The sequence below is a fragment of the Rutidosis leptorrhynchoides genome, chromosome 4, assembly GCF_046630445.1.
Source record: "Rutidosis leptorrhynchoides isolate AG116_Rl617_1_P2 chromosome 4, CSIRO_AGI_Rlap_v1, whole genome shotgun sequence".
Lineage (NCBI taxonomy): Eukaryota > Viridiplantae > Streptophyta > Magnoliopsida > Asterales > Asteraceae > Rutidosis > Rutidosis leptorrhynchoides.
In genome coordinates this window covers 634212496-634268175 of record NC_092336.1, presented here as the reverse complement: position 1 = coordinate 634268175, position 55680 = coordinate 634212496, and the positions used below count along the sequence as shown (strand labels likewise).

At 32.1% G+C, this 55680-nt stretch overlaps 2 protein-coding genes and 1 long non-coding RNA gene across 3 annotated transcripts; 2 read left to right on the top strand and 1 right to left on the bottom strand.

Annotated features, from left to right (window-relative positions):
• Positions 1 to 12261: 12261 nt before the first annotated feature.
• Positions 12262 to 12837, top strand: LOC139904258 (uncharacterized). Its single transcript, XM_071886202.1, has one exon. It carries the CDS (start codon positions 12326 to 12328, stop codon positions 12800 to 12802), a length of 477 nt encoding a protein of 158 aa, XP_071742303.1. The 5' UTR covers positions 12262 to 12325; the 3' UTR covers positions 12803 to 12837.
• Positions 12838 to 14039: 1202 nt separating this feature from the next.
• LOC139904257 (uncharacterized) lies at positions 14040 to 17179 on the top strand. Its single transcript, XR_011778715.1, has 2 exons — positions 14040 to 14721; positions 16925 to 17179. It is a non-coding gene; the product is annotated as an uncharacterized lncRNA (long non-coding RNA).
• Positions 17180 to 18121: 942 nt separating this feature from the next.
• Positions 18122 to 23505, bottom strand: LOC139843137 (palmitoyl-acyl carrier protein thioesterase, chloroplastic-like). The gene is made up of 6 exons (XM_071833208.1): positions 23152 to 23505; positions 19580 to 19713; positions 19062 to 19175; positions 18812 to 18983; positions 18667 to 18735; positions 18122 to 18554 (listed from the first exon to the last, which is right to left on the bottom strand). The coding sequence occupies exons 1-6, from the start codon at positions 23503 to 23505 to the stop codon at positions 18336 to 18338; spliced, it is 1062 nt and encodes a 353-aa protein (XP_071689309.1). The 3' UTR covers positions 18122 to 18335.
• Between the last annotated feature and the right edge of the window lie 32175 nt (positions 23506 to 55680).

Sequence of the window (55680 nt, the reverse complement as noted above, 5' to 3'; positions counted from 1 at the left end):
ATTTGATGTCTGGATAGTGTTAGCCACAGATTTTACTAACCCATTGATTTCGGAAGGAGACCATAGGCATAAAGAACCCGATATTTAAGAAACGTTTCATTTGAATAAATGAATTGAAATTTTTAGTTGAAAGCGACTAATTAGACTTACATGTAATGCAAGCCATAACTATTTATAGTGCCTTCAGGACGGTCTGAACGAACAATGAAGGATACCACCCAGTTTACCATACTGCAGGTGAACTTATCCTTAGATGGAATGAAAGCACAGTTCCATAATGTAACTTTATCCTTTCAGTTACATGTTGAAGTTAGGGTTAACATTAATCTAGAACAACATATAGTTGTAACCAATGAACGAAGGAATATATAGAGTAACCACATCAGTGTCGTAGATGTTTTAAGCAGTCCCCTCCAAGAGGATAACAAGATTCGTAGATTCTTAAAATATCTTACACTACAACTCTGAAAGAAAATCGCACGAAAGGTGTGGTCCTTGAACGAGAGTGAACTATTCGAGCGGTTCATCCTGAATTTGTCCTTATACTTAAGGGGTGCGCGGATGAGAAGGTATGTGAATCCTAAGTCATAAAGAATGATTTTCTACGAGTGAAAAGAATTTCAAAAATGATTCATGTACCTCAACATACTGATTCATAGAGATGATGTTTACGAGAGTGTTGCGATTAGCCGTGAAATATTGAGAGTAGAAACCCATCGAGTGCTTTTCCTACAATGGGGTGACCATTGAGTGTATCTCAGAAATCTGATTTATCGGCCCGCATTTTTGCTATGTCTAACCTTAAAAGGAACATTTTACGAGCGCAGAGACTTCCTAACAATTTTTGTAAATCTGCCATTCAAAGTGGCTCAAGAGTTTTTAACAAAGATCTTGATGGTCAGTTTCATCCCTAACGGAGGGCGAGAAGAAGTGTGATCCATACATGGTGTAGTTTAATACGAAAACCTTTAATAAAATCAACCGAGGAAGTTTTGAAAACCTTTAAACGTTTGATGTGACAACATAAACGGAACGAAGTTCCTAGTAAATTTAGAAGTATGTACGACGCGTACTATTTTGCACAAAACTATTTGACTTAAAACAACTCAATAAAGGAGTGGTTTTTAAATAATGTGAAGGTATAACTTAGTATGTACTAACCAAAACATGTAAGGGTAAACTTATTAAATTCATTATATATATACATATATGATTTTATAAATCGCATAAGTGACAGAAAAATTTTATTACTTTCGTTTGTCCATAAATCTCGTGAGGACCTTACAATAAACAACGTGTAAAAATTTTGATAAACATAGTTTTTCGTATTTCAGAGGTTACGAGTTTAAAAAGGTCGAGTGAAAAATCTTTGAATCATCGGTTTTCATGTTACTAGGTAATGAAAACTAATGAATTAAATGTAGTTTTGATGATTATCAGGGACTTAAGTCTTTGGCCCAAAAATGTTCACGTGCGGAGCCGTTGCTAAAAAGTGAGGTATGAAGGATAGAGTATGAGGATGAGAAGTTAATCACTTCTTGACTTTGCAAGATGCCAAACAGGTTATGACTAACATTAAAGTCGGAATACTGATGTTGTTAATATCGCTAGATGAGAATCTCTTGGAATAAGTCAGGACTTCGAGTTATGTAAGAAAGAGCATCGTTTCAACAGACGTGGCAAATAAGATCCTTAGGGTAACGCAGTAATTTTGAATGGTTTAAGTGTTAGTGGATGCCCGAAGGCTCTGCAGGACGTGGTAGTAAGTGCCTTCATCACATACACACACACATGAATCTCTCAATTTCGACAGTTGTAAAGTCTTCATGATGACTTGGATACGAATAAGCAACGAAAAATTTTATATAATAAGCAACGAAAGCTTTATAGAAACCGTTTTAGGTGACAATGTAAGAAAAGAAACGAAGTTCTTAGTAAACTAGAGTTATGTACAACATGTACCATTCAAAAGTGAAATATCTTTTGAATAAAAGATTTGATTTGTAAATGCGAAAGTAAAATTTCACATGTATTTGTCAAAATAAGTAATCATTTACTTTATTTTATATAACATATACGATTTCAAAAATTTGCACGAATGGCAAATAAAATAAATTTACTCTTATAAAACTTTGAGAGGATCGTACCGTAAAATAGTGTGTGAAAAATTTTGGCAAACAAAATTTTCATATCTCGGAGGTTACAAGTTGGAAAAAGATTGATGAGGATTGAGCAAAAGATTTTGAAAATTTTGGGTGATCTTTGAGGTACTAAAAACCATTGAGTTTAAATGTGGTTGATGACTATTAGTAGGGCATAAGTCTTTTGACCAAAAATGCTTAAGTGTAAAGTTGTTGCTTATAAGTGAGATACGAAAGGGAGAGTACAAGGATGAGAATTATCCACCCATTGATTTTGGAATATTTCGAACTGGTATGACTAATATCGAAGTAAGAAGGATGGTGGTGTAATTATCATCGATTAAGTATTCTCTAGGAATAAGTTAGGATTCAGAGTCGCGTAAGAATGAGTATCAAATGAGATTCTTGGGTAGTCCTTAATATAGAATTCGAACCGCTGAATTGACGGGATACAATTTCCTCGATGTATCGTTGTGCAGGTTGGTCCATTGTATCAGTTCCTTTCATGGCTAAGCAGATTTGGTGAGGCGATCAACGATAACCCAGATAGTGTCATAACTACCTACTGTTTTTGGTAGCTTCGGGATGAAATCCATTGTCATCCCTTCCCATTTCCATTGTGGGATCTCGGGTCGTTGAAGTAACCTAGATGGTTTTTGGCTCACCATTCTCGCGAGATATACGAATAATCTTCTCACTATAAATAACTTTCGCTTTCATCCTTGAAAGCCAGTCCGTTCCAACTATTTCATCAAAGCTTCCTAAATTGATGAGTATTAGGTTAATCCTAAAGTCCATTCTAACCATTACATCAAGCTTCCTAACTTGATGTGTGTTAGGTTAATCTTAATGTTTATTCCAACCAATTCTTATCGCACTGCCGTGAAAAATTCTATCAATCTTCTCAAATAACATCGGCTTGTGCGTACTAATCCTTTCCAACTACTACTTTAAAACTTCCAAGTTTAGTTGACATGAGGTCATTTCCAATGACCCACCTGTTAATTTTAAGGTACTACCTTAAATCATTCCTCTATCTCTGCCAGCTTACCATTAGCTTGTCCTATAGAATACTTAACTCTCATGGTTGTTAATGGCTTATTAGTCATAACACTAAGGTTCTTAGATATAAGGTTTCTATCGCTCTAGTTTTAAACAACTCCGAGAAAATAAAACGTTGTGACGAAACGTACCCTAACTAAAATCAGGATCCATGCGAGTCTCCACAGCTGAGATAACGATTGCTCTACCGCAAGTAAGTCCAAAGTTTTTCCTATTTGAAAACTGTTTCTTTAAGTGTCCGGGGTGTCTATATCTATAACAAATTTTTGGTTCATCAATTCTGCAATTAAGGCTTTTCTTATACAGTACCTAGGCTTAGTGGTTATTCCTACCTCTAACAGACCATAATGCGTATACTCAAGTGGTTCCTACCAAAAGTTCCTTTGAATCACTTCATATTCCTTATATAGTAGCATTGGGACTTCTGCATGATTTACTTCAATATAATCACGCTGGCCTGGCGTCATTATATTGTACTAAATCGTACATTCATTCCAATATCACTCCATATGGTCAATGTAACATGATCACTTCAAGTTCTACTCGATTTCACCTAACGGTGCTTGTCTATGCTATCTCAAAACAAAATTTACATAATTAATCTCACAGTTTCTCAGTGTGGGTGCGTAGGTTTCGTTGATCATGCATCAATGCCTAAATGTCCCAGAATTTTCTTCAAAATTTCCGGGTTCAGGTAATGTCTTTAGGTTCCTTTCTAGAAATTCAATCTGGGTCTCGTGTTGAGTTGTACGTATAGCAAGTAGTAATACGATATGTCTTGAGGTGGCCTCCAAGTCTTTGGGTATGGCTGAGCATTAGCAGAAGACACTATGACCTTGTGAAAGGAGATGCCTTCCCGATTTCTCCAATGCCTAAGAGCGTTAGGGACCTAAGTCCAGAAGTGTCGTTAGATCGTCGAGCAGCGGTGGAGGATGAAAGAGATAAGTGACGGTCATGAAAGTGTACGGGATACGAGTCATCTTGCAGAAACTGAACATCCTTCTAATGTTCATACATTGTACGTGGCTAATTAGGGTGAGCTCGGGGTGCGGTTACTCCGACAAGTCCTCACATATCTCCTCCTTCGAGGATCAACTTTAGCGGGCGTGTAATCCGAGGGGTATTTCTCCTAGATTGCGTGAAGTAATGTTTCAATCTCTGGAATGGTGGAACGGTAGTAACAGGTGGATTACAATACTAATCCTTAGGGTTAGACGAGCGGGAAAGGGTTCAGAAAAACATCGGAAGGATAAATTCTCCAAGTCGGTACAGCGAAAAGCAGACGGGTAGCAAGCACGTAATCAGGCATAGTAACTACAGCATCCTAGATCGTCTACAGCAGTACATAGCATGGCAATAATAACAGTACTAAGCAGAAGTAACATGCAATCAAAAGCAGATAGTAGCATGCAGTAGCGAGAATAGAAATAGCTTACAAAAAGTTCACATAGTAGTAAAGGAAGCGGTAACATGCAGTAAGTTCATGCAACAGTAAAAGTAAGCAGTAGCATGCAGTAGTAATAAGCAGTAACATGCAGTAATATCTATCAGTAGCATGCAGCAGTTTCACAGAAACAAGTAAACGAGTAAGTTGTAGATTAGTCCTATTAGCGAATCCTACTTGACTCGGTCAAGACTCACTAATGCAACCTAATTCCCTACAACCAATGCTCTGATACCAAATGTGACACCCCGTACAAAACCATCGTGTATGATTCGTCAACAACAGGATCTTTACATGGTCAAATACTATATGCTGTTTGAAAACCAGTTTGCATTCATAAAAAGATAGCGTTTTACAAAAGATAACGTGACACATAGGTCATTACAAAGTCATTATTCAAATAACATAAGTTACGAATGCAAAATAAAAGTTTCATGATTGAGATATCTCTAAGTAATACAACGGAAATCTAACACAGCAGGTCCTTAACAGCAAATCAATAACACCAAGACAGCAAGTCTAACAGCGGAATCAACAAACCTCTAAGCACCTGAGAAAACATGCTTAAAAACGTCAACAATAATGTTGGTGAGCTATAGTTTAAGTTGTAACAGTAATGTAAGATTGACCACGAGATTTTAGTGTTTTAAAGTAGTAAGAAAAGTATATGTTTAACCGTGGGCACATGGTAACTAGACTTAACGTAAAAATAAATATCACCCCCTAAAAGTACACCTGGCGAGTGTGTATGTCCTCAAAGTATTAAACACCCATTAAATGCTAGCGCGACTAGCCCGAGTGGGGATGTCAAACCCTATGGATCCATATCTAATATTCACGTTCACCGGTTCAAAAACCAATGATTAAACGTTACCGTGCTAAGGGGAATCTTTATGCCGTTATATAACCCACACATATGTAAAGTTTAAGTACTCGTGTCAAGTAAGTAAAACATAAAAAACGCATGTATTCTCAGTCCCAAAAATAGTATAAGTAAAAAGGGAAGCTATAACTCACAGTGATAAAAGTGGTAAAGTCGGTAATGAAAGTATGCAAGTAGTAAGTTGGTCCGAAAGGTCGTCAACCTAAATCAAAGCTTACTAGGTCAGTATGTTGTCCTTATAAGTTCTAATAGTGCATAAAATAAGTTTAAGTGTTATCATCATCATCATTCATCATCATAAAAGCTAAGTAAATTAATCAAGTATAGAGGTCAAAACAATAGGCTGACTTGGATCAGCTGCTACGACCTCTAAGTAAATCGAAAAGATGCGTAGTCACTGGATATGGCTCCGTATGTGAGTCCTCTAACCCTGACCAATTTTCAGAACCTAACTCGTCTTCGTTTAACCGTGGCATCGGTTTAAGTGCGAGTAGGTCAGAAATTTGAGCACAACGTTACAAGGGCGTAGTGACTTTCGGAGGGCCATAAATCCTAAACCGTAACTCGGATTAAGACGAGGCCTATACGGAAAATTATCTACTCGAACCGAACTAACTGAAAATCAACTTTACAGTAGCCCAGGTTACTGATCAGATCCCAAAAAATAGTAAACAAGTGCTCCGGTGGGGTTCTTGGTGCTTGATGCTCATCACGGTTCTCATCCTTGATGCTTGTAGCTTCAAGTGTACAACTCATTGATGGGTTAGCATCACCTTGACCAAGATTCTACCATCAACACACAATATGTTAAGACCAAGTAAGAACACAACACATTTAAGAGTCTTGGATGGATGATGAACCAATGTTACATCATATCCTTAGTCTTAACACAAATACAAGTCCTATTTACAAACAAAGTTACAAACTTTACTTCAATCAAACAAGTATTAACACAATCTAAATCAAATAAAGTGATGGAACCCTAAGCTAGAGAGCTTGGATCCCTTTCACACAAGTTATAAGGTCACAAAGCTAGAAAGCTTGAACCTTTAGTGTTCTTGAAGATCTTGAAGCATAAAGCTTAGATCTTTAAGTTACATGAAGACCATAAACATAAGTTTTGATCTTTATAACAAAATAATGAGATCATAAGTTAGAAAACTTAGATTCAACAAAAGATATGAAGATTCAAGCTAGAAAACTTGCATCTTGGTTGTTCTTGAAGATCTTGAAGCATAAAGCTTGGATCTTTAAGTTACATGAAGATTACAAACACAAGTTTGAATCTTTATAATAAAATAATAAGATTAAAGTTGAAAGTTATAGATCTACAAAGTAGGTGAAGATTCAAAGCTAGAAAGCTTGAATCTTCCATGTTCTTGAAGGATTCAAATTCAAGTTTGAATCTACAAGATGTAATCAAGATCAAAGCTAAAAAGCTAGACCCATGATGATGATGATGATGAATTTGTGAGAGAGAGGAAGAAGAAGAAGAAAAATCAATACTTACACTTTTTAGAGAGAGAAAGAACTAGAGAAAGAATTAGAGAGTGAGTGTGTGTAAATTAAAAATAAAAGCAAGTGTAAAATGGATGGAATAAGACTTGTATTTATAGGTGGTGATGTGATGGCGGGGGTGATGTGGCCGTGGGGTAGTGGGGGGAACAAGGGGGACAAACTTTTGCTTTTTGGTTAATGGTTGTCTAAAGTTGGTGCTTATGTTAGGATCCCATGCAACATTAAGGATAATACTTGACAAAAATGCTAGCATGTTCCCTCTAATAAATGGACATTTGTCTTACATATTAATGGGTCACTAGTTACATAAAATTGGGTTAATTAAATAGTCCACTAGCTAGTGTAGGGTGGGCTAAGGTCCAACAAGGTAGAAAGTCCAACAAGACTAACTAGTAAGCATAAGTAAATTACTAAGCGTAATTAAGCATCCAAAAACTCAAGTAATTATTATTATAAAATAATAATAAATATTTCGTAGTCATAATATTCCAATTACGACAAAAGTTAAACGTGTACGCAGTACGCAGTTTCTTCGAAACTTCAAGTGACACCAACGGTCGTAAAAGCATTCGGGGATCAAGTTAAGTGATCACACACTTAATAGCAGGTTGTAAGATATTAATGAAAGTAATTAATCATTAAATAAGATCTTAGAGCATAATATAGCTTAGTACGCACAAATACACAGTTTCGTGAAAGCACAAAGCATAAAAGCAAGTCGAAAAATCCGGGTCGTTACAATCCGTACCCCGGATGGGACTTGTCGAGGTCCATAGATCTATCTTTAGGATTCGCGTCAATTAGGGGCCATACCCGTTTCCTAATTATTAGGTTACCAAGCTAAAAAGGGGTGATATTCAATATTCATAATCCAGCCATATAATGTAGTTTTTAATCACTTGTGTCTATTTCGTAAAACATTAATAAAATCAGCGCATATATTCTCAGTCCCAAAAATATATATAAAAATGGAGTAATGAAATTCACAATAATGTATTTTGTAGTAAAAATACATATGACGATATTGAACAATGCAGGGTTGGCCTCGGATTCACGAACCTATATCATTTGTATATATTAATACACATAATCGTAATCGAATAAGTTTATATATATAATTTACTAATTATATCATTTTTATATTAATAATATGTATACGTCTCATATATTCATTTTGTATATAAAACTAGTAATTTTGTTATGTTATATGTATTAAATATATCTCTATATTTGTATATATCATTTGTTTGTAAAAAAAATAGTAATTATAGTAATACTAAAATTATATTAATCTTGATAAAAATGATAATAATTATAATACTTAATATTACTAAATAAGGTATTATTGTTAATAATTATATTAATGATAATAATAATGATATTTATAATAATAACTGTAAAATATTAATTTTTTCGGTTAATGGTATTTATGATAATGATTTTAGTAATTATATTTTAGTAATACCCATTATTATATAAATAATCATAGTTATAATGATAATAATAATAATAATGATTATAATACTTATAATGATAATTGTAATACTAATAATAATTATATTACTAGTAATAATGCCAATAATAATGTTATCAATTATAAAATAATATAAGTATTAATTTTAATAACCTAATAATAAATTTTATTATTTTCATAGAAATATTAATGATAATAATAATAATCATAATCCTAATAATGATAATAATGTTATATTAATAATATTAACAATAATAATAATAATAATAATAATATTAATGATACTTATTTATACTAATGATAACAATAATTGTAATACTTATAAATATAAATATGATAATAATAATACTAATGATAACCATAACAATAATAATCATAATAATAACAATAACAGTTATATTAACAATAACAATAACAATAACAATAATAATAATAATAATAATAATAATAATAATAATAATAATAATAATAATAATAATAATGATGATAATAATAATAATAATAATAATAATAATAATAATAATAATAATAATAATAATAATAATAAGAAATCTACCTTCAAAAAGCTTTTAAAAAAAAATATTTGCCTTGAACCAGGCTCGAACCCACGACCTCTCGTTACTCCGACACACCACTACACCATCCAGCTACCCGTGTTTTTCTGATATAATGCTAACCTAAAATAACTATATCTCGTTTCAGTTATATCCATCCTCTTCTTCATCAAAATAAATCCACCAGTGGCCAAATTCAATCATAGCAGCAACACAATGAATTTGTTTTTGGGTTCATAATTTAAACAGAGTCGATAAGTGGTTGATGTCCTTAATTAAAAAAGTAAAAAAAAAAATATAAACAAGGACACGGCAGCAATTTCTGAGTTGTCGCGATGAACACCAAAATCAAATTCAAAATTTTAATTGTTTTAGTTTTAAACCTTCAAACGAACATCTCCTAACTAGTTTTGGGATGATTGAAATTATCAGACAACGAAAAAGAAAGAAAAAAATATATATAAAAACTGCTGCTGTTATTGCGTAAAAAAAAAATATGAACATAAATCAGAATTTTGAGATATAGATCATTTTGGATAGAAGTTTCTACATGAAGTTGATTTAAAATCATTCCTATAAACTTTGTAAGCCATCAATTACAACAGAAATCACACAATGAATTCGAATTTCTTGAAGAACAATCCTGTTGACTTTTTGAATCAAAACTTTGACTCAGAAATTCTAACTCGATACAAGTAGTTGAAGGTTCAAAATTTGCAGGTAGTTTTCATAGACGATTCCTAACACAATAGCATTTGTAGATTTTGAAATTCGATTCAAATTTGAGGAGTTTGATTAAAACAGTTCGTAACAGGGTGTTTAAGTATTTAAAAGAAAAATAAAATAATCAGTTAAATTACCAATTATGAGTGATATCGGTGATAAAAAGTTGAATGACTTCTTCCACAACTGATTGAATCGATTGTTATATATAAAGTGAGTGTTTTGACAGCTTTATTCGATCCATGGAGTAACGAACAAAACAAAATAAAGTAGATAGAGAATAAATAAATAAAAATTAATTTGAGGTTGATTCGTAACTGATTTTTGTTTGTAAATGAGACAGAATTCGACATAAACAAATCCAAGGACAGAAATAAAGATGATGATACTGATAGAAAAAAAAAATCACCCGTTATATAGTAGTTTATATATATATATATATATATATATATATATATATATATATATATATATATATATATATATCCTAATTAATATTAAATTAATGACTAATAATTATATTAATAATAATAATCTAAAAAAATAATAATTCTGATTTCCTATATATCTGTATACAACTGCGTATATATATATATACATTATATATCTGTATATATCTATCTCTATATATGCATATCTAGTATATTTATAGATTATAATTGATATTATTAATAAATATAATTATAATAATAGTACTTTTAATATTATACATAATAATAATATAAATTTATACAGATATAATAGTAATAATAATATTATTAATGATAATGATAACAATTAACATAATGTATAGCAATAATTTTGTTAATAATAATAATACTAATTATACTAATATTAATATTAATAGTAGTAAAGAACGTAACTTATAACAATTATATTTCTAATTTGTAAACAAACTTATTATATTAATATTACATATTATTAATCATGTATTATTTAATAATCATATAATATATAATAAGTTTTAATGAATTTTTAATATTTATAAATTTTATATATATTACAATATACATATAATATTAATTATTTATAGAAATCATATATTTAAATATAATTTCATTTTAAGTACAACTTAATTATTTTATGTCTTATTTTACATCTTTAATTTTAATGTTTAAATTGTATTTTAAAATTTTCAAATTATTATATACATACTTACATTTATATATATACATATTTAGTTACAAACAATTGTTCGTGAATCGTCGGGACTAGTCAAAGGTCAAATGGATTCATAAAATAGTTCAAAAATTTTGAGACTTAACATTACAGACTTTGCTTATCGTGTCGAAATCATATAAAGATTAAGTTTAAATTTGGTCAAAAATTTCCGGGTCGTCACAAACCATAGCTATACTCAATATCACTGTTGATATTCAGAATATCATTCCGTTATAATCAAACAAAGCCTTAATTCCATTTATTTTATGTTTCTTTAATCTACTTATAAAACGGAGTAGGAAATAATATAATATAATATAATCCATTATAAACTTGTTATATACTTATACCTTGTAATGTTGACATATGTTTTTGACAAGTCATTGGATGGGGTGGGAAGTTGACGCTGGCTAGTCAGTCGTGTTGTAAAATGAAAAATAGTGAGGTGGCTTTTTGAGTGACATGTTGAGTGATGTGGCAAAATATAACTAGTATTTGGATATTGGATGAAAAAAGGAAAAATTTATTTAAAATTGAAACAACCATGGCTCGTAACCTTTTTATAAACACTGTGCGCAGAGCGCATTTTGGAATTGTGCACGGCGCGCACCATAAAGCAATAGTTCTGTTCCAGTTTCATGTTATAGTGCGCGAAGCTCACATTAGATACGTGGAGCTCACATTAGGTGCTTGGAGCGCACGACATTCTGATTTTCAACCCAGAATGATACTTGACCAGTTTGACTTTAAAATGACTCGTGACAAAAATATAACATCTATAACTGCAACGAAATTATGCAAATTACATTTGGATTATCTTCAACAATTACACTTTAATTTACGACACCAAATGATATGGGCCTAAATACCAGTATTAACCTTCAAGAAATTTTTTAAACCTTTCTATTAATCGACCATTATCCGACTAAACACTTACTTTTTTTACCGACCTTTTTCATTCCCTTAATTTTTAAACGTTTAATTACCCGAGTAACCTTTTTTTATAAAATATTCAATTAATTGATCAAAATCATTCCACAACGAAACGCGATATTTTATCCTCTTTATACGTACATTTCGTTAAAATATCCTTATTCTTTGATCTTCACTCTTCATAGTTCATAGTCTATTTTTTTTTCGTCAATCCACTAAACAAACAAACAAATCTTACTTGGTTAAAACATCCCACCACATGTCACCCTCAATTTCATCTTTTATCTTGTATACATCATCTATCATCTATCATCTATCATCTATCATCTATCAATCTAAAACATAAAATAAAAATCTTATATCCTTTATTTCTCTCCAAAAATCACATCTACCGATCAGAAAAAAAAAAAAAAAAAAAAACACACAAAAACCATGTCTTCATCCATCTTCTTTATCTCCACCCTAATTATCGCCTTGTTTATCACCATCTCATCATCAAACCCTAACCCTAATTCACTACCGTTGACACCATTAACAACGGCACACTCTGTACTTAGTCACCACGGCTTCCCCGTCGGACTACTTCCCACAGACGTCCGTTCATATAACCTGAACCGTACTTCCGGCGAGTTTTCCGTCGATCTCGGAACTCCTTGCAAGCTTATCTTACCACCTGATAATTACTTAGCTACGTATTCGAAGAAAGTTACTGGTAAGATCGGGGAGAATCGAATTGCGGAGCTTAATGGAATTAGGGTTAGGGCTTTTTTTCAGTGGTGGGGGATTACTGGAATTAAAATTAACGGTGATGATTTGGTGTTTGAGGTTGGGATGGTGACTGCTAAATATCCTTCTAAGAATTTTGATGTTAGTCCTCAATGTGAAGGCAAAAAACACTCTTCTTCTTGAAAGGTATTTTATATAAATACATTCATATATTTATGTATAGGCATGTATTGATTATCCATTTATAATTTTGATGATGTGCATAAATTAGATTAATTTTAATATGAATCTGAGTAAGTTGTATTTGTTTTGTTGAAAATTGGAATTTAATATTTGTGAAATTGTGATAGCTATTGAAGTAGGAATGATTGAAAGTTTTAAGACCTTATTTAGTGGTGATGGGCATGATGGGTGTTTTTGTGGGTACAGTGGTGATTTGGCAAATGTGATGGCGTGATGAAGTTTGTAGTAGGATGGCGTGATGTTTGTGTGATGGAGTAATTGGTACCACATTTTTATTTTCTTTTTCATTTTTTAAATAAGTTATATTATTTATTTTTCTTTTATTACTGTAATTAATATTTAAATAATTTATATAAAATATGAGTAAATTTAAATACACAAATATATAAAATTAATAAATTATAAAATTATATAGTTACAAAAATAAAACTTTATGGACTAAACTACAAATAAACAATCTATTTATATAAATCAATACATAGTCTAGGGACTAATTTGTAAATATTCTAAATACTTCTTCTTCAATTATATTCTGTACTGTATTTGAAATTCACCATCGCACCACTCGCCGGATCTTCATTTTTCATTTCAGTTTACGTAAAATAGAAAATGAAAATAAAATAGAAGATGCAACCCTTCCTGCACCATGCCCCACGTGTCCCTTTCTCATTCGCAACTCCCCACCATCATCCACCGTGAAGCTCGAATCACGCCACCAAAAAAAATAAACGTTCGCGCCCCATAGCGGCGCTATGGGGGCGTGATGGGGGCAAAACAAGCTCGATCGCGCTGCGTTAATGGCTGTCTAAAGGTGATTGATGTTTGGTGAACTGTATGGGCCAGGAATTCTTAGATTGTCCCTATCATGATCTAATAATACTATACTATAACCGTTACTATATTTGGAGTAATTAGTAGTATAAGAATGCTATTTTAGCTAATCTATATTTGAATTATTGCTATTTAATTTTGTGATAATTGTTGTTTTTTCCTAAACCCTTTAATAGTGGATTGTACTTGATTACATGTAGCATTTTGACTTATAGGACTATATTAGTTTCTCTATGAAGACATTTGGAGAACTATGTAGTTTACATTTCGTTTCATTATGCGTATCTTACTTTGATACTGTATACAAAAAAAAAAAAAGAAAAAAAAAGAAAAAAAAAACGCCTTGTTAATCTAGTACTACATAGTATAAATGACTTATTTATTACTTAGATAGTTAGATGTGTATGATGCTGGACAAAGCGGTTACACTATTAGGTAAAGCTTAATCATCGGATAACTTTAAGAATCCAGAGAAGAAAACATGTTTATATTTGTGATGTTTTGTTATTCTAATGTAATAGGCATCATTTCTTCCTTAATGTTTTGAATAAGTAATTTGGTTCATTACTCGTTTATATTGCTAGATATTTCTACTTGATAACTACATCGCTATTTAAAGAAACTCACTCGTGAGGATTGTGTTGTGCAAATGAGTTGTAGTAAGAAAGCTAATTATTGAGATTTACCGAATTGGTTAGGCAAATGTGTATCTAATTATCCAATTTTGGTCCTAATATTTGCATGGGTATGCTGCATCAACAACATTAAAAACATCTAACTACTCTAAATTAGCTTTCGTAGGTTGTATTAATCTGGTGAATGTTTGTCTGATGTAGATTAAGGGGCTGTTTACTTTTTTTCCCATTAAGTTCTATACGAATATAGATGGCAATATGAGGATTACTGGAATTAAAATTAACGGTGATGATTTGGTGTTTGAGGTTGGGATGGTGACTGCTAAATATCCTTCTAAGAATTTTGATGTTAGTCCTCAATGTGAAGGCAAAAAACACTCTTCTTCTTGAAAGGTATTTTATATAAATACAATCATACATTTATGTATAGGCATGTATTGATTATCTATTTATAATTTTGATGATGTGCATAAATTAGATTAATTTTAATATGAATCTGAGTAAGTTGTATTTGTTTTGTTGAAAATTGGAATTTAATATTTGTGAAATTGTGATAGCTATTGAAGTAGGAATGATTGAAAGTTTTAAAGGTGATTGATGTTTGGTGAACTGTATGTGCCAGGAATTCTTAGCCTGTCCCTGTCATGATCTAATAATACTATACTATAACCGTTACTATATTTGGAGTAGTTAGTAGTATAAGAATGCTATTTTAGCTAATCTATATTTGAATTATTGCTATTTAATTTTGTGATAATTGTTGTTTTTTCCTAAACCCTTTAATAGTGGATTGTACTTGATTACATGTAGCATTTTGACTTATAGGACTATATTAGTTTCTCTATGAAGACATTTGGAGAACTATGTAGTTTACATTTCGTTTCATTATGTGTATCTTACTTTGATACTGTATACAAAAAAAAAAAAAAAAAAAAAAAAAAACGCCCTGTTAATCTAGTACTACATAGTATAAAAGACTTATTTATTACTTAGATAGATGTGTATGATGCTGGACAAAGCGGTTACACTATTAGGTAAAGCTTAATCATCGGATAACTTTAAGAATCCAGAGAAGAAAACATGTTTATATTTGTGATGTTTTGTTATTCTAATGTAATAGGCATCATTTCTTCCTTAATGTTTTGAATAAGTAATTTGGTTGATTACTAGTTTATATTGCTAGATATTTCTAGTTGATAACTACATCGCTATTTAAAGAAACTCACTCGTGAGGAGTGTGTTGTGCAAATGAGTTGTATTAAGAAAGCTAATTATTGAGATTTACCGAATTGGTTAGGCAAATGTGTATCTAATTATCCAATTTTGGTCCTAATATTTGCATGGGTATGCTGCATCAACAACATTAAAAACATCTAACTACTCTAAATTAACTTTCGTAGGCTGTATTAATCTGGTGAATGTTTGTCTCATGTAGGTTAAGGGGCTGTTTACTTTTTTCTCTCATTAAGTTCTATATGGATATAGATGGCAGTATGAGTAAGAATGACTATATGCAGTAATCTGAATGGTAAAAATTACACCAAACATATCCCAGCCTACACTGTCATGATTCATCTTTAAAATCTATTTCAATTTGAGGATTTCAATAAATTAACCATTACTGCTATTATCTTCATTATTCATTTTTAATCTTCAATTTCACTTTTCATTTTACCCTCTTTCAACTTTAAATCAATTTCATCTGTTTCCTCTCTTCTTTATCTATATTATCTTCACAGTACAATGACAAAGTATTACAATAAATTTACAGATCTTCGTTTTTTACCTTCTCCGCTGGTTGATTTTAAGTTATTTTTTTGAGCATCGGTATTTTATTTTGAGCTGAGATTAGTGGTTGATTTTGATTTTTGAGTTCAGAGAACAGATTTGTTTGGTTTTGTATCGGGGGAAATAGATGAGGTGATGACGATTTCTGGTAGATGATATGAAAAAAGAAAGGGTTATTTGGAGATATATTTGGCTATATGGGGACAACATCACTTTTAGAGGTGAGCCATAAAGTCCTTAGATAAGATGGACTAAAGCAATAAGTCCTAAGTAAACAACCACTACTGCTTACCGAATAATTCTTTCAGTCAATAAAGACAATTAAGTCCTAAATAAAAAGGCCGTAAGACAAATAAGATCCAGAGTTAGACAGTTTAATGAATAAGGATACATCCAGTGTGGTTGTTGCTTAGTGCTAATGTAACTATATATAATTACATCGTTCTCTTATTACTAGGGAGATTATCGATGTAGGATTGACAACAATGAGACCGCTCTGAGTGCAAGCCATTTTGCGTTGTTATGCAAAACTTTACATGCTTTTATTTGTGTTAATTTGTGTTGGGTAAGCCTTGACAATCAAATTATTATCTTTTCAATTTTGAATATGTGTCTATTATGAAGGCAATAGGCGTTCTAGTTAGTATATTAATAATCTCTGTACACAGGGATTTATCGGGCTTCAGTTTTACAGGATCCCCATCCATAAACTAATCACTATGGAAGATCTACACAATCTGTATCTTTTTAGCATAGTGTAACTAGTTTGATTTAAATGTTACTTCTGAATAAGTCATTATTCTTGCAGGCCCTTCTGTTGAATGCTGCTTCAATGGATTAAATTATGTTATCAAATATTCTATCATAATATGCTATGTAGGAAGCATCCAACAATGTCCAATCAGCAGTTAAGTTATTCTGTACTTTAAGTTAAAAACAATGTTTTATGTCTACTCTGTTTGTTGGGTCAATAGTAATTAGTAAAGATATAAATGTATGTGTACCTGAGACATATTGGTTTTTAGTGCCAAACTGCTAATCGTTATTTGTAATTTGTATTGAATATCTTCTTATATCTTTAGATCACACAACACATTAACATTGGTGCACAATTCATAATAAATATAGCTTTAAAGGTTTTTTCCCGGCAAAATACTGTTCTTATTGGGACTAACAGTATATAAGTGCGAAATTTTAAGGGGGCGCAAATGTTAATATATATCCCACTTATAGGGTTTTGTTCGCTCTTTTTATGAATTTGTTTCTGTTTCTATTTGTCTCTGTTTAGAAAAGGGTGTCTGAATCTATGTCTCCTAAAAACAGACCAAAAATATAAAATGTGACATGAGGAAAGCATGCACAGAGTCGTGCAAAAGTACAAATCCCGAAATACAAACTTAAATAAACAGATAAAAATGAGGTCATGTGGTAATTTTGACCCAAAATCAGCGACCAAATGTAGCACTTTCTTTCATTATGTGGTCTTGAAAGAGTTGGGATTTATCAACCATTGGAGCCAATTGAGAAAGTTTCTTCGAGCATCTTTATATGCTTTCGAAACTTATTAGTTGGATTTCACATAGCGCAACCGAACCGGTACAACATGGTTCGAAATAGCTTTTGCTTCCTGTTTCTCCATATCATATATATCCGCATACTCATTCGATAGCTTGTGATCTACTTTTTTTTTTTTTTTTTTTTTTTTTTTTAACAAGAACCGAAAAAACCCGACTCTTGCTGCAAGATATCTTTATGGAGCCATTTCGAGATTTTATTTTGTAGCCATCCGCCATCGTTTTCGAGATTGTTTTATGCATTAACAATAATTAAATTAAGTATATAATTATTTATTAATATAATTAAAAATGAAAAAAGAAAGATAAAATGAAATCCATAAACTATAAGCTTACATTATTATAAATTTATAATAGAGTAATAGTAATACATTAATAAATTCTTTATAAAAAAAAAATGTCAAATTCTAACTTTGAATTGAAGGGGGGGCACAGGGTCAGGGTGGTCTCAAAATCAGCTCTTAATTTTATTGATTTAAATTTTACACGAATGGTTTGAATGGATAAGACCCGCCAGGTGGTCAAGTTTTGTTAGAAGAGAGACAAAGTAGTTCGATACTAGAGATCGATATAACGGATTATTAAGGATATAACAGCTAATCATACTAGATAATAACATATAGATTAATTTAATGAGACGATTAATTAACATGTTGGACGCCATGTAGTCATTGCTTTCAGGATCACACCGTTACTGCCACCCTCGAATTGAAGTAGATGTTGGCAATCAACTGTTCCACTAGCATCGTTGGTCTCGGATACAAAAGTTTGTGATTGTAGCACGCTGCCTTTCGTGCACTCCCGACGATACTCTAAAGTCATGCTACCAAGCTCGTAGTTGTCCGCAATCCAATCTGGAACGCTCTACAATAACAAGTATTGTCTTAATAATTAATTCATTAATCTTCATGTGTACGTTAATATACACTATTCATTCTTTCAAATGTGACATATTATTAAGCCGATCAATTGTTACCTCAAGAATCCACCCTATATATTTCACGTTGTTAACATGTTTATTCATATCCAAATCTTTCCGTGTCGCCTGCATATCCAAATCTTCTAGTAATCAAGAAAATATCTAATAATTTTGAATGGGTAAATAAATTGAAGTAACTCACCGTTAAACCATTGCGAACATGGACAATGTCGTTTTCATCTATTTTTGTATATTTTCTAATGTTTTCTTGGATCGGTGATGGTGTATCCACAAAGTAGGGCGTTAACTCAGCTCGAACATCGTCTGGAAATTTGGATAATCTTCTCGTCTCTTTATTCATCATGATCCAATTACTATAATGTAACACAAATATATTACGCTACACCATCAACACAAATAACATGGTATATATAATTAAGATCAATTTTTACCTTGAAGCTCTTACTAATATTTCACCTGATTGATAATCACGAAACGACCACGTACCGCACCCATTATTTTTCCCAAAAAATGATTTCCAATGGTCAATTTGTACGATATCATCGCTGTATTAGATACGAACACGCCAAAAATTAGTAAGTTTTAGAAAAGTGAGACATCCACAATTAAAGCCCATTTGTGTAATTGCTAGCTATATCAAGTTTTACCTTGAATACACAACCTAGTGATTGAAAGGTCACCTTGATATTACTAGGCAAAGTGGCAAACCCTGCATTGTGTGTATACCAGTTTCGTTTGGTCCATTGTGTGTATCAACTTTCTATAAACGTTTTTGTATGTTATTAAGTTTTGCACTCTATTGAAAATTTGAAAGTACCACGTTATGTATTGAAAGTTGGATGGGTAATAGATTAAAATGATGTTGAATACACACCGTAGAGTTTGGGTTAAAGTAAAGTACATACTAATGCACTAATCCGTATAAAGAAAGAGTGATCAATATACATACCAAGTTGGATAACGGTCCACTTCTACTTGAAGCTTTGTCACTACCCAAACTAGGTTGTGCGTGCTCATTTTCGGTGTTGAATTCATGTCATCACTTAGAAGTCCGATTGTCTTTAAATGATTAACCCCCGTTTCCTATTAATCCAAATTTAGTTCAAAACTATGAAACAAAAGAATAAATATACAGGATCTTAAATTGTTGGTGATTTTAATGTTATTTAAAAATCATTTTAGAAATATAGTTGTGATTTACTTGAAAATAATGGTTATTAAGTTATACTTAAAAACAGATTTTGAAAATGTGAATTACACGCTCGTAAGAATTAGCTTGATACTATCACGTAAAATAGTGTGTATCCAAAGGGCAACACCCACTTACTAGGGTAACCGAACCTCACGAGGTGCAGGGCAACGCCCTGACCCACACATTATTTTACCATATCCGTGTATTTAAAAGATCTGTCATGATTGATTTTCCCGTCAAGTACTGAAGATGTATTTTTTCACTAAAACGAAAGGTTGTACCCTTTCGTTTTCAACCGACATAAATTGTTTTTTCCTCCAGAGAAACGGAATCAAGCTTTCTTATGAAAATAGATAACAAGCATTACACTAATATCTTTAATTTGTGATTTCGTTGCAAAAACGCAAATTTTCATTTCTTAAATTATCCATGAAAAGATTTCGTGAACAATGTCAATGATTCTGTCGAAATACTTTACAGAGTAAGTATAACACGGTTCAAGAATCAATTTAGATTATCATTCCATACTTAATTTACAACAAAAGTATGAATGTAACATGTAATATGTGTGTGTGTGTGTGCGCGCGCGCCTAATTAACAGGGATGTTAATTTTTAGGGGAAGGGGATGTAAAAGATTATATACATATAATATTATTCTCTAAAGAAAAATTTGTAACGAATGTTTATCGGAAATATTAAATGTGTGTGAAAAATAACAACACTCATAAAAAGAATATCATTTTATAGTAATAATGTTAACGTTTTTGACAAAATCAATAGCAGTCATTACATACAATATTTTCTGGAGAATTTAAATATGTATCATTCACGTGTTAAAATTTATTCTCTGAAAACATTCATCACTAATAATGTTATTTTTATTATAGATTTTGATAATAAAAAAACATGTTTTTGTTTCTAAAAGTTATTTTTTTGCGTATATCATGAAATTATATATAAATACAACGTTCGATATATAAATGAATGGTGAAATAATAACACTATTTATAAAGAACTAGGTTTTGAGCCCGTGCGTTGCACGTCTACTTAAAATTCGTTTTAAATAAGTCACTTTTTTTAATTTTATGATGCTCGATTTACATTTTCAAACACTTTTTGTGGTTGCGTTTAAGGGGGACATGTCGACTCAATAGATTAAGTGTGGTTAATTTGAGCCGTACTCTATTTTCAGTCGGTCATAGCGGTAACTATTTGAAAGTTTGGATAAAATGGTAATGTGTTTGATTAGTTGATCTGATTAAAGGGTCATATTTACCTATTTTCTTAATGATTCATTGAAATATTTTGAATGTGTGTCTTTCAAATAATATGTTACATCATATTTTGACTACCACAAATAACACGGAGAAATCGGTAAGACTAAAATGAAATGGACAAAGAAGTGTTGGAACCAAGTTCATAATTTAGAGGTTAGAGAAATACAGTCGGTCTAGCTCTCAGAATCAGTTATAGCTTCCACCAAGTTCATACTTTAGAGGTTAGAGAAGGAACATACATATATCTTATGATGCATATTTATAAACCACTATTTTTTAACCTTCTCCCCAACAAACAAATCATGTATCAATTTTCTTCTTTGACGTTATATCTCCACAAACAAATTATGTACTCCCTCCGTCCCAATTCTTTTCATTTTAATTACAATTAACAAATTAACAAATCTTTAATTAATGGTTGTTCTTAGAAACAAAACCGTCCATGTGTCATCGTTTTCAATGTGCTCCGACGATCGCCGAAAGCTCTTAAAAAAAGGACGCATTTTTAGTATGTTAGTATGTCTCGTTGACAGAACGGGAATATAAAATACATATATATTTCATATTGAGTTTAGTTGCAACAACAAAAAGTTGCTCGAGTTCTATCAGATTTAAGAAATCGGTTGAATCTACTTATGTAATGGTATAATTTTACTAATACGGAGTAATACGTTACCATTTCTTCAAAATTAGTATTAGAAATTGTTCGATAGTTTTTCTTATGATTTTATATGAACAAATATGTGTATGAATATATTATAATAATAATAGGACATGTGTGTATGGATAAATGTCTATAGTTTTTCTGATGATCGTAGTAGTATATAGGAGTAGCGATCAAATAGGAATCAAATTGTGTAAAATTGGGTTTAGTGAATTTTTTTAAATTAAGTGAGTACATATGATAGTTTTAGCATTTAAATTGGATATATATATGATATTATATGATTTACTTGGGTAAATATGTGATTTTAAAGGTTGGTAAGGGTATATATGAATAATTGTGACATGTAAAAATTACACTTGACTTAATATGCAATATTTAAAGAGCCAATGACATGTAATCTAATTTAATCTCTCTTTTATATAAATATATAGATAGATGTTTTGCTTCCCGTTTCTCAAAAATCACTTCCCTTATTTCCTTATATATATATATATATATATATATATATATATATATATATATATATATATATATATATATATATATATATATATAGGGGCAGGATCAATGGGGAAGTAACCAATCGGGGGGAAGCGGGGGGAAGCAATTTTTTTTTTTTTTCGTTTTTTTTGGAATTTTTTTTTCCGGCATCAAGATCACACAAAAATATGAACATTTAGAAGAGACACTTCGTGATGAATGTTATTATTTAGGCGGGAAAATGATCGACAAAAATAACATTCAAAATAATATTGTTCGTGAAGAATATGAACGTTTTTTTCATGTTTTGTGAAGTAAAATTTAGCCCGATTTAGAGTTTAGGGTTTAGGGTTTGGTGTTTTGGATTTATTCCATAAACCCAAAACACCAAACCCTAAACCCTAAACCCTAAACTCTAAACCGTTCGTGTTAAAAACTCAATCTAAATCCTAAATCTAAACCCTAAATCTAAACCCTAAACCCTAAATTTCTAAGCCCTAATATCTAAACCCTAATATCTAAACCCCAATAGCTAAAACCTCAACATACGCTCAAAAAACACGATAATTGTTATATATTACTTCTTCGAGTGTTTTCCCGCCAAAATAAAAACATATTTCACAAAGTGTCTCTACTAAATGTTCATATTTTCATCCCATCTATAATGTTCGTGAACAAAGTTTTTTCAAAAAACGAAAAAAAAAAGTTTTCGCTTCCCCCTGCTTCCCCCCGATTGGTTACTTCCCTCTTGATCCTACCACTATATATATATATATATATATATATATATATATATATATATATATATATATATATATATATATATATATATATATATATATATATATATATATATATATATATATATATATATATATGTAATGCATATGTATGTATGTATTACCTGAAAAAAATTCATTAAGGCTTCTATTGAAGTTATCCGACTTGGTCCTGTTTCCCTTGATCTGATCTTGAAACTTTGACGAAATACGTAGTCGGATACCATTCTCCCTACAAGAACTTCCGAAAGAAGCATATTGTAATCCGTACCACCAAATGTATCCGACGATAAAGAAGAAGAAGTATCTTTAATTTTAATGCTTATAGCTTGCATACTCAAAGAAGAAGAACTATCAGTTATTTTACACTTATTTACATTGTCTAACTTGCATATAAGCTTACTAGCAGATGACAAGTAACCAAAGCCAATATTGTGTTTGGAAGGAGTTTGTAAGCATGATATTGTGGTTGCTGACATGATCACAACTATTTATGTGAAAACTTAATAGTTTGGCTATGTACTTATCTTCACTATTTATAGTCTATAGGAAATAGGAATCATGGTGCTTAGATATCTTTATTAGTTTAGACTTTTTCCTTCTACCTTTAATTAGGAATTTAGAATAGATCGAATACAATAAGAAGTTATTATATTATATTATATCGGTATATTGAATATTGAATACTCCGTATATGGTGTGAGCTACGATTACACGGTGTATCAGGTTCGGTTTAATTTATTAACCATGCTACGTGGCATATTAAGACAATAGCCAAAAACTTATTTAAAAGTAATAATATTCCTATTTTTTAAAGCAAAATTAATTTCATTCCTTCCATATAAGAGAAAAGGCCTTTAGACTCATTTTAATCCTAGTTGTAATGTCAGAGACATATTATATACTCCCTCCGTCTCATCTTAAGTGTTCACTGTTGATTTTTCAAAGTCTTCCTTTGTTAACTTTGACCATAAATATTTCTATTTGTGTTATATAATACTTGATGAAAATTATATAGAATGAAAACACATTTAAGATTCAATTCATTCATATAAGTTCCATCAAATATTATGTAGCACAAATAAAAATATTTACGGTCAAAGTTGACAAATAAAGACCAACAGTGGACACTTAAGATGAGACGGATGGAGTAGTATTTTTTAGCTAAAAATTGAAATCTGCGTGTGAAGTGATAAAATCAGGTTTTGACCTTTATTAAACTACGTGTCAGATTTTTGTAGGATCCAACCTTTTTATTCTTTTACATAATTAAAATAAAAAAAATACATTACATAAAATAAAACACATATTAAACATAGTTAAATGAAAAAAGACATAAATTAAATTTTCATTAAAATTCAATAACACATAAAATTTAATGATTACGTAAAATTTAACGATTACTTATACGTCTTGATCTCGTCCTCTATTTCTTATACGCTGAGGAAGATTTTCCATGTCATCGATAATAAATATGTTCTTCCATTTACATAGTGCAAAATCATTATCTTTTAAAATCACATTGTGCAATATGACAAAATATTCCTTTACTCATCGCATCTTATTTATTGACATAGTGCGTGCAACAAATCTTAAAATATGAAATCGACCTTGAAGAATCTCAAATGCCCTCTCTAAGTCTTTTCAGACACTAGCTTGAAATTTGATGAACTTAATCATTGGCTCATCTGTGGGACACGACATTCCTTTAATAAATGTCGCCTAGTCAGGATATATACCGTCGGCAAGGTAATAACATTTGGTGTACTGATGACCATTTACCTCAACTGGAGCGGATGGAGATGTTTCGTTCTTAAGTTTATCAAATATATGCGATTGATTCAAAACATCTATATTATTGTCGGAACCCGATATCCTGAAAAAGCATGTTAAATTTACAAGTCATATGAAGTCACTGCTTCAAGCATAATTATCAGTTTCTTGTGATCATCCTGAGTATATTGTCTTTTCAAAGAAACAAGACAATTACTCCACTCCAAATGCATACAATCGATGTTCCTGAGCATACCATTGAAACCATGTTTTTCCTCGCGTGCTCTATATAATCGTGCAACATCAAGTGCAGTGGGAGTTCTCATGTATTCACTTTTGTATAAAGTGATGACACATTACAAAAGTGGTCATGACATAGTACTTATGTTGCCTCACTCATTTGCAAATATTCATCGAACATATCGGCGGCGGTTCCATACGCCAATTGACGTAGAGCCGAAGTACATTTTTGTAAAGTATTAAACTCTTTCTACCAGTAGCATCATTACGTTTCGTAAAATAACTAAAATGCTCGGGAATACCATTACTAATTAAATTAGTTATACCTTGTGCTATTCGGAGGAATAATTGACATCACATACGAAAACACTTTTTAATATTTTTGGGTGGTGTCTCACAAAAATAATCATCCCACAATCGTTGTGCGGCCACCTCACGATCTCTCGGAATGTAACATCAAACTCTTGTAATATAATCATCCCACAATCGTGTGTGAGCGTGTGTTCGTGCGTGGGCGTGCGTCCGTGAGCGTGTGTGTGTGTATGAAGCAAAACTATCATGAAGGCAGGCAATAACTTGGCAGTGACATTTCATTTTCTAGTTGGTGGAGAGGGACCTATATTATACGGAGTAACAAATAATAATAATAATAATAATAATAATAATAATAATAATAATAATAATAATAATAATAAGGTATGACATAATTAAAATAACCCTTCAAATTAACCTTCACTATAATACTCTATAAAATAAAAAATGGCCTTGTCACGTTAGAGTCATTCAACCTCACTCTTTAAAAAATAACAAAATGGCTTCACGTCACCATGATGATAACAAGTAGTCTAGTAATTTTGTAGTCAGATGAACAATAAAAATCATATATACACCATCATCCCCTTTCTCATTTTCCTTGCTTTGAATAAAACCTTATAATGATTACCCTTTGATTTTTTTTTCCAAAACTTATATAAAACAATCTTAAGAATATAGTATTTCTTTTTTTCTTTTCTTTTTCTAAACTAGTTTGAGATTTGGACCAAGTTTGTTATTTTGACTTGGTAGTACCCCCTTTTAAATGGGACTTGTCACAACCATTTGTTGCGAAGTTTTATAAATTCTTGAAGCTTATTTATTAGATTAATTGCTAATTCAAAGTATTTAGTACTATACGTAAGATCAACTAGTACGTCAAGGTCGATCAATCTTATTAAACTTGTCGAAATTAAACGATTTACACGTGATACATCAACGTGTAATTGTCTAGGAGATAAGACCGGTCTAAAAAATATGATCTCATTGTTTTCAGTGTTTGCCTAATTTGGCTTTTACCCGTATTTAATGTCCTCATGATTTGTGTATATGGTGTTGAATGAGAATTTAAAGCTTCGTCTCCATCATGTTTCTACCAGCTTTCTTTCCATCCAGATTAACTAATAATAGTAGATTGTAAAGTTGAATAAAAAACATTCAAATTTAGATCGAGATAGTTCGTGTACAGTGCTTAAAGAAAGTTGGTTATGCCATGTAACTGTATAAGTGTGGGATTTAGTATGTAACTTGTAAGTATGCTTGGGAAGCTCCGTTCAAGGTAAATAAATATACTCCGTATTAATTTGTAATCATCTCATTTAATTAGTGAAATATACTTAACTAGTGAAATGACCCGTGAAATCACGAGTTTGTTTAAACGAAACAGTTTAATGATATATTTTAGATATTAAGTGAACGTAAATGCTAAAGTCATCTAGTTTAATGACCCGTAAAATCACAGAGTCCGACTAAGAAACTCGTCAGCTGAGCATTTCATCAAACACCTAAAATGCATATTAAACAATCCATATTCAATCATAAGAGATAATATTAATTGTCATTTTATTTTAAAAGTGTAAATTAAAATATAAATTTAGAATTGGTTTCTTCTACATAGCTTTTATACATTTTCGTACTCAATTCAAAATAATTAATTAAAATAATTTAAAATTATTTAATTTTAATAATTAAAATAATTATTAATAAGATTTAATAATAATAATTAATTAATAACATTTAATTTTAATTCAAATTATTTAAATTAATGACATCCACCACCATGCTTAGATTTTATTATTTTGTTTTTTATTTTTTAACAAATAAATTAGCCTAATAATGACATCATCATTATAAGATTTTAATAGAAACTATAGATGACTTTTAAGAAAGATAGGACATTTATTTTAAATTAAAATAAAAATCAATGAAATAATTTTTTATGAAATATACCATAGTTAATGAAATATAGTTCATGATTAATGATTTGTTTAGTTTAAGGGATTATCACAAAAAAAGTCCATTTTTTTAACTTTTTTTTGCGTAAGAGCCTAAAAAAAATGTCAATTTGCCCTCGCAAGGAGCAAGGTGCCTTGCTCCCTTGCGCCTTGCGTCCTTGCGACCTTGCTTCCACTTGAGAGCAAGGAGCAAGGCATCTTGCTCCTTGCGCCCAGGTGAAAGCAAGGACGCAAGGTGCATCTTGCTCCCTTGCTTCCACCTAGGAGAAATGACGTAAGGTGCCTCTTGCTCCCTTGCTCCTTTATCTTGCTCCTTTGCTCCTAGGTAGAAGCAAGGGAGTAAGAGGCACCTTGCTCCCTTGCTCCCAGGTGGAAGCAAGGTGCCTCTTGCTCCCTTGCTTTCACCTGGGAGCAAGAGGCACCTTGCGTCCTTGCTCCTAGGTGGAAGTAAGGGAGCAAGAGGCACCTTACTCTAAACCGTAAACCCTAAGCCCTAAACCCTAAACTCTAAATCGTTCGTGTTAAAAATTCAATCTAAATCCTAATTTCTAAACCCTAAACGCTATTTTCTAAACCCTAATAGCTAAACCCTAATTTTTGAACCATAATTTCTAAATCTTAATTACTAAACCCTAATTTTTAAACCCTAAAAAAAACTCAGAAGAATAATATTACTCGTGATGCATGTTTTCATTTTTTTCTTCGAAGGTTTCCCGCCAAAATAATAACATTCATCACAAAGTGTCTTTTTAATGTTCATATTTTCATGTGATCTTGATGCCTGGAAAAAAAAATTCGAAAAAACGAAAAAAATTTACTTCCCCTCACTTCCCCCCAAAAAAGTGCTGCACTTTTTTGGGGGGAGGTAGGGGAAGTAATTTTTTTTCGTTTTTGAAAAAACTTTGTTCACGAACATTATAGATTAGATGAAAATATGAACATTTAAAAAAGACACTTTATGATGAATATCATTATTTTGGCGGGAAAATGCTCGAAGAAGAAAAATAAAAGCATTCAATGCTTTGAATGTTTTGCTGCTGATGAATGTCATTATACAAGTTTTATTTATTTATATAGATGGGATACACTTAAACCTTGCTACAACACTTATAGGCAGTGTACCTAATCGTAGAGTAGTGTAGTTTTTAGTAAGTCCGGTTCGTTCCACAGGGAGCTAGCTGAGTTTAACGCTATATTTTTATTAACTATATTTGTGTATATATATATATATATATATATATATATATATATATATATATATATATATATATATATATATATAAAAGTATTATTATTATTATTATTATTATTATTATTATTATTATTATTATAAAAGGGGGGTTTTACCGTTTAGTGACCGATTTGTCGATTTTAAGACTTAAATCACAAATAAAACCTAATGTAAAATATTAAATATAAATATGACTTAATTTAAAGCGTAAAGTAAATGACGATAAATAAAAGTGCGATAAAATAAAAGTACGATAATTAAAAGTGCAATAATTTGAAGTACGATAAATAAAATGACGATAAATAAAAGTGCGATGAGATATAAAATAAAGGAATTATGCTTATTTAAACTTCCGTAATCATGATGTTTGACGTGTTGATTTTAGTTTATTACCAAGGGTTAATTGTCCTTTGTCCTGGATTATTCGATACGTCCATCTGGTTTTTGTCCATAATAGTCCATCGGTCATAAATATAAAATGCGAGTGTCCTCGTCAAATTACCCTTATACCCGAAGTCAAATATTCCAACTAATTGAGGACTTAAACTGTAATAAGGTTTTAATACATTGTTAATGATTACACCAGGTTATCGACTGTGCAATCCAAGATTATAATACTTTATTAACAATTACACCAATTTTCCTTGTATGTAATCCACCCCTGTTTTAATGAGTCCATTGACTATTAATCCATCTCCGTGTCCAGTCAAATGAACAATTATTAGTACTTATAAATATCCCGCCCATCGTGTCCGATCGAGTGTATGTGGTTATTTACAGATACGTCAAATTGTAAATCTCTACATTAAATTAACGAACTATCATTCAGTTAAACAAATATAAAGCCCATTAATAGCCCATAGTCCAATTTCCACAAGTGTCGGTCTTTTGTCCAAACACCAATTATGGTCCAAAGCCCAATAACCCCGTCTTAATATTTAGTCCAATATCATGATTACTTCGGCTTAAATAAGCATAATAATAACTTAGCTACGAGATATTAATTTAAAAAGGTTGAACATAACTTACAATGAGTATTAATCGCGTAGTGTTACACGGACAGAGTTTCAACTTTCAAACCTTAAAACATTCGCTACTATAACCTTATTATTATTATTAACTTAATATTAAAATTATAATTAAAATATATAAATAAAGACAGAGAGTGAGTAATGATATTGATGAAGGTGTGTATTACTCGTCGAATTGCATGGCCTTTTATAGGGGGATTCGGGTCCTGGTGTGCTCCGCGACTGCGGCCTTTTTGTTCCTCACAGCTCCGCGACTGCGGAGCTTTGGATTCCAGGTCACACAGATTTTGGCTCCTAGCTTTCCGACATTTATTTATTTAATATATAAATATAATATAAATATATATATAATTTACATAATTAATTATATATTATATTATATTTATGTGCATAGTTGATTTGTAATTTTAGCTCCGTTGAGTTGCACGTTGATAGTTGGTTCATGTCTCGGTTCCGAATTTTCGAACGCCTTTTCGTATAATTTAATATCTTGTACTTTGCGTTTTGCGGCTTGTACTCTTGTCATTTTTAGACGTTTGATGTTATGCGAGGTGTATACGAAATAGTTATATTTTTGTTGCGAAATACTATTAAATACGATACAATTTTACACAAGTTATTTATTTATTTATAGAATGGATATACCTAAACCTCGCTACAACACTTATAGGTAGTGTACCTAATCGTAGAGTAGTGTAGTTTTTAGTAAGTCCGATTCGTTCTGCAGGGAGCTAGCCAAGTTTATCGCTATATTTTTAAACTATATTTGTGTGTGTGTATATATATATATATATATATATATATATATATATATATATATATATATATATATATATATATATATATATATATATGTATAAGTATAAGTAGTAGTATTATTATTATAAAAAGGGGGGTTTTTATCGTTTAATGACCGGTTTGTCGATTTTATGTCTTAAGTCACAATTAAAACCTAATGTAAAATATTTAAAATAAATATAACTTAATTTAAAGAGTAAAGTAAATGACGATAATAAAATTTCGATAATTAAAAGTGAGACAAATAAAATGACGATAAATAAAATTGCGATAATTAAAAGTACGATGATTAAAAGTACGATAAGATATAAAATAAAGGAATTATGCTTATTTAAACTTCCGTAATTATGATGTTTGACGTGTTGATTTTAATTTATTACCATGGGTTAATTGTCCTTTGTCCTGGATTATTAGATATGTCCATACGGTTTTGTCCATAATAGTCCATCAGTCATAATTATAAAGTGCGAGGATCTTCGTCAAATTAACTTTATATTCGAAGTCAAATATTTCAACTAATTGGGGATTCGAACTGTAACAAGGTCTTAATACTTTGTTTAATGATTCCACCAGGTTATCGACTGCATGTAATCCAAGGTTTTAATACTTTGTTAACAATTACACCAATTACCCTTGTATGTAATCCACCCCTGTTTCAACGAGTCCACTAACTATTAATCCATTCCCGTATCCGGTCAAATGAACAATAATTCGTATTTATAAATATCCCGCCCACCGTACCCGATTAAGCGTATGTGGTTATATATAGATACGTCAAATTGTAACCTTTATATTAAATTAACGAGGTATCGTTTAGTTAATATAAAGCCCATTAATAGCCCATAGTCTAATTTCCACAAGTGTCGATCTTTTGTCTAAACCCCAATTATGGTACAAAGCCCAATAACCCCATCTTTATTATTTAGCCCAACATCACGATTACTTCGATTTAAATAAGCATAATAATAACCTAGCTACGAGACATTAAATTAAAAAGATTGAACATAACTTACAATGAGTATTAATAGCGTAGCGTTACACGGACAGAGTTTCGACTTACAAACTTAAAACATTCGCTAACATAACCTTATTATTATTAAACTTTAATATTAAAATTATAATTAAAATATAAATATAAATATATATTTAAGAGAGTAAGAGATAGATAATATATTGTGTCTGTAAAACGTCGAGCAAACTGCCTTTTTATAAATCCTGTCCAGCTAGAGTAAGCCATACGATCGCATGGGTTTAAGGCTACCGGGCCATGCGATCGCATGGCAGCCATCTCCTGGTCACATTGCATTTAAAACGTGGGCTGCTCGTATTTATTTAATATATAATATAATATATATAATTATATATATATATATATATATATATATATATATATATATATATATATATATATATATATTATATTCTTGTGCATCGTTGACTTGTAATTTTAGACCCGTTGTGTCGCGCGTTGATAGTTGGTTCATGTCTCGGTTCCGGATTTTTGAACGTCCATTCGTACTATTTAATATCTTGTACTTTGCATTTCGCGGCTCGTACTCTTGTAACTTTTAGACGTTTCTCATCAATAATTTGGACCACTTTGATTGTACTTTGTACTTTTTAGCGTTTTGGTCATTTGCGTCTTCAAATGATCGAATCTGTCTTTTGTCTTCACCTTTTAATATTTAAACGAATATCACTTGTAAATAGAACAATTGCAATAAAAAGCTTGTCTTTCTTGAAGGATAATGCTATGAAATATATGTTCGTTTTTAGCATTATCAAATATTCTCACACTTGAGCATTGCTTGTCCTCAAGCAATATAGAACTTGAATATAACTTTACTAGAATCACTTCTTTATTCTTCACACTTTGTACATTAGTGATTTTAATACGGCAGTATGAACAATGGTAGTAACAATGTGGTTTACAGTCCTACATGACTATAAAAATTTAGATCTTTTAGGAAATTGGATCTTTATGAAAACATTTGATCTTTTTGAAAATTCAATCTAGCTTTTACCCTAGATAAGTTTTCCGGAATAACCCTTCACTGGTGTTTGCAAATTGTTTTTGTGGGTTTTGTGGGTTTCAGATTTGAAAATTTTAGCTCAAAACTTATGATTTTGTGTCACCCACTTGCTAACCTTGTATTAGGAAAGCAACACGTCCAGTTTACTTGCTCCGTATATTACCTTTCGGTAAACTACCATCCGGTTGTAAAGGAAAGCGTTGAACAAGCAAATGTTAAGCAAATGGTTCATGATGAGGGTATGATCTGTGAACCTTTATCACGTTCCATTAGAAACTCAGCATGACTTACTGTAATATAATCACGTTGATCAAGTGTCATTATATTATAATAACTCATGCTTCAATTCCTAACATTACTTCAAAACATTTATATTTTAAACTTGAAAGTTTCAGAATTTAGAAACTAAAATAGTTTCTTTTATGATGTAACACAGATATCGTAAGGAGAAAATTGATTTTCGATAAGAATGATTATGGAATTATCTCTAGAAATATGGAGGATATTTATAATGAAAGATACGATGATATCTTAGAATTTCTAATATCAGAGGATGATGAAGAATATTGTCCGCAAGGGTTTAGATTCGGAAGCAAGGTATTCGTTAATGGCTTCAGCAGATACTGAATCATTTGGATTCTTTGAAGACAGGTTTCGTCCTTGGGATTTATCCACAGCCTCTTTCATACTTTGCTCAATTCGTTTTCCAGTTCCAAACTTTCTCTTTTTCTGAGCTTTGCCAGCACACTATCCTTTATCATCAAACTTTTTACTGTTAAGGTCGTTTACAGTTTTTGCTGCTTCATCAGCATTTTTCAAGATTTCGAGAACTAGTTCGTAGTTTAAGGTGTTTTTCAGAAACTTCACATTCGGAGTAAATAAGTCTAGAAGATAGACATTATATGTATATATAACTGTTGACGTAGAATTACTGCGATATTCGAAATACTGATCGCTAATTCCCGATAGTTGATATGGCAATTATTGTTACAAGATGTAGATGAGTACATGATAGGGTTTCAATGAGTATAAGGATTTTTCGGAAGGTCAAGGATCAATGAAGTTGTTGGTAAATTTACTGCTAATGTGGTGGGACATGAAAGGTTCCCCAGTAACAAAAACATATATGCCAAAGTTACAAGTCTGAAAGGTCGTTATTGACAGGTTGAATGGTTGATAATACTGGATACTTTGAAAAGGAATTGCAAGGTTATTTTCAGTAAAAACAATGCTAAAGGATCTTGCATAGTTTTGAAGTCAAAGTATAGCTTTGAAAGATGTAGAGATCTAAGAATGATGTCACCGATTCAGAGTTATGGCTTGGATTCTGATCCGTGGATATCAGAATATGTGATTGAATTTGTATGAAATGATTGTGTATCATTGTGAAGATAGTGAGTATAGTTAATGAATTTTGAATCAAAATTGAAGAATGTACAGTGTAACATATTAATTGTGAACTTAAATATTTCTCGAGTAGTACCTACCCGTTAAAGATTTCACAATTAATACTTTGTACAAAAGAATTTTTATTACCGTCTTTATGAAAATATATGTATGTATATTTTTTTTCAAATCTAATACAGATTTAATGAGTTAATATCATATTAAGCTCATTTGATTTTCGACTTGACTTAGAAATAATTAATCTCTAAAACATTAAAGATTACATAATCTTTGTGGAGTATTTCGCTAATGTAATCGATACTTCATTATTTATTCTTATTTCTCGGTGAAGGATGTTGATGCTTGTGGAATCTTTGTGAAACTTACAAGGCACAGATGATGTTTTCTGGAAAGTTTCGAGTACATCGAAAATGAAAATGTAAAATCAATTATGTAATTGAATAATACACTTGGTTTATTATGAAATGGAATTCATTAAGTTGAAACAGAGATTGTAGTTAACAATGGTTAAGTTGTTAAGGAAGGATGTACATCATTGCATATTAGTAATATGAACTAACCGAGTAGTACCTACCAGTTAAGATTCACACGTAATAGCTTAGTACGAAAAGATTTATTTTGATTTCAAAATTCATATATATTAAATATACATAAAATTTCTTCAAGGGAAATAAGTTAATACTTCATCGGTTATTGTTGCTGGTATTTCTTGGTAACTACGATACGTATGACGTTGATGTTCAAGGTACATATTGTGATGTTGAGGCTTGCGGTGCGGATGTTGTTGGTGGTGGTAATGGTACTGTTGGTGTTGTTGTCGGTGGTACTGTTGATGCCGGAGATTCTGCTGGTGCTTGTAACCTTTGCACCATATTCTCCAAAGCCACTACCCGAGCGCGAAGCTCGTTGACTTCTTCTACTACACCGGGATGATTGGCGGTTCGGACTAGCGGATGAATAAGATCCAGAATTTGAGAGAGTATATGATCATGACGAGATATTCTGGAGATGAGAGAGAAAATGGTATTACGAACAGGTTCGCCGGTAAGTGCTTCAGGTTCTTCGCCAAGAGGGCAATGTGGTGGATGGAAGGGATCGCCTTCTTCTTGTCTCTAATAATTAAGCAGGCTACGAACCCATCCCCAATTCATCCAGAATAGATGATGGCTAATTGGTTGATCCATTCCGGTTACACTGTCTTCAGAATTCAGGTGAATATCCATATCGGAATAGCTGTTAGAGTTTAAGGAATTTGAACTAGATACGGGATCCATCCTGTATAATTAGGGAGATGATTTTTGATATGAATTAGATTATAGAATTTAGTTTGGTATTCTTCAATACATAATTTACATATATAATACCAAATTCCATAAATCACGGAGAAATTTTCGGAAGATGTCAGGAAAAGTTTACAGTAACAGATACGCTAAGATATGAATTTTGTCTATACACTATTCATGCAATCAATGCAGTAAAACGTGTCTAGACTAGGAATGATAAGCAGTTAATTTCCGACAAAAAATGATAAGCAAAACTTTTGACATGCAGACACGGTCGAAGTCCAGACTTACTAATGCATCCTAACAACTATCAGTTAGATACACTAATGCAAGACCTGGTTCGCTAGGACCAACGCTCTGATACCAACTGTGATGATCGCTCCAAATCCATATGGACGAACACGTCATTCATCGATTTCATTGCGAGGTATTTGACCTCTATATGATACGTTTTGTAAACATTGCATTCTTTTGAAAAGGCACACCATAATTGAATATTTAAATAAAAGATTTTCGACATCTTATGATTTCTACATATAGACAATCACCGTAATATAATAGTTTACAATGATACTTCCGTTGACAATGCAGTCAAAATAAGGTACTTGGTGATGATTTGGTGAATGCAACGTTTCCTTGAAAAATATGTCATGTAAGACTCCAGACACATAACTTGTCTAACATATAAGCAAACAGCGAAAGACTTCTAGGAACCTGAGAATAAACATGCTAACAAGTGTCAACACAGAGGTTGGTGAGTTCATAGTTTTAGTGTTTCGCATAATTTATATATAAAAGTGGATCACAAGATTTCAGTTGTTTCATCCAGAAACGTTAATCAAAATATTCTACGAAATTGAGCACCCTGGTAACTAAACTTAACGTATATATAATTTGTACCCTTTGTATAATCATCTTAATAATACACGCAAACCAACGTGTACGCTTCTCAAATAGCATACGTCCGTTAAAAGGCTAGTGCTCTAGCTCGGACGGGGATATCAAGCCCTATGGATCCATATACTACTACTCACGCCCACCAGTTCTTATAACTGGCAGTTACTAGTTACCAAAGCTAAGGGATTTTCGGTTCAAACTCAGTGTAGAATTTAGTATGTACTTGTATCCATTACGTTTAAAATAAAGTGCATGTATTCTCAGCCCAAAAATATATATTGCAAAAGCAATTAAAAAGGGAGCAAATGAAACTCACCTTAGCAGCATATAAAGTCGTTCACCAAAATGTGACTGAAACTCGGATTACCAAATAACCGTAGATCTCAACCTAGAGAACATATGTTGGTCAATAAATATCTATCAAGCTAGGTCAGGTCATAGTGTATCATAATCCTAATGCTCGAGATTGACATACAAAAGTTATCCAAAGTCGTTTCAAAAAGTCAATTTTGACAATAGTTCAACAAAACGAGACATACCTTATATAAGGAGTCATTTACTCGGTTGGTAATATTTAAAAGTTCACTTTATCAATCTCGTAAACAAGTTGTTTAAATCTTAATTACAGATTCAAAAGCAATTTCAATTAACGTCAATCATAATTCAGTTGATCATATCTTTTAATTCGTTCATCGAAACTATTCGGTGTCTAAATGAAAAGTTATTGATTTTTCGCCAGCTTTCCGAAACCATGTATATCATATACATTTTACCAGTAATATATGTATTTAATTCGTGATTCATTATAAACTGTTTAACGACGAAATTTAGCATACAAATATGTATAAATATATATACTCGAGCACTAGACATGGATACACAATTAATGTATAAAAGATAAAATATAAATGCTTACGTATCAATATTGTGATTCAATATTGCAGAAAAGTACGTAGACGCAACATAAATCATAACAGTAGGTTTGACTTGTAAATAATACCCATGAACATTACCCATAATCTCCATAGCTATAACCCATAATTTCCTTAACTTTATCCCGCTCAAAAACCCATTTTTGAAAGTGACACGCTCATAACCTCGTCGTAGTATTTTATGTATAATACTAATTAATAATATTAATAATAATAAGATTAATAATAATATTAATCTTAATAATAATAATAATAATAATAATAATAATAATAATAATAATAATAATAATAATAATAATAATAATAATAATAATAAATAAAATAAATACGGAGTAATATATAATTTAGAGAAAGAAGTGTGAAAACTGAGCAATTTATAGAACCTTTTCTGAAAAAGTACCCCATGCGATCGCATGGGATTTGTGCTTCAAGGCCATGCGATCGCATGGCCCTCTGATCCAGCTCACAAACTTTTAACTTTTTGTTTGTCGACATAATTTTATATAATATATATAATATATTTAATTTATATAATTAATTATATATTATATTAAATTCACATGCATAGTTGACTTGTAATTTTCGTTCCGATAACTCGTACGTTGTCACTCGACTTATGTCCCGGTTCCGGTTTCTCGAACGCATTTTCGTGCGCTTAGAAAACTCGCAATTTACGTTTTGTGACTCGTACCTTTGTCAAAATATAGTCTTAAATTATCAATAAACTATATCATTTAAAGTGTATCTTAAACTTTCGAGTGTTTTGGTCATTTACTTCTATAAATCATTGTCTCGCTATTTGTTGATATATAATAACAAATCGTTTTATGACCAAGTTAATATATATTTTCAACATTCATAAACACGTTTTAAATATACGTCGCAATTTATTCATACAATTAATATTCCAACTTATCATATATATTAAAATAAATATTTAAACCAATAAGTTTAATGTACGATATTAAACAATTAAAATGTTGTTACGTTTTCAAGTTATAGTATATATATGTATCTATTTACATATAATGGTTTGCGAATCATTGAAAACAATCGAAGGGTAATTGAATAGTTCAAAATTTTGAGATTCAACTTCATAGACTTTGCTTATCGTGTCGGAAACATTAAAGATTAAGTTTAAATTTGGTCAAAAATTTCCGGGTCATCACAGTACCTCCCCGTTAAAGAAATTTCGTCCCGAAATTTGAGTGAGGTCGTTATGGCTAACAATAAAAATGTTTTCATGACGAATATGTGTTGATAAATAGAATTTTTATCACCGTTGAATAATATGGATAAAACAATCCAATTACTCGAAGTGTATGAGAGAAGTTATCGTAATAGAGTGAAATGAAAGAATAGAGATTCGTCTTAACTTTTGACGTAGTTACGATTGATTTCCGGAATTTAAGGAATAGAAAATCTTCATAATCTAAATAAGATTTGATTCTTCGGAATTTATGGAAATTAGGATTTTCTTTGATTAAATGCGTATCTGCCTCGATTGCTATGTCTGATATTTCGCTATAAATTGACCTCTTCCGTTTCATTTATTTTCAACACTCCTATAATCTTCTTTCTTATTTCATACATCCCAATAGATTGTGAAAAGTGCTTAATCCAGTTCTGATTCTTGATATTTTCCTGGCTATCGTATCCTTCATTCTTCTTTTTCATCTGCCACCAGAGGAAGTTATTTTCTTCTACTATTACCTTGGGGTTATAGTGTTTTTCATTCTCCCGTGTCTTTATATTGCTATACGCATTGATATACACGGTTTGTAATTTCGGGGTTGTTATCGGGCTTTATATTCTCTATTATATTTCGGAGCTTCATGCTTTCGTTTTCTCTTCCCGACCTTAAGTCAAGCGGATAATGGTCCAGAATTCGTAGGTATGAAGTTTCAGATGAACATAACTAATGTTCTAAGAAAGAAATGGTAATAGCACAATCTGACTTGTCAAATTACCAGAATACCTCAAAAAAGACCGAATCATTAAGAAAATATTTTCTTGATATTTTTAGAGATTATATAGAATGAAAGAGTTATGTAACATGGTTCATGATGAGGGTATGATCTGTGAACCTTTATCACGTTCCATTAGAAACTCAGCATGACTTACTGTAATATAATCACGTTGATCAAGTGTCATTATATTATAATAACTCATGCTTCAATTCCTAACATTACTTCAAAACATTTATATTTTAAACTTGAAAGTTTCAGAATTTAGAAACTAAAATAGTTTCTTTTATGGTGTAACAAAGATATCGTAAGGAGAAAATTGATTTTCGATAAGAATGATTATGGAATTATCTCTAGAAATATGGAGGATATTTATAATGAAAGATACGATGATATCTTAGAATTTCTAATATCAGAGGATGATGAAGAATATTGTCCGCAAGGGTTTAGATTCGGAAGCAAGGTATTCGTTAATGGCTTCAGCAGATACTGAATCATTTGGATTCTTTGAAGACAGGTTTCGTCCTTGGGATTTATCCACAGCCTCTTTCATACTTTGCTCAATCCGTTTTCCAGTTCCAAACTTTCTCTTTTTCTGAGCTTTGCCAGCACACTATCCTTTATCATCAAACTTTTTACTGTTAAGGTCGTTTACAGTTTTTGCTGCTTCATCAGCATTTTTCAAGATTTCGAGAACTAGTTCGTAGTTTAAGGTGTTTTTCAGAAACTTCACATTCGGAGTAAATAAGTCTAGAAGATAGACATTATATGTATATATAACTGTTGACGTAGAATTACTGCGATATTCGAAATACTGATCGCTAATTCCCGATAGTTGATATGGCAATTATTGTTACAAGATGTAGATGAGTACATGATAGGGTTTCAATGAGTATAAGGATTTTTCGGAAGGTCAAGGATCAATGAAGTTGTTGGTAAATTTACTGCTAATGTGGTGGGACATGAAAGGTTCCCCAGTAACAAAAACATATATGCCAAAGTTACAAGTCTGAAAGGTCGTCGTTGACTGGTTGAATGGTTGATAATACTGGATACTTTGAAAAGGAATTGCAAGGTTATTTTCGGTAAAAACAATGCTAAAGGATCTTGCATAGTTTTGAAGTCAAAGTATAGCTTTGAAAGATGTAGAGATCTAAGGTATTTTAATATACTTTTGACAGCAATCCAATGACTGTTTCCTGGGTTATTCTGGTATCTACTTGTCAGGCTAAGAGCGCATGACACATCTGGTCTAGTACATATCATTGCTTACATGATTGACCCAATAGCAGATGCATATGGGACTTTCTTCATTCTCTCTTGTTCATCTTTCGTGGTAGGGCACTGAGATGAACTGAGAAGCGTTCCTCTTTGAATAGGTACCAAACCTTTCTTAGAGTTCTCCATCTTGAACCTTTTCAAGATCTTTTCAATGTATGCACTTTGATTCAAACCTATCAGTTTCTTGGATCTATCCCTGTAGATCCCAATCCCCAAAATGTATTGTGCTTCTCCAAGATCCTTAATGGAGAAGCATTTATTTAGCCAAGTTTTAACACCTTGCATTGCCGGGATATCATTTCCAAATAACAATATATCATCCACATATAGTACAAGGAACATGATAGTGCTCCCACTAGCTTTCTTGTATACACAAGCTTCATCACCATTTTTAATGAAGCCAAATTTCTTGGCCTCTTCATTAAAATGATGATTCCACATTCTAGATGCTTGTTTCAATCCATAGATTGACTTCTTTAACTTGCATACCTTTTTAGGATATTTCGGATCAACAAAACCTTCAGGCTGTATGTAAGATCCAGTTTTTCCCTGTTATGTTGGACGCCATCTAGCAGGGTGGGACGCCGTCCCATTTTGAAGGGCTGGACGCCGTCCAGATGGCCTGACGAGCCAGCTTTGGTATTTTGATATTTTAAAATGGGCTAGTTTGGTAATTTCACATTGTGGACTACTTTAAGACCCTAGATCAGTTTTGGTGAGCCTCATTACTCCATTTCCATCTACTTTATCTCCCTCCACTAAATTTTAGAGAGAGAGGAAGTTCTAGAGTGAGAGAGCTCCATTAAAGAAAGAAGGAGGTTGAATCGGGTCTTAGTGCGAGTTCTAAAGTTGTTCATCTAGTCGCTAGCTACGTGGTGATTGTGTTGGTAAGTTATAAAACCTAATTTCTTTACTTAAATTGTGTTAAGGGTTAGGGTTTGGGTTAGTGTTGCACTTAAAACCCATTTGTTAGTGATTTGGGGGTTTTGGGTAAGTTTGGGTCATGAAGACCCAAAAGATGACTAACCTAGGGTTTTGAAAAGTTAAAATGTGTAATTGGGTCTTAAAGGTTTAGTAAATCACTAGCACATTTGTAGTTAATGTTAGTGGGTGTCATTTGGGTTGTGGGTGACCCAAATGGGCGTGTTGACCTCGAAATGGGTCAAATGGGTCTTGGGTGACCTAGGTTGTTAAATGTGTATGAGAACACACTAAACTTGTGATTATAAAATGTTTAAGACCATATTTGGCTAGTGTTAGGATTTTGTTGGTGTTGACCCAAATATTAGGGTTAAGGGTGCAAATGGGTCGGAATTGCACCTTGGGTCAAAATGGCACTAGAATGGGAAGTAAGTTGGTTGACCAACTTGAGTTGTGATTGATTATGTGCTAAATGTGATAGGTACGTTACATTGAAGTTGCAAGCTCGGTTATCTTTCGCAAAGGACTCTAAGGTGAGTGGAATAATTATATGTGTAGGTATATAATGTATCTATATGTTGTAGCGTGAGATGTGAAGTGTCGAGGTGCTAAGACACCACGTTTCACGTGACGAGTGAAGTGTCGAGGTGTTAAGACGCCACTCGGAGTGAAGCATCGAGGTGTTAAGATGCCACTCTAAGTAATTGACGGGTGAAGCATCGAGGTGTTAAGATGCCACTCGGGGTGAAGCATCGAGGTGTTAAGATGCCACCTAGGAGTGAAGTGTTGAGGTGTTAAGACGACACTCCGTAAAATAAAGAGTGAAGCATCGAGGTGTTAAGATGCCACTCGGGGTGAAGTACCGAGGTGTTTAGGTGCCACCCTAGGGTTTAGTGATACGAGGTGTTAAATACACTAACGGATGTTATGAACACTGATGGCATTTTCGCGAGCGCCATTCCCTTGTACGATTGGTTAACCATGGTTATTGTGTTGAGTTGTAAGCATATTATATGGTTCGAGTTATATACATATATATGCCATTGTTATGCTAGCTTGTGATATTGGAAGTAAATAGCATTGTACTTGAGATGTTAAGCCCATTTGTGTTGCTAGCATGTATGCGGAATTTGTGTAAATGTGTGCAAGTAGGTATTTTATATATGTACGTGTATAACTATTGCATTCACTAAGCATTAGCTTACCCTCTCGTTGTTTACCTTTTTAGGCTCCGGCGTGGACAAAGGCAAAGGTATTCGGTTGGATTAGTGGTCTCCCGCTTATTTTGATAGGGGATGCTTTTGGGTTAGCTTTTGGAAGTTCGGCCAAGATTTGGGTAGTTTAACCCCAAACACCATGCTCTAGTGTCGTTTGGAAATTAAACTTGTATTGGTCGAAACTTGTATTTTTGAACGAAACGCATAAGACGGGTCGATGTGGGCCCGATGTGGTAAAACTTGTTTTGATGATGGAAACCTCTTAGTTTATTATGTTATGATATGTTATAAAAAGGTTTTCGTTTAAAAGTGTCGGAAAGCGGGATTTCCGCTCACGTGAGTTGGACCCGGGGACAGCAGCTTCCAGGCAATCTGGACGCTGTCCAAATATGCTAGACGCCGTCCCGGTATTAAGTACTGGATGCCGTCCAGATAACTTGACGCCGTCCAGATGGGCAGGTCCAGAAATTTTTTTTGGGCGTGTTCTTGGATTAACGAAGTCGGGTCATTACAAGTGGTATCAGAGCATGGTCTAAGGGATTTAGGAGACTTGAGATAGGTACCTAGACTTAGAATTTATTGTATATGCGCTTTATGCGGGACTTGTAGGAATTTGGGTCGGAACGGGAATTGTTAGTGCTAGTGTTTATGTGAATTAACCTTGCACTAATTGTTTTGTGTTGTTTTAGCAATCATCAAGCGAGATAGATGTCGTACTAGCGAGTTAATACGATGTGCTCGCGTAACAACGATTAGCTACCGTTGTTACGGGTATAAATCGTGTCAAACAAGTAATGTACGACGATTGTTGAGCAAGATGGGGGTAGTGTGGTATATATGTATATACATATGTGTTAAGTCCTTTCGTTTCATTGCTTAATTACTTCGTTTTATAGAATGAAGATGAGAAATGGACACGACATCAATGACGGAAGTACGAGTGAGGACGTTGAACTCACGACCAAGGTTGAGGCCATCTTTAAAAGGCTAAAAAGGGATTTTCTTGACGATGTTCGAAAGGTTTTCCAAGAGTCGGTTGATGGGCAAGTAACCGAAATGATAAATGAGCGAATGAATGTCGCGATCGAGGAGGCATTAGAAGCTAGAAACATACATCCTCGTGGTGAAGGGGGTGATGGTAACGGTGGGAATGAAAGGCGGGACTTCCATTACAAAAATTTCAAGAATGCCCAACCCCCGATGTTTAATGGGGTACAAGATCCGTTGAAAAGCACATGTTGGATTTCCGATATCGAGGGAGCTTTCCGTACCGCGGAATGTCCTCTCGAGAAAAAGGCGAGGTATGGTTCTAGTATGTTGCGGGAAGAAGCTAAGTTGTGATGGGATGATAAAATCAACTTATATGGTGAGGAGCAATGTATGAGTTTGACGTGGGAAGCGTTTAAGAAGGAATTTTTCAAAGAATACCGAACTTCTTCCGATCTTGATAGAATCCAGGACGAGTTGCACAATTTGCAACAAGGTTCAATGGACTTGGTTACTCTCAAGTCTACCTTCTTGGCAATGACTCGTTTTTGTCCGGAATATGTTGGTGACGATCAAAAGCTAATGAAAGATTTCTACCGTACCATGAATGATGAGTTCAAGGGTAAGATTAGTCGAGGAGCGGCTAAGTCTTTTGACGAGTTATTTGAATTGGCTCGGGGTTTTGAGCCGGAGGTTCTAAGAAAAAGTGACTTCTCATTTTCCAAAAGAAAGTTTGAAGGCTCTAGTCATTCTAACTTTTCAAACAAGAAGAACAAGAACAAGAAGGGTTCCGAGAGTGTCAATAGCGTGAAGAAGGGCGCTTTCGGGGGTTTTTCTTATACATGCTACAATTGTGGGCAACCGGGTCATATGGCTCGTGATTGTTCGAAATCATCTGCCAGAAACAAGCTCACTTGTTTTAATTGTGGTAAAGAAGGGCATAAGAAGCCGGAGTGTCCCGATTTGCGAAACGATAATGTTAAGCGTCTAGAGAAGGCGGCGGGTACGGCTAGGGGTCGCAACTATTTGATGACGAATGATGAAGCCAGGCAATCCAACGAAGTTGTCTCATGTACTTTTATGGTTAACTCCAATCCGGCAAGGATTCTATTTGATAGCGGTGCAAATTTGTCGTTTGTGTCTCCAAAATTTGTACCTAAACTTAATAGACCGTTAGCTAAGCTAAGTCCTCCGGTAGAAGTCGAAATAGCGGACGGCAAGACGGTGCTAGTGGTTGATGTGTGTAAAAATTGTGATGTCGTCTTTGGTGCCGAAAACTTTAAGATAGATCTTATCCCGATGACTTTGGGTGATTTTGATATCGTTGTTGGTATGGATTGGCTCGATCATAATAGGGCCGATATTGCATGCCATGAAAAATTTATTCGTGTGAAGACCCAAGTGGGGGAGAGTTAGTTATTTACGGTGATAAGGGTAGAAGACTTGTGCCGATATGCACTTTTACATGGGCACATCGTTTCCTTGTCAGTGGTGGCATGACTTTTCTTGCCCATATTGTTGATACTCGTGATGAGCCACCGCCCATTCGTGAAATTCCAGTGGTTAATGAATTTGAAGACGTTTTTCTAGATGAGTTACCGGGTGTTCCGGCGGAACGACAAGTTGAATTTCGCATTGAGTTGGTTCCGGGGGCTACCCCCATTGCTAAGACTCCTTATCGCTTACCCATATTATACACAGCTTCTAGAAGTATTTACTATTGGTATATACCAATAGAAATATGCAATTATTTGTGTAATATGTCATCCATAACCTAATCAATTTAATATGTCATCCATGAGTTAATACATTTTAACTTATCTTAGATATTTTCACTAAAAGCCAAATTTTCAAGCCTATAAATAAGCACCATTTCTAACTCAATTTTACACATTCATTTTCCAAATTTTACTTCCAATTTTCACACACACTTGCAAGAACTCTCTCAAGTTTTGTTCAACTACTTCTTTCCAGCAACTTTACATTCTAAACTTGAGGTAAAAACTCTACTTCAACTCTTGTTCAATTCATATGTTTATAGATATCTATATAAGAGTTTATAAACTAGAACATAGTTTAGTTGATTCTAAACTTGTTTGAAAAACTAATCTAATCTTTCTAATTTAACTCTAATAACACTTATTTATATGTATTATGATTTTATATTAAGTTAATATAAGAACTTATAACTTGTACATATGAAGAACACCTTGAAACTTAACATATATCCTTTAATCTCCATTCAGTAAAAAGCGGGCTGTTTGGGTTGGGAATTAAAAATGTATCTTAGACTTTTAATTCGAGGCTAAGACTTTGGAAATATGTTAATATATATAAATAAGACTTCCAGTATTTTTTTCATGATTTTAGACAGAGTGGAAGTATTTTATCAAAAATCATATATTGGGTGGATGCCGGGATTTTTCCAAATCTGTCCACCGACACAAAATGAGGGTAAAGCTCTAAAAATTACTACTTAGGATGAAATTTTCAAATTGTTTTTGTAAAATTTACTTCTTAAGGAATCCATAGCAATTTGATTCACTTTAAACGGAGTTGTAATGAATATTTGGCGAGCAAAACAAAATCTGCTAAAATTAACGTGCTATGGACGAAATTTATATTATAAAAACTATATTAACCATATCCTTGTTAACTTTTCCTATATCCTATATATATTTGGACATGTTATCATTAGTATAACAAAATATTATAATCTTGATTAATTTCGAGATTGTTTATATATAATAATCTTGGTACGTTCCATGACAATACTTGCACAATACGTTTTGATAAATCCTAAGACAATACGTACACAATACGTCTTAGTTAATTCTAAGACAATACGTATACAATACATCTCTGGATTGATGCAAAACAATACGTACACAATACGCCGTGGGGTAATTCTAAGATTATATATATATATATATATATATATATATATACATATATATATATATATATATATATATATATATATATATATATATATATATATATATATATATATATATATATATATATATATATACCGATTATTGGACTGTTGGACTTTTTAGACTATTTTGGACTACTAAACTTGACAACTTAAATAATCACATGTGATTGAAAATATAAACTTAAATAATCACATGTGATTGAAAATATAAACTTAAACAATCACATGTGATTGAATATATGATATGAACTTGCTATATTAATTTCGTTCACATGTATTATTATCTGAATCTTTATTATTATTATAGGTTCGTGAATCCAAGGACGACGGTCATATTTTTAATATGTTAAAAACTTATTATTAATATACTTTTACTACCGTGAGTATATAGTCCCATTTTTAAACTCTACAAATATTTTGGGATGAGAATACATGCATTTTATGTTTTACGCCAGGGACACAAGTACTTAAAATATATTCTACGTTGAGTTGTACCACCTTGCATATCTTCCCTAATAGCTTGGTAACTAATATTTACATGTTGTATGAACATGTAAGCTCGAATCCTATTGATAGATCTATCGGGTTTGACAACCCCAACCGGGCTAGTCGCTCTAGTATCGTAAACGGTTGTATAGTACTTCATTTTTACTACACTTGGTACAGTGTAGGGAGATTTCATAATAAAGGGAATATGCCACATTAATGGTTAAGTATGGTTACCGAAGCGCTCAACAACTCATAGAATACTTTTATACACTTGCGAGTGTACATATATTTATAACTATGAAAATCTTGTGGTCTTTATTTATATCGATGCTAATCCTATATATCTCACCAACCTTTGTGTTGACTGTTTAAGCATGTTTATTCTCAGGTCCTTAAGAAAGTCTTCCGCTGTTGCATTATCTGAGCAAGTTGTGCATGGAGTCTCATGCTTTTGTTTAAATGAAATGTTGCATTCAATAAAACCTTTGTCATGTATTATATTCGATTGTTATGTCACGTGTGTAGTATTTAGAAACCGATGTATCATGGGGATTATTTCTTAAATAATCGCCCACTTGTTTAAAACATGCATTATGTATAATAATGGTGTGCTTTTTATGAAATGAATGCAATATTTTTATAAAACGTATCATATAGAGGTCAAATACCTCACTATGGGACCAATGAATAACGTACTGCGTTTATAGTAATATGGACTGGTCGTTTCAGTTGGTATCAGAGTGGTGGTCTTAGCGAACCAGGTCTGCATTAGTGTTTCTAACTGATAAGTCGTTAGGATGCATTAGTGAGTCTGGACTTCGACCCTGTCTGCATGTCAAAAGTTTTGCTTATCATTTGTGTCGAAAATTACCTACTTATCATCCTTAGGAAATTACCTGCTTATCATTCTTAGTCTAGACACATCTTGCTGCATTGATTGCATGAATAGTGTATAGACAAAATTCATATCTTAGCGTATCTGCTAAATCATATCTTATCGTATCTATTACCGTAAACTTTGCCTGACAAATTCGGAAATTCCTCCGTAATCTATGAAATCTTTTGATCTATATATATAGATATTCTATGTAGTTAGAATACCACCCGATAGCCAGAAAATCATTTCGTATCGAAAAATCCTTTATCAAATCGTACGAAATGGAATTTGTCATCAGTTCAAGTTCCTCGGATTCCAAAATGGAATCCCACTCAAGCTCCGAAAGCAGTGTGACTGGAATGGATCAACCAATCAGCCATCATCTATTCTGGATGAATTGGGGATGGGTTTGTAGCCTCCTTAATCATTGGAGACAAGAGGAAGGTGATCCTTTCCATCCATCACATTGCCCTCTTGGCGAAGAACCTGAAGCACTTACCGGCGAACCTGTCCAAAACACCATTTTCTCTCTCATTTCCAAAGTATCTTGTCACGATTATATACTACACCAAATTCTAGATCTTATTTATCCACTCGTCCAAACTAACAATCACCCCTGTGTAATAGAAGAAGTCAACGAGCTTCGCGCTCGGGTAGTGGCTTTGGAGAATATGGTGCAAAGGTTACAAACACCAGCAGCACCAGCAACATAACTAGTACCACCTTCAACAACATCAACAGTACCATTACCACCACCAACAACAATCGCATCGCAAACCTCAACTTCACAATCTGTCCCATGAGCATCGATGTCATACACCCTGTAGATACTAAGGAATACCACAACGATGAAGTATTGATTCATAACTTCATTGGGAAAACATTCTATGACGATTTTGTAATTTCTAAAGTTTAGAAATTATCTATCCTAGCCTTAATCATAAATCAAATTAGTTTAATTTAATATTAACTCATTAAATCTATATTACATCTGAAGAAATATACACATATATTTCCATAAAGACTGTAATAAAATTCTTTTGTACAAAATATTAATTGTGACATTTTTTTTAACGGGTAGGTAATACCCGAGAGATATATAAATTCACAATTAATATGTTACATTCTTCGAATCTGATTCAGCAAATCATCCATTATACTCCCTACTTTCACAACAATATACATTCTTTTATAGAAATCAAAACAACCATACTCATTCAAAAATCTAATTACATATTCTGATTTTGAAATCGCCGAATTCAATTCAAGATATAACCGGTATCATCACTATTAGATTCTTACATCTTTCAAAGCTATACTTTGACTTCAAAACTGTGTTAGAACATCGTATGTATATTAACGATTATAATCTATGTTCAAGCCCTTCGAAATACCTGAAGACACTTCAAATAATGAACAATCAAGATGATGATCCAACCACATGTTATCCACAGTTACATACCTGAAAAACTCTTGAAACCAAAGTCATAATTTAACACGTATCCATGTCAGACCTTTTGGCATTTACTAGCTAAAATAACTTTTCAATCCCTTCTAAAAATAGACGGTTTTGTCACAGCTCCAGCAAACCAACTTCAATTGTTCATTCGAATAAGCCTTATTATAATGATTACCCCTTCATTATTATTACCGGGGAACCTTTCATATCTCGTCACATTAGCAGTAAACTTATTAACAACTTCATTGATCTTTGACTTTCCAAAAAATCTTTATATTTATCAAAACCCCATCATTTACTCATCTGCATCTTGTAACGAGAATTGCCATACGAATCATCGGGAATTAGCAATCAGTATTTTGAAATCTCGCAGCATGTCTACGCCAACAATTATATGTGTCTATCTTCTGGACTTATATACTTTGAATGTGAAGTTTCTGAAAAACACCCTAAACTGCGAACTAGTTCTCGAAATGCTGATGAAGCAGCAAAAACTATAAACTACCTTAACAGTAAAAAGTTTGATGATAAAGAGTAGTGTGTTGGCAAAGCTCAGAAAAAGAGAAGATTTGGTACTGAAAAATACGAATTGAGCAAACCATGAAGAAGGCTGTGGATAAATCACAAGGACGAAATCTACCTTTAAAGAATCCAAATGATTCCGTGTCTGCTGAAGTGATTATCGAATACCTTGCTCCTGACTCTAAACCCTTACGGACAACATTCTTCATCATCCTCTGATATTAGAAATTCTAAGATATCATCGTATCTTTCATTATAAATATCCTCCATATTTCTGAAGATATTTCCATAATTATTCTTATCTGAAATCATTTACCTCTTCCCGCTGTCTGTATTACATCATAAAAGAAACTATTTTAGTTTCTAAATTCTGAAACTTTCAAATTTAAAATAGGAATATTTTTGAAGTAGTGTTGGGAACTGAACCATGAACTAGTATAATATAATGACACTTGATCAACGTGATTATATTACAGTAAGTCATGCTGAGTTTCTAAATGGAATGTGATGATTCACAGATCATAACGTCATCATGTGCTATGTTACACGACTCTTGTATTCTCTTTAACCTCTAAAATATCAAGAAAATATTTCTTGATGATTCGGCCTTTTCCGAGGTATTCTAGTAATTTGACAAGTCAAGATCGTGTCATTACAATTTCCTTCTTAGAACATTAACAATGTTCATTCCAAAATTCATATATGCGAATTCTGGACCATTACAAGCGGTGCTTAATCGCAAGAAGAAGAAACGAAAGGAAAAAACTCTGAAATAGAAATTGGGGTATAAATCGCAGCAAATAAAAGAGAGCATTAATTGGGGATGACAATGATTATAGAAGACAGAAGCAGGGACATCGAAATATAAGGGAAGATATAAAACTCAACAACAACCTAGAAACTATAAACCGTATATATCGATGCATATAGCAATATAAAGACACGGGAGAACTAAAAACACTATAAAACCAAGAGTATAGTAGAAGTAAATAGATTCTTCCGGAGGTAGATGAAAAAGAAGAATGACAGATATGAAAGTGAGGAGTATATCGAGAATCAGCACTGGATGAAGCATATTGACAAATAATTTTAAAGTAAGAATTGAGGGAGAAAGAATAGAAGGTGTAAATTAAAAGGAAACGAAGGAGGTGGATTTATAGTGAAATATCCGACAGAAAAATCGAGATGAATCATCGTATTAAATCGAAGAGGATCATAATTTCCTTAATCACCGAAGAATCAAATCCTATATAGATTACAAAGATTTTCTTTAATTCGGAGATCAACCGTGATGACGTCAAAAGATAAGATGAATCCCTATTTTCTTATTTCACTCTTTTACGATAGCTTCACTCATACGTTTCGAGTAATCGAATTATTTTATCCATATTTCTCAATCATGATAAAACCCTATGAATCAACTTATATTCGTCATAATAACATTCTTATTGTTAGCCATGACGACCTCGATCAAATTTCGGGACAAAATTTCTTTAACGGGTAGGTACTGTGACGACCCGAAAATTTCCGACCAAATTTAAACCTAATCTTTATATAATTCCGACTTGATAAGCAATGAATTTTTAATAAATCTTGAACCTCCGGAAAGAGTTTTACACAAGCTTTTGTTCACCCTTTTATTCCGAAGATTCACGAACGTCATAACTTGATTTAATTGTTTAATTATTGTGTATATATACGGATTTCTATATATATAACTTGAGAATATGATAATTAAATATCTCATTAAGTATATTAACAAAGTATTGTATATATATTTTCATACTACTAATTTAAATAGTTTTTGAACAATATATATGTTACTATTTAAACGACGTAATTAACTTATGTTAAAATGTATTTACATATAATGTATTACGAGTGTAAATACATCCTTACAAGTATTGAATACACTTTATAATATACCAATACATATAAATGATAGCTATACTCGTATTTCTGTTCAATTTTCTTAAGAATTCTACTCGCATTCATACAGTATTTTTACCCGTATTATACACAGCTTCTAGAAGTATTTACTATTGGTATATACCAATAGAAATATGCAATTATTTGTGTAATATGTCATCCATGACCTAATAAATTTAATATGCCATCCATGACTTAATACATTTTAACTTATCTTAGATATTTTCACTAAAAGCCAAATTTTCAAGCCTATAAATAAGCACCATTTCTAACTCAATTTTACACATTCATTTTCCAAATTTTACTTCCAATTTTTACACACACTTGCAAGAACTCTCTCAAGTTTTATTCGACTACTTCTTTCCAGCAACTTTACATTCTAAACTTGAAGTAAAAACTCTACTTCAACTCTTGTTCAATTCATATGTTTATAGCTATCTATATAAGAGTTTATAAACTAGAACATAGTTTAGTTGATTTTAAACTTGTTTGAAAAACTAATATAATCTTTCTAACTTAACTCTAATAACACTTATTTATATGTATTATGATGTTATATTAAGTTAATATAAGAACTTATAACTTGTACATATGAAGAACACCTTGAAACTTAACATATATCCTTTAATCTCCATTCAGTAAAAAGCGGGCTGTTTTGGGTTGGGAATTAAAAACATATCTTAGACTTTTAGTTCGAGGCTAAGACTTTGGAAATATGTTAATATATGTAAAAAAGATTTCCAGTATTTTTTTCATGATTTTAGACAGAGTGGAAGTATTTTATCAAAAATCATATATTGGGTGGATGCCGGGATTTTTCCAAATCTGTCCACCGACACAAAAAGAGGGTAAAGCTCTAAAAATTACTACTTGGGATGAACTTTTCAAATTGGTTTTGTAAAATTGACTTTTTAAGGAATCCATAGCAATTTGATTCACTTTAAACAGAGTTGTAATGAATATTTGGCGAGCAAAACAAAATCTGCTAAAATTAACGTGGTAAGGACGAAATTTATATTATAAAAACTATATTAACCATATCCTTGTTAACTTTTCCTATATCCTATATATATTTGGACATGTTATCATTAGTATAACAAAATATTATAATCTTGATTAATTTCAAGATTGTATATATATAATAATCTTGGTACGTTCCATGACAATACGTGCACAATACGTTTTGATAAATCCTAAGACAATACGTACACAATACGTCTTAGTTAATTCTAAGACAATACGTATACAATATGTCTCTGGATTGATGCAAAACAATACGTACACAATACGCCGTGGGGTAATTCTAAGATTATATATATATATATATATATATATATATATATATATATATATATATATATATATATATATATATATATATATATATATATATATACCGATTATTGGACTGTTGGACTTTTTAGACTATTTTGGACTACTAAACTTGACAACTTAAATAATCACATGTGATTGAAAATATAAACTTAAATAATCACATGTGATTGAAAATATAAATAATCACATGTGATTGAAAATATAAACTTAAACAATCACATGTGATTGAATATATGATATGAACTTGCTATATTAATTTTGTTCACATGTATTATTATCTGAATCGTTATTATTATTATAGGTTCGTGAATCCAAGGACGACGACCATATTTTTAATAAGTTAAAAACTTATTATTAATATACTTTTACTACCGTGAGTATATAGTCCCATTTTTAAACTCTACAAATATTTTGGGATGAGAATACATGCATTTTATGTTTTACGCCATGGACACAATGTGACGATCGCTCCAAATCCATATGGACGAACACGTCATTGATTGATTTCATTGCTAGGTATTTGACCTCTATATGATACGTTTTGTAAACATTGCATTCTTTTGAAAAGGCACACCATAAATGAATATTTAAATCAAAGGTTTTCGACATCTGATGATTTGTACATATAGACAATCACCATAAATAATAGTTTACAATAGTACTTCCGTTGACAATGCAGTCAAAATAAGATACATGGTGATGATTTGGTGAATGCAACGTTTCCTTGAAAAAATATGCCATGTAAGACTCAATGCACATAGCTTGTGTAACATATAATCAAACAGCGGAAGACTTCTAGGGAACCTGAGAATAAACATGCTAACAAGTGTCAACACAAAGGTTGGTGAGTTCATAGTTTTAATGTTTCGTATAATCTGTATATAAAGGTGGATCACAAGATTTCAGTTGTTTCATCCAGAAACGTTTATCAAAATATTCTACGAAATTGAGCACCCTGGTAACTAAACTTTAACGTATATATAATTTATACCCTTTGTATAATCATCTTAATAATACACGCAAACTAACGTGTACGCTTTTCAAATAGCATACGTCCGTTAAAAGGCTAGTGCTCTAGCTTGGACGGGGATATCAAGCCCTATGGATCCATATACTACTACTCGCGCCCACCAGTTCTTATAACCGGCAGTTACTAGTTACCAAAGCTAAGGGATTTTCGGTTCAAACTCAGTATATAATTTAGTATGTACTTGTGTCCATTGTTTAAAATAAAGTGCATGTATTCTCAACCCAAAAATATATATTGCAAAAACAATTAAAAAGGGAGCAAATGAAACTCACGCATATAAATATTGTAAATCAGTTAATAAAGCATTTGCATGTATTCTCAGCCTAAAAATATAGAGAGTAAAAAGGGATCATATGAAACTCACCTTAGCAGCATATAAAGTCGTTCACCAAAATGTGATCGAAACTCGGATTACCAAATAATCGTAGATCTCAACCTAGAGAACATATGTTGGTAAATAAACGTCTATCAAGCTAGGTCAGGTCATAGTGTACACAATCCTAATGCTCGAGGTTGACATACAAAAGTTATCCAATGTCGTTTCAAAAAGTCAATTTTGACAGTTGTTTAACAAAACGAGACGTACCTTATATAAGGATAGATTTACTCGGTTGGTAATATTCAAAAATCCAAATTATCAATCTCGTAAACGAGTTGTTTAAATCTTAATTGTAGATTCAAAAGCAATTTCAATTAACATCAATCATAATTCAGTTGATCATATCTTTTAATCCGTTCATCGAAATTATTCGATATCTAAATGAAAAGTTATTGATTTTTCGCCAGCTTTCCAAAAACATGTATATCATATACTTTTTACCAGTAATATATGTATTTAATTCGTGATTCATTATAACTATTTAATGACAAAATTTAGCATACAAGCATATATAAATATATATATACTCGAGCACTAGACATGGATACACAATTAATATATAAAAGATAAAATATGAGTGCTTACGTATAAATATTGAGATTCAATATTGTAGGAAAGTACGTAGACGTAACGGAGATGATAAACACTAGATTTAATTCATAAATATACCCCCGAACATTATCCATAACCTCCTTGGCAATAACCCATAATTTCCTTAGCTCTATCCCGCTCAAAAACCCATTTTGAAGGTGACACGCTCATAACCTCGTCGTAGTATTTTAGGTATATATACTACTAATAATAATATTATAATAAGATTAATAATAATAATATTAATCTTAATAATAATAATAATAATAATTAATAATAATAATAATAATAATAATATAAAAAATAATAATTCGGAGGAATGAACCGAGCTTTTATAGTATGTGGCCTGCTACAGTACCTCATGCGATCGCATGGCCGCCTTATCTGTTTTTGTTTGCTAGTTCGTCGACATCAAATAGTGTTTACTGTAGCAAAATAGTGTTTTACTGTAGCAAATCACTGTAGCAAGTCGTTTTCACTGTAGCAAATAGGAATATTTACTGTAGCAATTTTACTCTAGCACTGTAGCAAATAGGAATTTTTACTGTAGCAAATCACTGTAGCAAATAGGAATATTTACTGTAGAACTGTAGCAAAATAGTTTCACTGTAGTAAATAGTGTTTTACTGTAGCAAAGTCATTTTACTGTAGCAAATAGTGTTTTACTGTAGGAAAGTCATTTTTACTTGTACATATATATATATATATATATATATATATATATATATATATATATATATATATATATATATATATATATACATACATATAATTGTGCATGAATCATCGAGAGCAGTCAAATGTAATGAAACAGTTCTAAAATTTTGAGATTCAACT

Excerpts from the sequence above, each read along its gene's own strand:
- LOC139904258 (XM_071886202.1), top strand. The coding sequence starts at position 12,326 with ATGTCTTCATCCATCTTCTTTATCTCCACCCTAATTATCGCCTTGTTT.
- LOC139843137 (XM_071833208.1), bottom strand. The coding sequence starts at position 23,505 with ATGTCAGCAACCACAATATCATGCTTACAAACTCCTTCCAAACACAAT. Across the intron at positions 19,176-19,579 it reads GTGGACCGTTATCCAACTTG|CGATGATATCGTACAAATTG; the intron begins GTATGTATATTG and ends TATCTAATACAG. Across the intron at positions 18,555-18,666 it reads ATATAGGGTGGATTCTTGAG|AGCGTTCCAGATTGGATTGC; the intron begins GTAACAATTGAT and ends TTGTTATTGTAG.